This window comes from Bubalus kerabau, chromosome 1 (genome assembly GCF_029407905.1).
Source record: "Bubalus kerabau isolate K-KA32 ecotype Philippines breed swamp buffalo chromosome 1, PCC_UOA_SB_1v2, whole genome shotgun sequence".
Lineage (NCBI taxonomy): Eukaryota > Metazoa > Chordata > Mammalia > Artiodactyla > Bovidae > Bubalus > Bubalus kerabau.
The window spans coordinates 25,163,575-25,235,663 of NC_073624.1; the positions used below are offsets into that span (position 1 = coordinate 25,163,575).

General features: G+C 43.8%; 1 protein-coding gene, 1 long non-coding RNA gene and 1 other non-coding gene across 4 annotated transcripts in view; 2 read left to right on the forward strand and 1 right to left on the reverse strand.

Annotated features, from left to right (window-relative positions):
- Positions 1-20,368: 20,368 nt before the first annotated feature.
- Positions 20,369-34,115, forward strand: LOC129641419 (uncharacterized). 2 transcript variants are annotated; one of them, XR_008709319.1, is made up of 3 exons: positions 20,369-20,478; positions 24,587-24,679; positions 33,434-34,115. It is a non-coding gene; the product is annotated as an uncharacterized LOC129641419 (long non-coding RNA). The 2 variants fall into 2 exon arrangements; XR_008709320.1 differs by lacking the exon at positions 33,434-34,115 and adding an exon at positions 25,360-25,824.
- TRNAC-ACA (transfer RNA cysteine (anticodon ACA)) lies at positions 21,535-21,606 on the reverse strand. The gene has a single exon. It is a non-coding gene; the product is annotated as a tRNA-Cys (tRNA).
- Positions 34,116-65,288: 31,173 nt separating the features above from the next.
- EMP1 (epithelial membrane protein 1) overlaps positions 65,289-72,089 on the forward strand; it is a 21,742-nt gene continuing 14,941 nt past the window's right edge. The window contains exon 1 of the mRNA XM_055570744.1: positions 65,289-65,467. The gene's annotated coding sequence lies outside the window, so the exon portion shown is untranslated. The remainder of the gene's footprint in view (positions 65,468-72,089) is intronic.

The window sequence follows — 72,089 nt, forward strand, 5'->3', positions numbered from 1 at the left end:
GTCCCTTAGTATGGTCTGGAGATCATTAAATCCTTAAATCAGCTATAACTAGTAATCAAAATAACTCTTCTTTCCTTCCTCCCTTTTCCCCTTCATCCCCCTTCCTCCCTCCTTCCCTCCTTTCCTTCCTTGCTTCCTTCCTTCCTACAAATATAACTTGAGTCATTTGCACCTGGGAGGCACCAGGCCTGCCATCAGCTCCTGATTAGTTTCAGCCCTGGGGTGGACGCTTTCTCTCTGTCTTGCAGACTAGCTTTTCCAGAAAGCTAGAAAGACAACGATGCTTCCTTGTTGCCAAGGTTGGAAAGAAGCAAGGGATGAAAGTTTTTCAAAAGAAATAAGCCATGTGGAATATGCATTTAACCTCAAGGGGAGTGAGGGAAAGATTAGGATGGTAGAAATTCTGGACTAGAAGGTGAAGGTTGTCCAGGGAAGGGAATGTCTTAGAAAATCAGTCCAGTGTCAGAGGGATCTTAAATGTTAACTCATGTTACATCCCTTTCTCCTCTTCCACCAAAATTCAGCACAAATATGGAAGACAAGCTGCCTCAGCAGGTGAAGAGAGAGCTCTCTGTCAGCTCACTTGATCCAGAACCAACCCTGGTTTTAGATCTAAACCAGGAATCCAGTAGTGTACAAGTCCCATTCAAATCATCCTAGATCCATTAAGCAATGCAGACAGACTCCTGGATACTTGGTGTGAATTTCTGGCAATTCCCCTTGCCAACATGCCTCCCTCATCCTGTCTGCTGGAGCCTGCCTATTTATCTTTCCCTTGTTCTGCCAATAGTCAGTAATCTGATTTCATCATTTCTCTGGAGAACTCCTTTTCACTCTGTCTCTCCTCTGTCCTTGGAGCCACCGCTCTTTAATAGCCCAGTGTGTCCGGCCAGCCTATACTGAAGTATCTCTGAGGCATCCCCCTGGATTCCAACTTTTATTGAGTAGCTCCCTCTTTGCTAGACAATGTATTTTGTTGCTTTTACAATTTCTCCTCCCTTCTCTCATGAGTCTTCAAATGTCAACAGGGTCGCCATCTTGGTTTCCACTTTGAACAGGGCAGTCATCAAGATTACTGACATCAGCCTAGCTGGTGTTGAAGTCTGCTCCTGCTCTTAGCAGCACTGCCATCATGGATAAACCAGTTAACTACTTGGAGCCTTAGTTTCCTCATCTGTAAAATGGGAATGCTAATAGTTCTAGTTTTATAGGACTGTTGTGGGGATTAAAGGAGTCAATAAGTATAAGATGTTGGGACCCATGTTTGACCCATGATGAATTCTCAATAACAGCATGCTTTTATTATTACCATTATTGGGGGTATTATTATGGCCCGGGGCACCATATAGTTCTCCTTAAAGTACAGTGTGCTGATTCCATCTGTAAACTGAATTTTGTGCTCCATTACAGGGGTTTTCTAAGCCAAGAGATGACTTAACAGTTCTCAGGCTTATCTCCATGTAAAACTCCATCTTCTCAAGAGGGGGTGACTAGGGTAGGATTTAAACTGTGGTCATTAAAGGCAGAGAGAGCTTTCTTGCAGTCAAGGAGTCAACTCTGGAGTTGGACCTGAAGACTGTTAGAGAACTTTTAGCACACACTGGGCATTTATCAGCTAAAAAAAATGGTGCTTTAGACATTATGATCACTTGCTGAAGGTCAACTGGCACCCAGGGGCAGCCTGGACTAGAAGTCTGGTCTCTTAACTCTCACTGCAGTGTTCTTTCTACACCACCAGGGATTTTTATGTTTTATGGATTTCATATCTGTCTATCATCTATCTATCACCTATCCATTTCATTTATCTGAATCCTTTCCCCTCAAATTAAATCTTTTCCTGAGCCCACATTTATGAAGAGGGCAAGCTGCGTGTTCTGGCTGAAGGGAGATGAAGGGCCTGCACCCTGGCCTTTTCTTTGCCTTCTGCAGTACCCCTTGAGTCTGCCCATATCACTATCTTATCAGTACTTTTGCATCTGCTTCTTTGATATGGTGTCAAATTCAGTTTTTTGAACCATTTTTCCTGGTATATGGAGTTTCAGAACCTAGTCTGTCTTAAAGGGGGTTGTCAGTTAATATTCTCTGTTGTAAGTGGAGAAGTTTGGGGACATATTACTTTGAACTTTGGTCATTGCAAGGAAGCCTGGAAGTCAGCCTGATTCCATGAACATTGGCCAGAGTGCTAGAGGATGGGAAGGACCCTAAAGCAAACAAGCCTACACCCCACTTTCATCAACCTGAATATTTCTGTCCTCAGCTTGCAGCACACCCAGTCTCAAGTTCCAAAAATTCCATTTAATTTTCTTGGCTCCTGTATTCACTCAGTTACAAGTGTACCAGAAGGAGTCTTGGCACTAACAGCCTGCAAGGAAAAGGCTGTTTCTTTCAACTTTGTTGCCCAATTCTGCAGAACATTTTAGGTTCAGATAAGGTTTTGGGTGGCCAGTCAGTTCTTTCTATGTGTTGCTCTGAAATGGACCCAAACTCTTCCACCTTCTGAAATTCCCTGTTTGAATCATAGCAATAAGAAGCTGACATTCCTGATTTGGAGGCCAAGTTGCCCTAAAGGTTGTTTATGGTCCACGGTCCTTCTGTCAGCCTTCTCTTCATCTTCAGGTCACGGGGGAGTATAGTCTGAGCCTCTCTTTCTGGCCCCGAGAATGGCTGCTTGGAGACATCTGGGCGTATGCTTGGCTGTTCAATTGAGAAATAAGAGGAAGCTCTTTTGGAAGCATTATCTCAGCTTTCTGGGCTATTGCTTATTTTTAAATCACCCGTGTCTGCCCTAGTCAGTCGAGCCTTCCACTATAGGCATTATAAGGAGAGGTAAGTGTGTAGTTTCTCTTCTATTCAGATGGCTGTGTGTGTGTGAGACACCAACTACTGAGACAACTGAATATTCACAAAAGTTATGAAATTGGACTCATCTCACACCACATACAAAAATTAACTAAAAATAGATCAAAGACTTAACTGTAAGAGTTAAAACTATGAACCTCTTAGAGGAAAACACAAGGGTAAATCTTCATGATCTTGAATTTGGCAATGGATTCCTAGATATGACATTGAAAGCACAACCCATAAAAGAAAAGAATGAATAAGTTGGATTTCATAAGAATTAAAATTTTTGTGCTTCAACAAACACTGTCAAGAAAGTAAAAGGACAAACCGCAGAATGGAGGAAAATATTTGCAAATTACATATTTGTTAAGAGACTTGTGTCTAAAATATGTAAAGACCTCTTACAGCTCACTATTAAAAGACAAATAACTCAGCTAATAAAAGGGCAAAGTAACTGAACAGATGGACATATCACTAAAGGAGATGTATAAATGACCACTTAGCACATGGAAAGATGTTCAACATAATTAGTCATTGCTGCTGCTGCTGCTGCTAAGTTGCTTCAGTCGTGTCCGACTCTGTTAGTCATTACGGAATTGCAGATCAAAACTACAGTGGAATGTCACTTCACACTCAGTAGGGTAACTAGAACCAAAAAGTGATGAGTGTGTAGAGAAATCAGAATATTCATATACTGCTATTAGGGACATAAAATAATTTGACTGCTTTGCAAAACAGTCTGCCAGTTTCCCAAATGGTTAAACACAAAGTTACCATATGACCCAAGAATTCCACTCCTATATATATGATGGATTTCTTCCAAAAAGAAATGAAAACATATGTCCACATGAAAAGTTATATATGAGTATTTATAGTAACATTATTCATAGTAGGCAAAATTTAAAAATAATCCAAATGTCCATGAACTGATGAATGGATAAACAAATGTGGTATATCCATATAATGGAATATTATTCATCCATAAAAATGATTGAGGTGATGATACATGCTACAACATGGATGAACCTTGAAAGCATTATGCTAAGTGAAGAAAACCAGTCACAAAAGACCACATTCTATATAATTACATTTAAATAAAATGTTCCCAAATAGAATACAGGTTACTTAGGGCTGGGGAGTATGGGGTCATAGGAGATAACACCTAAAGTTTCTTTTGAGGTGATGATAACGTCCCAAAACTGGCAGTGGGTGATGGTTACACATATATGTGAATATACTTAAGAGACACTGTACACTTTAAATTAATTGTACACTTTAAATGGGTGAGTTGTATGAGATGTAAATTATATTTCGATATAGCTGTTATTTAAGAAAAAATGTAGGGAGAGGCTGTAATTACCTGAATTCTTGATGGGGACTGGAAAATCCAGTTTCAAGTTGCTCCTGGCTGTTGTCAGAAGGCCCTTGTTCCTCGTTAAGTAGACTTCTTCATTGCTGCTGAATTACCCAGCATTCTCCAGAGAACCAGAACCAATAGTTACACAGACATAAAAAGATATTTATTTTATTATAGGAATTGACTCATGCATTTATGAAGGCTGAGAAATCCCATTATCTGCTGTCTGTAAGCTGGAGAACCAGGAAAGCCCGTGATGTTATTCAGAGCCCAAAGGCTTGAAAATTCAGGAGGCCAATGGTATAAATCCCAGTTTAAGCCTAAGAGCCCCAAAATGGGGAGTGCCATTGTCCACAGGCAGGAGAAATGGATGTCTCAGCTCAAGCAGAAAAACCAAATTTGCCCTTCCTCTATCTTTTTGTTTTATTCGAGTCCTCAGTGGATTGGGTGATGCCCACCTGCATTGGTGAGGGCAATTTTCTTTCCTTGGTCTTTTAATTCAAATGCTAAGCTCCTCCAGAATCACTTTTACAGACATATCCCACAATCATGTTTTACCAGTTATCTGGGCATTCCTTTAGCCCCATCAAATTAACAACATAAAATTAGGCATCAGAGCTGTTGAATGTTCTCACAAGACGGCAGCTGGCTTCTCCCAGAGAGAGTGATCCAGGAGTAGGGTAAGGTGAAAGTTACAATGTCTTGATGAAGTGTGACTCTCCATCATTTCTGCAACATTCTTATGGTGGTCAGCTCTATTCAACGTGGGAGTGGCTAAAGAAGTGCAAGAATGCCAGGAGTCTAGAATCCCTCTGAGCCATCAGGGGGTACCTACCATAAACACATGCCTAGTGACTTCCCTTTCACTTTTCACTTTCATGCCTTGGAGAAGGAAATGGTAACCCACTCCAGTGTTCTTGCCTGGAGAATCCCAGGGACGGGGGAGCCTGGTGGGCTGCCGTCTATGGGGTCCCACAGAGTCGGACACGACTGAAGCGACTTAGCATAGCATAGCATCACCTATATAGCTTTCATCAAATGAGGCAATGGGTATAAAACATTTTATAAACTTCAACCTGCTATTTAAACATTAAATATTATCACCTTATTATAGACCCAGATTTTAAAAAATATGTATTTTTTTATTAGGTTGCACCAGGTCTTTGTGGCATGTGAGATCTTTAGTTATGGGATGTGGAATCTAGTTCTCTGACCAGGGGTTGAACCTGTGCCCCCCTGCACTGGGGGCACGAGAGTCTTAGCCACCAAATCACCAGTGAAGTCCCTGTTGACCTGGATTAATTGTCCAAAGCCAAATGCAGTTTGTTTTTTAATGATTGCTGCTTTATGTTGCTCAAAATTCTTACAGTGTCTTGGAATTCTGCAACTGTCTGCAAAATAGAAGTAAGTTTTAGAGGCTGTGTATCTTTGTTGGCATTTAGTTGACAGGAGGAAACAGATGTAAGGGAAAAGCTGGTCATTCTAGGATTTACCAGGAGTGGGATCCAAAGGACCATTTTAGCTCAATTCTGCAGCCCTGTTTGTCAGCTCAGGACTGGTTTCCTCACAGCTTTATTGTGTGGGTTGAAAATATGCAACAGAGTAAATGGCAAAATTAAACAATTGGACAAGGAGGAAAGAAACCCAGGACTGGGACCCAAGAAGAAATACAGAGTCTCCCTGGACTGTCCAGGGAAAGGTGCTTTGCATCCCAGCTTACGTGGAATCTGGTCCAGCTTCAGGCCAGCCCCAGGAGGGCAGTTTCAGACAGGATGGGGATGAGGGCGTGGTGGGACTGTAGCCAGGTGGCTGTCAGCAGGCAGCTCCCTCCCGCCCATGTTTACTACTTCTGGAACACAACACTCCCCAGACTGTAAAGCCCTTGACAGCGGTGGATTTTAGGCTCCCTTCTGATGTCCTTTGCTCATAATTCTATCACAGACAGCATGTAGAGTTTAGGCCCAATAGGATTATACAGATATAATACCAGATTCCCAAATTAAAGAGCAGCATCTAATTATTTGGGTAGCTTCTATCTGGGATGCATTAAGCCAGGTGCTTGCTTCCAACTTTCTGAGTCTAGTCCTTTTTTTTTTTTTGGTCTCCAGAGGCTCTCTTAAAACTCTGGTCTCTCCAGCTCACTCCCTTTGCTGTTAAGAAATCGATCCTTTCACCCACCCAGATATCTCTTTCATAATTTCACAAATATTAATTAACATCTATGTTAGACATTTCTGGAATATTCAGGTCTCTTCACTCATTTAATCATCAGTAATATAGGTAATATTATCATTTGGAGTTTGAGAAAACATACATGAAAAGTTGAGTAGTTTATTTAATGGTGCACAGCTGGTGACTGGCTCCCAAATCCAGGGTTCTTGGCTTTCCCCAGACCCTACTTCTCCTTTCTTTTAAAAAAATTTTTTTTTAAATTAAAATTTTAAAAAATTTATTTTTTCACTGTCTCAGGTCTTGGTTGTGGCACATGGGCTCTCTAGTTGGGCCTGTAGTTTAGTTGCCCCATGGCATGTGGGATGTTAGTTCCCTGTTCAGGGATAGAACCCACAACGCCAGCATTGGAGAGTGGATTCTTAATCACTGGACCACCAGGAAGTCCCTCTTCTTCCTTTTTTCAGCCCTGGCACTACACAGTTTCCCTTAACTTATAGCACCTTTGTTCCTCCTTGGGGAAGAGAGTAACCTGCCACAAGTAGATGGCACCTACTAGTCATATATAATGCATTATACATTTCCCTAAATATTCTGTTCTGGCCTGAGTCATTCCCCAGAGCTCCTCTCTAGCCAGCTTAGAGGTTAATGAGAAGACAGAGAGAATCCTGGGAATGGTCAGAGATGGCTGTTAGATGAGCTGACAATAATTCTGGATTAAAGTTGACTCTGAAAGACTCAGATGGATTCTGGAATCATGCCTTCCTTCTGAGACTCCCCCAGATGGGTCTTGCCCAGAAGGACCTGGCATTGGTTTGGGCTCCATCCTGATGTGGATTCCTGCCTTGTGGTGGGGTAAAAACTAAACCATCCTCTGTGAGCGTGTGATGGAGGGAAGGAAGACATGTTTATGCATTATGTGGAGATCTTCTCATACCGGTTATCTCGTGACACTCCTCGGCACCCAGCGCAAGTTAGGCCAGAGCAAAGTGAAAGTTGCTCAGTTGTGTCTGACTCTTTGTGACAATAGAGTCCATGGAATTCTCCAGGGCAGAATATTGGAGTGGGCAGCCATTCCCTTCTTCAGGGGATCTTCCCAATCCAGGGATAGAACCCAGGTCTCCCACATTGCAGTGCATTCTTTACCATCTGAGCTATCAGGGAAGCCCTAGGACAGAGCAGGTACTCAATAAATGTTTTTTTTTTAACTTAATCAAATGGTAACCAATATTTTGTCTTGTTTTATCCCTCCCTTCAGGAAACCAATTCTACAAATGAAATATACTTAACTGAAATTTCTTCCTTTCTCTCTTCCTTCCCCTTCTTTCTTTCTTACCTCTTCCTAGGTATATTTTTTAAAGTTTGTACTTTACCCCCCTCTTTTTTTTGAATGTGGGTCATTTTTAATGTCTTTTATTGAATTTGTTACAATATTATTTCTGTTTTATATGTTTTGATTTTTTGACCGTGAGGCATGCAGGATCTTAGCTCCCCAACCTGGGATTGAACCCACACTCCCTGCGTTGGAAGGCGAAGGCTTAACCACTGAACCACCAGGGAAGTTCCACCTGCTCCTAACTAGTGATGCATACAAAATGTTACCATCTTTAGCATGACTACCTGTCTCCTTTTAAGCCTTAAATAGAGAGGGGCAGAAAATAAACAGATAATGTGGTTCTCTCAAATGACCTCATTTGATCTGTTTCACCACTTTTACCCACAATGCATATCACATGGAGCTTCCCAGATGGTGCTAGTGGTAAAGAATCTGCCAGCCAATGCAGGAAATGCAGGAGACATGCACTCAATCCTTGGGTTGGGAAGATACCCTGGAGGAAGAAATGGCAACCCACTTCAGTGTCTTTGCCAGGAGAATCCCATGGACAGACGAACCTGGCAGGCTACAGTCCATGGGGTCACAAAGAGTCAGATGATACTGAGCACCTGAGCACCATCACATATCAAATATAAATTATTATGAATTCATTCCACCCCAAATTCAAGTGTTTGTTCTATTTTATTTTTCCATTTCCTTCAGTAAGAAGCTATTATTCACAGTCTTCCTCTCCCAGCCCTGAGGGGAGAAAAAAGATCTTCTTGTTTTCTGTGGGTGGCCTCTGAGGGTTTCCAAGCAGATGTTTTGAGAATTAGATTTTGTCTCTAAAGTTGTGTCTGAATCACTTTGGTAAGTTGTTAGTATTCAGGAATATATTAGTATTCAGTAAGCTGCTACCTGAGTACCTCTCCCTAGCACCTCTGTTATTTTCCCCCTTTCTGTTCTTTTCTATTATTTAAACTGAGCACACACAAGTACCTTCTATATTCTGAGTGTGTAGCGTCTTGCAGTAATAGTATGTAAGGAATGTGCTCAGTTGTGTCTGACTTTTTGCATCCCCATCCATGGCCTGTAGCCCACCAGATTCCTCCGTCCATGGGATTTTTTAGGCAAGAATACTGGAGTGGGTTGCCATTTCCTCCTCCAGGGGATCTTCTCCACCCAGGGATTGAACCTGGGCCTCCTGAATCTCTTGCATTGCAGGCGGATTCTTTACCTCTGAGCCACAGGGAAAGCTCTAATGATATGTAAGGAATATATCATTCATGATGTACAATCAATAATATATTACATAAAAATATATGTCCTAATATATTAGGAAGATTTCAACATTATTTTGCTTATGTTGGGTTGATCAGAAAGTTTGTTTGGATTTTTCTGTAAGGTGCTACAGAAAAGCATGAAGAAACTTTCTGGCCAACCCAATATGTATATTGACAGTGCTTTTCTCATCTAACTCAGAGATTTTAGGGACATCAGAAAAGTGAAATTTACCCTCAAGAAAATGATACACCATCTCTTGATCAAACCCCATTTTTCTTTGAACGACTTACCCCAAAATGTTCAATACAGAATGCAATACTGTAGCACGGCAGTTTCTGTGTCTCTCTCTGTGAAAGCGGATAGTGTGGAAGTGATACAAAATAAGTTCTCAGGCTCATTTAATGAAAAATAGCCATTTATGGCAAGATGTGGAGAAGTTAAAGCTCTGGATTGGAAACAGGACTTTTGATGTGATACTCGTGTTCAGGGATAAAGTATTTAAGATTTTAATTTAGCAACCTAGCTGATGCATTCTAAAATGTATGATTCTGAAGGACAGGAGGAAACCTGAAGGAGAGAAAGAATGAAAATCAACAAAGTGAATTCCAGTAGCTTAAAGAGTCTCCTGGGAAGGGTTTTTTAAAAAGACATAGACATGTAAGAGAACTGCTGGCTTCATAAGAAAACAATATGGTTTCAATAACATATGAAAAAATGATCTCGACCCATGAGAAAGCAGGGAAGGGTAGAAGGAAATTAACTTGGTGTGGCCAAGGGTTGCTGTAAAATGATCTCAGAAGTGGAAGTTTGCCAGGCTACCAGAGAAAAGGATGGAAAAAAATGGAAATAATTTGCTGAGAAAACCAGAAAAGCCAAAGTAGGAAATGAAATGTAACTAGTGAAGAACGTTAGGAAAAAATAGCAGAAAAAAAATGTATTGTTTAAATATCAAAGCCATAAATGAGAGATGTAGAAAAAATACTACCTTTGTAAGAGAAAAAAGAAGGCTAAAAGTCTGATATACTTGAAGCCAAAGTCTAAAAAATGTTAATCATGAAAATATTTTCTCGCATCTAATCCCTCAATTATACATAACCACTTTGTATGCATTTTTTTCTAGACCTGAGCTATATAATACTTGAAATAAGGTTAGTCCAAATTGAGGTGTGCTTTAAGTGTCAAATACATGCTGTATTTTGGAGAGTTAGTAAAATTTATTTATTATTAGATTTACTAATAATTTTATATTGATTATGTATACAAATGTATAGACAGCATATTAAAAAGCAGAGATATTACTTTGCCAACAAAGGTCTGTCTAATCAAAGCTATGGTTTTTCCAGTAGTCATGTATGGATGTGAGAGTTGGATTATAATGAAAGCTGAGCACCGAAGAACTGATGCTTTTGAACTGTGGGGTTGGAGAAGACTCTGGAGAGTCCCTTGGACTGCAAGGAGATCCAACCAGTCCATCCTAAAGGAGATCAGCCCTGAATGTTCATTGGAAGGACTGATGCTGAAGCTGAAACTCCAATACTTTGGCCACCTCATGTGAAGAACCGACTCATTGGAAAAGACCCTGCTGCTGGCAAAGACTGAAGGCAGGAGCAGAAGGGGACGACAGAGGATGAGATGGTTGGATGGCATCACTGACTTGATGGACATGAATTTCAACAAGCTCTGGGAGTTGGTGATGGACAGGGAAATCTGGCAAGCTGCAGTCCATGGGGATGCAAAAAGTCGGACATGAATTGAGCAACTGAACTGAACTGATGTATAGAAATTATAATATTTTAGAAAATTGTGTTAACCATAATATATTTTAAATTATTTTGTCTAAATGACATGAGTGGGTCACATTATATTTCTATCTGATGGTGCTATCTACTTTTTATTTCCTATACATAACAACCAGGAAGACTTTGTTAAACCTAGAATCATCTGAAGTTACTCAATTAAAATGGGAATAGAAGTTTCATAAATACATTAAATTGGTTAAATAAAGAGGTTGTGAGACTGAGGCGGCTCTAATGTCGAGGTGGCTTATGTAAAGAGATCAGAATCTCAACCTGTAAATGCCCCAAGATGACCAAACTGAAACGTTTAGTTCAGTTCAGTTCAGTTGCTCAGTTGTGTCCGACTTTGCGACCCCATGAACCACAACACGCCAGGCCTCCCTGTCCATCACCAGCTCCTGGAGCCCACCCAAACCCATGTCCATCGAGTCAGTGATGCCATCCAACCATCTCATCCTCCGTTGTCCCCTTCTCCTCCTGCCCTTAGTCTTTGCCAGCATCAGGGTCTTTTCCAATGAGTCAGCTCTTCACATGAGGTGGCCAAAGTATTGGAGTTTCAGCTTCAACATCAGTCCTTCCAATGAACACCCAGGACTGATCTCCTTTAGGATGGACTGGTTGGATCTCCTTGCAGTCCAAGGGACTCTCCAGAGTCTTCTCCAACACCACAGTTCAAAAGCATCAATTCTTCAGCACTCAGCCTTCTTCACAGTCCAACTCTCACATCCATACATGACCACAGGAAAAACCATAGCCTTGACTAGATGGACCTTTGTTGGCAAAGTAATGTCTCTGCTTTTGAATATGCTATCTATGTTGGTCATAACTTTCCTTCCGAGGAGTAAGCGTCTTTTAATTTTATGGCTGCAATCACCATCTGCAGTGATTTTGGAGCCCCCAAAAATAAAGTCTGACACTGTTTCCACTGTTTCCCCATTTATTCACCATGAAGTGATGGGACCGGATGCCATGATCTTAGTTTTCTGAATGTTGAGCTTTAAGCCAACTTTTTCACTCTCCTCTTTCACTTTCATCAAGAGGCTTTTTAGTTCCTCTTCACTTTCTGTCATAAGGGTGGTGTCATCTGCATATCTGAGGTTATTGATATTTCTCCTGGCAACCTTGATTCCAGCTTGTGCTTCTTCCAGCCCAGTGTTTCTCATGATGTACTCTGCATACAAGTTAAATAAGCAGGATGACAATATACAGCCTTGATGTACTCCTTTTCCTATTTGGAACCAGTCTGTTGTTCCATGTCCAGTTCTAACTGTTGCTTCCTGACCTGCATACAGATTTCTCAGGAGGCAGGTCAGGTGGTCTGGTATTCCCGTCTCTTTAAGAAAACCAATCAAGTCACCCAGGCTTCTGTTATAACCAGTTTCCTTTCTTTGCCTCCAGGCTCTCTATGTCACTCTTTCCCCTGGCTTTTGACTTTGGAATGCTCCTAATCATTTCCGGTTTGGTGCAGCCTGATCCCAACAAATATTTGCTCCAATAAACTCTTAAAATTTTTAATATGGCTCATTTGTCTTTTAACAGTTCCTTTTTGTTTTTTTACACTTTCAATTTTAAAATTTTATTTATTTATGTTGTGTTAGTTTCTGCTGTACGACATGAATCAGCTATATGTATACATATGTTCCCTCACTCTTGAGTCTCCCTCCTACCCTCTATGCCAACACATGGATAGATAGGGAAGATGTGCTACATATATACAATGGAATATTACTCAGCCATTAAAAGGAATGAAATTGAGTCAGTTATACTGATGTGGATGAACCTAGAGTCTGTCATAAGAGTGAAGTAGGTCAGGAAAAGAAAAACAAATATTGCATATTAACACACATATATGGAATCTTATAACAGTTCTTCAAAAGGATCCTTATGATTTTTCATCTTGAAAGTGTAATGAAAGATGTAAAAGTAATTTTATCATAAGCCTTCTTAAAATGAAATGTAGGTTATACTTTCAACTATACACCAGTTCTTAGAAGAAAATATCAATAAATAAAGTGACAGGGGAGGGGATTGGGAGATAATTTTTACAAAGAAAATGAAAGATAGTTTAATACTACACATTTCGATTCATATTGGATTATTTTGAAACATAGGCATAAAAAGGACCAATTTTGAAGAAGTGTTTGAAGAGTTCATCAATTTCCTTATTGGCCTCTCAGAATATTTTACTAGTCAGATTATTCTCTTTTGTATGGCACATTTTATCATCACCCTTGTTAACTTTATCTTCAATTTTTTATTGATCTAACTCTCTGAATTCTTATCTTTTAGCAGCTTTGCAAGTGATTTTGTGCTTTCCAGACTCTCTCTCATTTCATTAAGTCTTGCAACTCTGATGACTTAGATTATGACTACGTAGATAATGAGGACCCTGGTGTATGTTTATATAGTGGGGATAACACTTTAATACAGGTCTATACTCTATATTGCTACTTAATCCTGAGGACAGTTATTTCTCAATGTCTTTAAGAAATCTTTATAAACATCATTTAAGTAAATGACTACTAATAGTCTATCTTACAGATAAATTATAATCTGTAATTTATTTAAACATTACCTTATTTTGGATATTTTCTGTTTGCTCCTTTTTGGCTCTTATAAATAACATCTCTGAGCACAAATCTTGTTTTTGCTCCTAATAAGTAACTAGGAGTATAATTACAAAGTAAAAAACTATGGACACTTTTATCCAAATTGCCAAGTAGTTTTTCTGAATATTAGTTATAATTCATACCTTTATCAGAAGTATATCAGCATTCATGGAATAATACCTTTGTCAATATTATTACCAAGAAAAATATTTCTTATAATCTAATATGATAAAATGATATCTACTTAGTTTTATTTGAATTTCTTGGATAATGAGTTTTAAGATATTATGAACAAGATGTTTTTAAAGATGTTTTCATGTTTTAAAAATGTATATAAACGGTATCATACTGCATGTGTCATTCAGGAGGTGATTTCTCTTTAATTTTTTGTTCCAAATTAATCTTTTTTTTAAGGATTTATCCATGTCAAAACACTTTAACTGCTAGAGATATTCAGGAGGCAATTTCTCTTTAATTTTTTGTTCCAAATTAATTTTTTTTTAAGGATTTATCCATGTCAAAACACTTTAACTGCTAGAGATATTTAATCATAATTATTCATTCTTCTATTTAGCATTTTTTTTTTTTTTTTGCTATTGCCAGCAAATTTGGAAAACTCAGCAGTGGCCACAGGACTGGAAAAGGTCAGTTTTCATTACAATCCCAAAGAAAGGCAATGCCAAAGAATGCTCAAACTATCGCACAATTGCACTCATCTCACACGCTAGTAAAGTAATGCTCAAAATTCTCCAAGCCAGGCTTCAGCAATACGTGAAATGTGAACTTCCATATGTTCAAGCTGGTTTTAGAAAAGGCAGAGGAGCCAGAGATCAAATTGCCAACATCTGCTGGATCACAGAAAAAGCAAGAGTGTTCCAGAAAAACATCTATTTCTGCTTTATTGACTATGCCAAAGCCTTTGACTGTGTGCATCACAATAAACTGTGGAAAATTCTTCAAGAGATGGGAATACCAGACCACCTGACCCGCCTCTTGAGAAACCTGTATGCAGGTCAGGAAGCAACAGTTAGAACTGGACATGGAACAACAGATTGGTTCCAAATTGGGAAAGGAGTACGTCAAGGCTGTATATTGTCACCCTGCTTATTTAACTTATATGCAGAGTACATCATGAGAAATGCTGGGCTGGAAGAAGCACAAGCTGGAATCAAGATTGCCGGGAGAAATATCAATAACCTCAGATATGCAGATGACACCACCGTTATGGCAGAAAGTGAAGAGGAACTAAAAAGCCTCTTGATGAAAGTGAAAGTGGAAAGTGAAAAAGTGGGCTTAAAGCTCAACATTTAGAAAACTAAGATCATGGCATCTGGTCCCATCACTTCATGGGAAATAAATGGGAAAATAGTGGAAACAGTGTCAGACTTTATTTTTTTGGGCTTCAGAATCACTGCAGATGGTGACTGCAGCCATGAAATTAAAAGATGCTTACTCTTGGAAGAAAAGTTATGACCAACCTAGATAGCATATTCAAAAGCAGAGACATTACTTTGCCAACAAAGGTCCATCTAGTCAAGGCTATGGTTTTTCCTGTGGCCATGTATGAATGTGAGAGTTGGACTGTGAAGAAAGCTGAGTGCTGAAGAATTGATGCTTTTGAACTGTGGTGTTGGAGAAGACTCTGGAGAGTCCCTTGGACTGCAAGGAGATCCAACCAGTCCATTCTGAAGGAGATCAGCCCTGGGATTTCTTTGGAAGGAATGATGCTAAAGCTGAAACTCCAGTACTTTGGCCACCTCATGCGAAGAGTTGACTCATTGGAAAAGACTCTGATGCTGGGAAGGATTGGGGACAGGAGGAGAAGGGGATGACAGAGGATGAGATGGCTGGATGGCATCACCGACTCAATGGATGTGAGTCTGGGTGAACTCCGGGAGTTTGTGATGGACAGGGAGTCCTGGCATGCTGCAATTCATGGGGTCGCAAAGAGTCGGACACGACTGAGCGACTGAATTGAACTGATTGCAGATAATACAAAAAATTTAAAATAAGCCTCCTGATGCACTAAGGCATATATACCTGGAAGGAGAATTGTTGGGTCCTGGAGAATGGCACCCCACTCCAGAACTCTTGCCTGGAAAATCCCATGGACGGAGGAGCCTGGTGGTCCGCGGTCCATGGGGTCGCAAAGAGTTGGACAAGACTCAGCGACTTCACTTTCACTTTTCACTTTCATGCATTGGAGAAGGAAATGGCAACCCACTCCAGTGTTCTTGCCTGGAGAATCCCAAGGACGGGGGAGCCTCGTGGGCTGCCGTCTATGGGGTCAAACAGAGTCGGACACGACTGAAGCGACTTAGCAGCAGCAGAGAATCTACGTCCTCAGTTTTACTACTTACAGCCATATTTTAATCCATAGTGGATTGTCCCAATTTACATTTTCCCCAGCGATTAATGAGAATTCCCAATTCTCTGCACCTTTGAGAAGGTTTGGTCTTTAATTATTTTTTTAAATTTCCATTTTCCTGGTTCTAGTGAAATTGAACATCATTTCATAGATACATTGGCCACTTGGATTTTTCCTTCAGTATATATCCTATTTGTATCTTTTAACCAGCTTTATGTTGGTTACTTCTTCTTTCATATTGAATTATATAAGCATTTCATATTTTCTAGACATTAATCCTTTGTTGATAACATGCATTGAAAAATATAGTCTTTCAGGCTGTGATTTGCCTTTTCACTTTGCTTTCATATTTGTAACAGTGCAGACTTTTGGAGAAGGCAATGACACCCCACTCCAGTACTCTTGCCTGGAAAATCCCATGGATGGAGGAGCCTGGTAGGCTGCAGTCCATGGGGTCTCGAAGAGTCGGACACGACTGAGTGACTTCCCTTTCACTTTTCACTTTCATGCATTGGAGAAGGAAATGGGAACCTACTCCAGTGTTCTTGCCTGGAGAATCCCAGGGACGGGGCAGCCTGATGGGCTTCCGTCTGTGGGGTCGCACAGAGTTGGACACAACTGAAGCAACTTAGCAGCAGCAGCAACAGCAGCAGCAGACTTTTGGAACACCAGTTTAATTAAATTCCCTGATAGCTCAGTCTGTAGAGAATCTGCCTGCAATGCAGGAGACTCAGGTTCAATTCCTGGGCGGGAAAGATCCCCCGGAGAAGGAAATGGCAACCCACTCCAGTATTCTTGCCTGGAGAATCCCATGGACAGAGGAGCCTGGAGGGCTACAGTTCGTGGGGTCACAAGAGTTGGACACGACTTAGGGACTAAACCATCCCCACAATCCATTTTTTATAAAATAAAAATTCATGCTTTTTGTCTTGTTTAAGAAAATCTCTACTGAGATCAAGAAGACGTTCTCCCAATTTTCTCCTAAAACTTGTGAGGGTTTTTTTTTCAAGTTTATGCCTTAATTCACTTGGAATTTATTTCTGTGGTTGGTGGAAGAGAGAGAGATAATTTTGTGGGCAATTAATCATATCAGGATCATTGATTAAATATCCCATCTTTTCTTTAAATATCTCCATTGATTTCTTTTAAGGTCATTTATTTCATATATCAAATTTTAATTTACATGTGTGCTTACTTCTGAGTTCTCTACTCTCTTCTATTGGCTTATTTGTCCATTTCTTACTAATATACTCTCAATAATTTGACTTTATAGTTAAGTCTTGATCTCTAGTAGGGCAAGCCTGTCTTTCACTTTATATCTAGTTTAGGAGTGTTTTAACCCCTTTCCCTTACATGTGAATTGTAGAATTAAATAAATACTTGAATAGAGCCTCATTTCTTTTATAGATTTATTCAGGGAGAATTAATCTCTTTTCAATATTGAATCTTCCATTCACAGACATATTTTATTTCTCCATTCATTCAGGTCTTTTCATATGAACTACACTATTGTAATTTTTAAAATAAAGATTTTACAAAATATTTATTCATTTATAGATTTTGTTGACTTTATGGATGATATTTTTTTCCATTAAGCTTTCTAATTGTCTATTACTTACAGACCTCTTTTGACTTTCTAGCAGCTTTTTTGAGATGTTATTTATGTATCATACAACTCATTCATTTAAAGCATTTATACACAATTTAATGTTTTAAACTATTCAAAGATATGTGCAATCATCACAACAGTCAATTTTAGAAGGTTTTCATGACCTCAGGAGAAACCCAGCATCTTTTAGTTCACCTCCTACGTTTCCATCTCGCCCCCACCTCCCACAAGGGTTTTGGACATGTCTTCAGAATGAAACAAACATCCATCCAAGAGAGCAAATGAAATTAATAAGGGAAAGAGAATAAACAGAGCAGCAGAGGCCCTGAGAACAAACGTCTATTTTCAGGAGGCAGTAAAAGGAAGAGGAATTATCCCAGGGGAACATGGGATCCACGAGAAATAGAGATGAGGGTCATCTGTAGGAGCCACAGGGAGAGTGAATCCCATTGAATGAAACATCAGTATTGCAGAAGAAGAATGAGGCCGGAAAATCAGTCACTGACCTTTAGACAGCTCCTTGGCGATCTTTGGGAGAAAAGATTTTATAGAGCATGAAGTGGGGTAAAATTTCAAGAAAAGAAAAGAGTGCTTATATAGCTCACTGATATAAGAAGTGTAGCAATGGAAAGAAAATAAAAATAGGACTGTAAATCATGGAGAAAACATAGAGGAACGTTCCTCAAGTTATCAGAAGTCTAAACGTGCTTATATGCAAAAGAGAAAAAAATCTGTGGAGAGAAGAAATTGAAGGTGGAGTGTGCCATGCTTATTGAGGGAGGAGGATTCAGGAAGTGATGAAAAAGGTATGTGGCTGAGTTGAGTAAAAGAAGATGTGCTTTTAAATTTTTTTAGATTTAATTTTAATTTTTTATATTGGAGAATAGTTGATTTACAATGTTCTATTAGCTTCAGGTGTACAGCAAAGTGAATCAGTTATATATATATATATATCCATTTATTTTCAGGTTCTTTTCCCATATAGGTTATTACAGAATATTAAGTAGAGTTTCCTGTACTTTACAGTAGGTTCTTCAGTTCGGTTCAGTTCAGTCGCTCAGTCGTGTCTGACTTTTTGCAACCCCATGGACCGCAGCATGCCAGGCCTCCCTGTCCATCACCAACTCCTGGAGTTTACTCAAACTCATGTCCATTGAGTCAGTGATGCCATCCAACCATCTCATCCTCCGTTGTCCCCTTCTCCTCCTGCCTTCAATCCAGCATCAGGGTCTTTTCCAATAAGTCATTTCTTCACATCAGGTGGCCAAAGTATTGGAGTTTCAGCTTCAGTATCATTCCTTCCAATGAACATTCAGCACTAATTTCCTTTAGGATGGACAGGTTGGATCTCCTTGCAGTCCAAGGGACACTCAAGAATCTTCTTCAACCCCATAGTTCAAAAGCATCAGTTCTTCAGTGCTTAGCTTTCATTATAATCCAACTCTCACATCCATACATGACTACTGGAAAAACCATAGCCTTGACTAGACAGAGCTTTGTTGCCAAAGTAATGTCTCTGCTTTTTAATAGGCTCTCTAGGTTGGTCATAACTTTTCTTCCAAGGAGTAAGCGTCTTTTAATTTAATGACTGGAGTCACCATCTGCAGTGATTTTGGAGCCCAGAAAAATAAAGTCTGTCACTGTTTCCACTGTTTCGCCATGAAGTGACAGGACCAGATGCCATGATCTTAGTTGAGTTTTAAGCCAACTTTTTCACTTTCCTCTTTCACTTTCATCAAGAGGCTCTTTAGTTCTTCTTTGCTTTCTGCATTAAGGGTGGTGTCATCTGCATATCTGAAGTTTATTGATATTTCTCCCAGCAATCTTGATTCCAGCTTGTGCTTCATCCAGTCCAGCGTTTCTCATGATGCACTCTGCATATAAGTTAAATAAACAGGGTGACAATATACAGCCTTGACATAATCCTTTTCCTATTTGGAACCAGTCTGTTGTTCCAAGTACAGTTCTAACTGTTGCTTCCTGACTGGCATACAGATTTCTCAAGAGGCAGGTTGGTGGTCTGGTATTCCCATCTCTTTAAGAATTTTCCAGAGTTTGTAGGTTTCTATTAGTTATCTATTTTATATATGTTAATCCCAAATTTCTAATTTACCCTTCCCCCAACTTTTCCTCAGTTCAGCTGGTAAAGCATCCGCCTGCAATGCAGGAGACCCCAGTTTGATTCCTGAATTGGAAAGTTCCCCTGGAGAAGGGATAGGCTACCCACTCCAGTATTCTTGGGTTTCCCTGGTGGCTCAGACAGTAAACAATCTGCCTGCAGTTGTGGGAGATCTGGGTTCAATCCCTGGGTTTGGAAGATCCCCTGCAGGAGGGCATGGCAACCCACTCCAGTATTCTTGCCTGGAGAATCCCATGGACAGAGGAGCCTGGCAGGCTGTAGTCCATAGGGTTGGAAAGAGTCGGACATAACTAAGCACAGCACAGCACCACTTTTCCTCTTTAGTAAAAAGAGACTGTTCTTAACCCCCATCATTGTCATGGCTAAATCTATATCATTGCTTCCAATTAAAAAACAAAAAAGGAGGATGCTCTTTCTGGAAGGAACTAAGTCTTTGAAGCTGGAGAAGGAAGGTTAGACGTTCGTCTTAGGAGATGATCATTTCTCGTCAAGACTGCTGAAGATAGTAGAGTGGGAGGAAGAAGTGAGCACTTGGAGCACCTGGAGTAAGAAGGAAGAGGCGTCCACATGCCAGATACTCTCCACTTGCACAAGCCCAGGAGGGGAAAAAAATGAGTTGCTGCCCTGGAGCAAGCTCCCTGTTTTCCAGGCCAGCAGGGACGCAGCCTCTTTAAACTGCTCCAGAAGCCATGAGAACCAAGCACGCGCGCGCGCACACACACACACACACACACACACACACACACACAGTAGCTTCAGGGGCTGACTGGAGCAGCCCCAGTGCATTCTGGCTGCAGCCCCTTCGAGCCCTTGCCACGCCCCCGGCCACACCCCCTCCGAGAACTGTGGGACGCATCTCTTTCTTGTGTACACAGGTGGAGTAAATCGCATTCCCATCTCTAGCCCTGCTTCTGGCCCAGCCCATCTGCTGACACCCTTCCTTTGGGCTGTGAACTCTACTCCCATGATCAGGCCTGTGGCAGCTTGAAGGTAGTGAGGAAAATCCCTTATACTTCCTCTCATAACGATTTCAAACCGGCTTTCCCAAAATATGATGTCATTTCATTCTCATGGCACCATAGCATTACTGTCCCCAATTTAAAGATGCCAATCACTAGGTATCTGGAGTGAGACCATGCAGCTGATATTACTATCAGGCTTTTTGATTTGAAAACCCAAGCTCTTTCAAGCACCCCCAAGATCTATACTTGACAGATCCACTTGAGTGTTGGGGAGGTGGGTTCTGGGAATTGAAAGGCAAGAATGAGGGGGAAAAGGTGAATGAGAAAAGCAATGACACAAAACTGCCACCCAGTCTTAGCTTGCTGAGGATGGTTCCTTCCTCTGTGTTCAGGAAGCCATCTCCATGTCTACTGAAGGGACACCATGGTACCTATATATTTAAAATCTTCTGGAAATCAAAGGCTTAATGAGTTCTTAGAAGCAGTAAGGCAGGCAACATAGGTGGGCATTTGGTGATGACGGGTGGTAGTTGGGACATGGACAGGTGAAGGGCACTGTGTTACCTGAAACACAAGCAGGAAATGGGCTGTTTCCTCCTCCTTCACCTTGGGTGTGGGCTGGTCTGCTCCCCAGTGAAGGGCACTGGCCAGATACGTGACCTGGGTGAGTCCCTTCATCTTTATAGGGTTGGGCTTCCTTTCCTGGATGACGAGATGATACTAGATGATTCCTACGGTCTGAAACCCAAATTGTCTCTGAGTCCTTCATTGGTAGGAAAACGGAAATCACAGAGCAGGAGAAAAATTTCTTCAGGCGGGCTTCCTGTTCACGGCCTCTTCTGATTTCCCACGGGGGCAGTGAAATCATGAATGAGTCTGTGAAACATCCTTTTCTCAGAGGTGGTTTGTGCCCTTGTGCTACTTACAAAATGAACAAACCTATCAACCAATGAACCAACTAAGTGAAGTGAAGTGAAGTCGCTCAATCGTGTCCGACTCTTTGCGACCCTATGGACTCCTCCGTCCATGGGATTATCCAGGCAAGAGTACTGGAGTGGGTTGCCATTTCCTTCTCCAGAGGATCTTCCCAACCCAGGGATTGAACCTGGGTCTCCCGCATTGTAGGCAGATGCTTTACCATCTGAGCCACCAGGGAAGTCCATGAACCAACTAACTACTCAACAAATCAACTGACTGGCCAACACATACCTGAATGGGTAGGAATGGAGCCCGGGCAAACATCCTCTTCTGTGAAAAACAGTGAATAATGCTGAAACAGAGAGCATACTGAGACACCCCCAGCAATCCCAGACCTGCAGCCGTTCAGTGGACCCCACGTATGAGTGACAGTAATGTATGTGGCCAGCCAGACTGGTCTTGCAGCGAGGCCAGTGTGCCTCGGAATGAAGTATTTCCAGGGATGGATTTTCTCTAAAGCTCCAATGGCTGGACGGCTGCCCTGGGGTGTTTCTGAACATGAACCTGTAAGTGTCTGGTGCTCCCAGGCTCGCAGAGCACAGGCGATTTTGGTTTCATGTGGCCCTGCCAACAGTGGAGAGGCCCCGAATGCACTTTCAGTCATGTGACCCGGTGACTCAGGCCCATTCTGGTTCATGCTTGTTGGAGTGTGAGAACCAAGGAGGAAAGGTGAAAAGCTATACACCAGCTCTCTGGGAGGGTCTGGGCTTGAGTAATAGTTTGTTGTTATATGACTCACCCTGAAGCCTTTTTATGCGAGCGTAATTAAGTTATAGCTGTAGAATCGCGATCTCCAAGTGAGGTTTCTAGAGCTCATATATTTTAGCTCCTGTCTCCAACAGGAATAAGCCAAAATAATCCACGGGGGAAAAAAAAATCTGCATTTCACCACTTCCTTTAATGAAATGGTTTGGTATTTAACCACCTCATCACCAGAAATATTTCTGTAGTCTTAACCTGAATTCACCCTGCCACGTTTCAGCATGATTTTTCTTACTCTGGGAGACAGACTGGAAAATTCGTTTCATGGCAGCAGGAATGTCTAAGTAATCTTAAGGGAAGGTGCTTATTCTAACTTTCTTTTCTCTTCCTTGCCAATCTATAGCCCCCTTTCCAACTAGATTTCAAGCGTTGAACTGCCTTTCTGAATCTTTCACTGTTGAACCCCTCTTGTCCAGCAAGACCAGAGCACACAGGCTTGGAGCTGATTTTTTCATGCATTTGTTCTTGCTGATATGCTCTTTTGCACATATTCTATTTCAGGTCACAATGCTCTGTATTTGTAAGCAGGATGGATTCTCTTTAATGCAACTCTGGTGCTCTGGAAAATGTCTGGGCTTGGAATCAGAAGTATTGGATTTGTCACTCTCCAGCTGTTACTTGAGACACATTCTTCAGCCTTGAAGAGATTCAGTTTACTCATCTGGAAAACAGAGAAAATGGGACTTTAATTGCTGGGGTCATCGTGAAAAAACATCAAGGAAAATGTATGAAAGTGCTTAGGATAATGGCTAACACTTCACGGGTGACCCGCAGACACTAGCTCACGTTCTTTAAGGGCGGTGTCTTTAACTTCTGTTTCTATAGTAGTAGTAGTGCTCAGGTGCTCAGTTGTGTCTGACTTTTTGCACTGTCATGGACTGTTGGCCCCCAGGATTCTCTGTCCATGAAATTTCTCAGGCAGGAATACTGGAGTGGGTTGCCATTTCCTTCTCCAGGGGATCTTCCCGACCCAGGAATTGAACCCATGTCTCCTGCATTGGCAGGCAGATCCTTTACCACTGAGGCACCTGGGAAGCTCCTTCTGTTTCTATGGTTTTCCTTGTTAAGGGCTCAGGGTGCTGTTTTGCTCATCAGAGAAGCTTCATCAGGACTGCTGACTGGCTATCTTATTTGGTTGCTGAGGACACGCAAGTGGGAAAGGATTTAGGACCATATGGCTTAGATGGTAAAGAATCTACCTGCGGTGCAGGAGACTGGGGTTCAATCCCTGGGTCAGGAAGATGCCCTGCAGAAGGGAATGGCAACCCACTCCAGTATTCTTGCCTGGAGAATTTCATGGACAGAGGAACCTGGTGAGCTACTGTCCATGGGGTCACGAAGAGTCGGACACGACTGAGCGACTAACACTTTCTAAAATTTGTGATCTGAAGTCTGGCAAAGTCCCAGATTGAGGGTTCCCATGCCAGGTGGGCTGCAGGAATTGGAAAGATGGGTCAGTACGTGTGTCTGCCAGGGAACCAGGTGAGGCCAGATCCATGAGCCAGACATCTAGGGGAAAAAGGACTGAGGATTTAGTCTGGAAGAGTAGCTAGTGCAGGCATATAGACAAGAAATGTTCCCATAAAACACTCTGTCTCTTGTAACTCCTCCAGCTCTTAGAGTTCACCTTTGTGCTGCCTTTTCTGTCTTACCACTCACTTCAACAAGTCCATTCTGATCCTTATCTGTGTGGGGGCGGGGCTTCTCTATCTAGGTGCCTGGTTTGATTACCTAGGAAGGTACACAAATTGATGAGAAAGTAATTTATTTTTCCCCAGAAAACATGGGATCTTCCCTCCATCTGGTTCCTTAGTGCTTCTTTTGCACGAGGGTTGGAGATCCCATGAGATGACTGCAGTGAGGCTCAGGGGAGTTTAGGGTGCAGAGGTGGGCACTAGTCTGATGTGACTCCGGGTAAAGTGGGCAGGGTTTAAACCTGAGTGGAGGTTGAGCAACCTGCTCCACAAGTGTTCTGGGAGGAAATGAGATTTGGGTGGGAAACCCTAAGCCTGGAGATTACTGAGGACTAGGGCGGGGTTTGTTTGTAGAGGGTGAGCCCAGCTGAATGGAGGAGGGGGAGGGGAGGGAGCCTGTCGGAAGGTCAAGGGAAGTGTCACCTCCACTGCACAGCTCACTTTTTTGGTCAAAGCAAGTGGAGCAGTCAGGTGGCTGCTACTCATTTATTTTTCTACTACACATGCCTTGACCCATGATAGGATCCTCAGATACAGAGTTGAACACATTCCTCCGTTCATTCACAGGCTGTGCAAGATCAGAGTCTGGTTTTATCTTGGTTGTTTCCCCCTGTATCCCTGATGATCATTCCCATTTCTCTAACACTCCCTTTCTCATTTCCCACTTCCTCCAAATGCCAATCACTGACTCATATCTGATAGTCTTCAATGATACGACCTTGAACCTGTGTTCCTATGACTTCAGCAAGAGCATCCCTGGGCACATGCCCAGCACGGAGCATTGCTGGGCATAAGGTATATGAGTACTTCATTTTCACTAAATACTCCTTGGTTGTTTTCTAGAATGTTTGTGCTAGTTTGATGATGCTCCAGAAATGCATGGGCAAGTCTCTTTCCCTGAATCTTCTCCATCACTTGGTATTACCCAGCCTTCTAATCTTTGTGCATTGTGTATGTGAATAAAGTAGTATGTCACTGTTTAAAAGTTTGTATTTCTCTAATTTCTATGCTCTCATAGAAATACATATCTCATCCTTGTTATCCATTCTCTAAATTGTGTATTACATGTTTTGTTCATTTTTCTCTTGAATTTCCAATCTTTTTCATGTTGATTTGCAAGAGTTTCTCCTATGAGTTAGATATATAATTATCTATAGTGTAGATAATATAATTTGTGCTGTTCCCATTCAGTTATGGAATCAAGGTTCTACTTATTAGCCTCATAAAGTGATTGACATTTTCACTTCTATAATGGTTATTTATCTATGCAAGTATTAAATTTATTCTTTGCTAATTTGACACTTTTATTTTTTAAGGACTTTATTTTAAAATTTTAATTATTATTTTTCAGTTAAGTTACATAAAATGTCATTTTATTAAATTGTATATTTTCACATTCTTTAAAAAATTCTGTTAAAGTATAGTTGATTTACAATGTATGTATCTATTCTTATTTAGATTATTTTACATTATAGGTTCTAGAGAAGGGAATGGCTACCCACTCCAGTATTCTTGCCTGGAAAATCCCATGGACAGAGGAGTCTGGTGGGTTATAGTCCATAGGGTCACAAAGAGTCAGACACGACTGAGCGACTAAGCATGCACTTTATAGATTATTACAAGACAGCAAGTATAGTTCCTTGTGCTATACAGTAGGTCCTTATTGTTTGTCAGTTTTATATATGGTAGTGTATATTTTAATCCCAGACTGAATTGATCCCACTTCCCTTCTTCCTTTGGTAACCATAAGTTTGTTTTCTGTCTGTGAGTCTATTTTTGTTTTGTGAATAGATTCATTTGTATCATTTTTTTAGATTCCACATATAATTTTGCACTTTTAAAATTCACGATAATGTCACTAGGTTATGGATTCCTCTGCTTATCTATGTTGTATAATAATAACACTCTGTAAGTCTTTTCAATTCTTCTCTAGTCTATACCTTAACTTTCACTTTTTTGTTTCTTTATAGAAAAAATAAAAATATATATGGTGTTTACTTATTTATTCTTAATTGACATAAGTCTCATAGTGAGTTCTTCTTAGTGGAGTACTTCTTCCAAGAGAATATTAAGAGAAGTCTTATGTATGCCTGCTATATACCATTAATTTTGTCCCCAGTTTTAAATAGTTTGATTGGTGTTAAAATTCTAGGTTGAAGGTTCTTGAATTTCAACACTGAAAAAGTTATTCTCTTGGCCGGCATTTATTGTAGATATTAAGAATTCCTGTTTCTTTTTAGGTGATCTATATCTTCTCCCTGGCAACTTTTAAAATGATCATTTTTGGTTTCCTAAAATACATTTACTTTCTTTACCTTCTGAGCCCCATGACATGACAGCAAAGGAATAAAAATGTAGTATAAACTTCCAATAGCATAGACAACATGGAAAGTCTTCAGAAGATAGGCAATTATGTGACATGTGGTTTATAGGGAGTAGGACTGTTACCAAAAGGAATTTGAGTCTACTCATCTGATGTGTGGCAAAGCTAGTCTACTGACAGCACCGTGGTGTCAGTGAGTGTTTATTAAAGGGCACCAAGCAAGGGGAATAGGCAGCTTATTCTCAAAAGGCCTGAACTTCCTGATGACTTTCAGGGAGGCACTTTTTAAGGCAACATTTGGGGGTGAGAGCTGTGGGGTGCATGGCTCTCTTCTGATTGGTTGTTGGTGAGGGAACAGGGTGATGTTTGGGGAATCTTAATCATGAACCTTCTGGTTATCTGAGGTCTATGCACTTGTGATCAGCATGTGGTCTCCATCCTTCACCTGGCCAGGGTCTTAGTTTCTGCAGAACAGCTCAAAGATAATGTGTCAGATTGGTATTTTATCCCTTGAGGAGGAACTATGACTCTGTTGCTGCACTATTGTTTAAGCAATCATTACTTTTCTTGTTTGACTGCTCTTTGTTTCTGCATTCCCTCACTTCTCTGATAAGTAGAAACTCAGGGAGGGCCTAGGAGACTAAAGAATTTTCTGCAAATAATAAACAAGGGACTCAGGGGGACTTATATACCCAGGAGGGTCCTGTGGGGTCCTGTTCAATTTTAATCCTCCCTTTCTTTGATATCCCTCAATCCTGAGGGGAACAAGGGCAGGACAAGAAAGGGAATTAAATTTCGGATAGAGAAGTTATTGTAAACTCCACCGGGGAACTTGGTCTTAGGGGAGCTTGGTTTCGGGAGGAGGCTTGGGGGCTGATGAGCTGAGGCAGACAGAAGTAGGTGCTGTGAAGAACATAAGCAGTGTGGGTGACTGTTAGTGGAGGCTTTTCTTGAATAATCCTAAAAGGGTTCAGGACTCGAAAGCTCTAGATTTGATGGTGGGCAAAAGGGAGATATGGGCTCCCTGGTGGCTCATGGGTAAAGAATCTGCCTGTAATGCAGGAGCCACGGGTTCAATCCCTGGGTCTGGAAGATCCCCTGGAGGAGGGCATGGCAACCCACTCCGGTATTCTTGCCTGGAGAATCCCATGGACAGAGGAGCCTGGAGGGCTACAGTCCATAGGTTTGCAAAGAGTCAGGCACAACTGATGTGACTTAGCACAAAAGGGAGAGACAGGCTGAGAAACCCACAACTTCTCCACCCTGAGGTCGTGGGAAAGGATTGAAACTGAGTAGCATCCTGAAAAACCCTTCCAAGTACAACCCCCACCCCCAACCCCCCACCATAACTGTGGTATAATTTACATACAATAAAATGCACTCGTTTTAAGAATACAATTCATTGAAAATTTATACCTTTGTGTAACCACCACTGTCATCAAGACCTAGAACAGTTCTGTCACCCCCAAAATTTCCTCATGCCCCTTTGTAACCAATCTCTTGTCCCTATATCCAGCCCCAGGCAACCACTCAACTATTTCCTGTCCCTATATTTTAGATTTCCCTTTTTCAGAATCTCGTTTGTATGGGTTATATTCTTGTTTGTAGGAAAAAGATTCCTGTCTCCTAGACCTTCCCTGAGTTCCAAAGGGCAGATTCCAGCAGTTACTAATTAGAGAAGGGAGGGAGTGCAGAAACAAAGGAGAAGCAGCCAAGGAACAATAGTGTAGCTATAAAGCAGAGTGCTAGCTCCTCCTCAAGGGATATATTGACACATAACAATCTGATACAAATCCTATAGAGTTCTTCTATTGGAACTAAGGTTCTTACCCAGGTGGAGGATGGTAATTTCAGGCTGAACACAAGATTCCCGGGACACCATCCAATTACTTCATGCTCAGTCGTTCAGTCATTCAGTCTTTGTGGCAACCCTGGTCTGTAGCCCACCAGGCTCCTCTTTCGATGGAATTTTCCAGGCAAGAATGCTGGAATGGGTTGCCATTTCTGACTCCAGGGGCTCTTCCTGACCCAGGGATTGAATCTATATCTCCTGTGTCTCCTGCAGTTGGCAGGAGGATTCTTTATCACTGAGCCACCTGGGAAGCACCAATCAGAAGAAGTTATACATTTTATAACCCTACCCCAAATTTTGCCTTTAAAAACTCTGCCCTGAAAATTATCAGGTATTTGGATCTCTTGATCATGCCCTGCCCATCCTCCCTGCTTGACTCTTTCTCTGCCCCAAACTTTTAGTTCAGTTTAGTTCAGGCACTCAGTCATGTCTGACTCTTTGTGAACCCATGGACTGCAGCACCAAGTCCTGGCGTTTACTCAAACTCATGTCCATTGAGTCGGTGATCCCATCAAACCATCTCATCCTCTGTCGTCCCCTTCTCCTGCCTTCAATTTTTCCCAGTATCAGGGTCTTTAAAAATGAGTCACTTCATCGCATCAGGTGGCCAAAGTCTTGGAGTTTCAGCTTCAACATCAGTCCTTCCGATGAATATTCAGGACTGATTTCCGTTAGGATGGACTGGTTTGATCTCCTTGCAGTCCAAGGGACTCTCAACAGTCTTCTCCAACACCACAGTTCAAAAGCATCAATTCTTCTGTGCTCAGCTTTCTTTATAGTCCAATTCTCACATCCATACATGACTACTGGAAAGACCATAGCTTTGCCTAGACTGACGTTTGTCAGCAAAGTAACGTCTCTGCTTTTTAATATGCTGTCTAGGTTGGTCATAACTTTTCTTCCAAGGAGTAAGCTTCTTTTAATTTCATGGCTGCAGTGATTTTGGAACCCCCCAAAATAAAGTCTGTCACTATTTCCGCTGTTTCCCCATCTATTTGCCATGAAGTGATGGGACCAGATGCCATGATCTTAGTTTTCTGAATGCTGAGTTTTAAGCCAACTTTTTCACTCTCCGCTTTCACTTTCTTCAAGAGGCTCTTTAGTTCTTCTTCACTTTCTGCCATAAGGATGGTGTCATTTGCATATTTGAGGTTATTGATATTTCTCCCGGCAATCTTGACTCCAGCTTGTGCTTCATCCAGCCCAGTGCTTCTCATGATGTACTCTGCATAGAAGTTAAATAAGCAGGGTGACAATATACAGCCTTGACATATTCCTTTTCCTATTTGGAACCAGTGTGTTGTTCCAAGTCCAGCTCTAACTGTTGCTCCCTGACTAGCATACAGATTTCTCAAGAGGCAGGTCAGGTGGTCTGGTATTCCCATCTCTTGAAGAATTTTCCAGAGCTTGCTGTGATCTACACAGTCAAAGGCTTTGGCATAGTCAATAAAGCAGAAATAGATGTTTTTCTGGAACTCTTTTGCTTTTTTTATGATGCAGCAGATGTTGATAATTTGATTTCTGCTTCCTCTACCTTTTCTAAATCCAGCTTGAACATCTGGAAGTTCATGGTTCATGTATTGCTGAGCCTGGCTTGAAGAATTTTGAGCATTACTTTACTAGCGTGTGAGATGAATGTAATTGCGCAGTAGTTTGAGCATTCTTTGGCACTGCAATGAAAACCGACCTTTTCCAGTCCTGTGGCCACTGCTGAGTTTTCCAAATTTGCTGACATATTGAGTGCAGCACTTTCAGAGCGTCATCATTTAGGATTTGAAATAGCTCAACTGGAATTCCATCACCTCCACTAGCTTTGTTCATAGTGATGCTTCCTAAGGTCCACTTGACTTCGCATTTCAGGATGTCTGGTTCTAGGGGAGTGATCATACCATTGTGATTATCTGGGTCGTGAAGATCTTTTTTGTACAGTTCTTCTGTGTATTCTTGCCACTTCTTCTTAATATCTTCTGCTTTTGTTAGGTCCATATCATTTCTTTCCTTTGTTGTGCCCATCTTTGCATGAAATGTTCCCTTGGTATCTCTAATTTTCTTGAAGAGATCTCTAGTCTTTCCCATTCTATTATTTTCCTCTATTTCTTTGCACTGATCACTGAGGAAGGCTTTCTTATCTCTCCTTGCTATTCTTTGGAACTCTGCATTCAAATGGGCGTATCTTTCTTTTTCGCCTTTGCTTTTCGCTTCCCTTCTTTTCACAGCTATTTGTAAGGCCTCCTCAGACAGCCATTTTGCTTTTTTGCATTTCTTTTTCTTGAGGGTGATCTTGATCCCTGTCTCCTGTACAATGTTACGAGCCTCGTCCGTAGTTCTTCAGGCACTCTGTCTATCAGATCTAATCCCTTGAATCTATTTGTCACTTCCACTGTATAATCGAAGGGATTTAATTTTGGTTATACCTGAATGGTCTAGTGATTTTCCCCACTTTCTTCAATTTCAGTCTGAATTTGGTGATAAGGAGTTCATGATCTGAGCCACAGTCAACTCCCGGTCTTGTTTTTGCTGACTGTATAGAGCTTCTCCTTCTTTGGCTGCAAACAATATAATCAATCTGATTTTGGTATTGACCCTCTGGTGATGTCCATGTGCAGAGTCTTCTCTTGTATTGTTAGAAGAGGGTGTTTGCTATGACCAGTGTGTTCTCTTGGCAAAACTCTATTAGCCTTTGCCCTGCTTCATTCTGTACTCCAAGACCAAATTTGCCTGTTACTCCAGGTGTTCCTTGACTTCCTACTTTCGCATTACAGTCCCCTATAATGAAAAGGACATCTTTTTTTGGGGTGTTAGTTCTAGAAGGTCTTGTAGATCTTCCTAGAACTATTCAATTTAAGCTTCTTCAGCATTACTAGTTGGGGTGTAGACTTGGATTACCGTGATATTGAATGGTTTGCCTTGGAAACAAATAGAGATCATTCTTTCGTTTTTGAGATTGCATCCAAATACTGCATTTTGGACTCTTTTGTTGACTATGATGGCTACTCCATTTCTTCTAAGGGATTCCTGCCTACAGTAGTAGATATAATGGTCATCTGAGTTAAATTCACGCATTCCAATCCATTTTAGTTTACTGATTCCTAAAATGTCGATGTTCACTCTTGCCATCTCCTGTTTGACCACTTCCAATTTGCCTTGATTCATGGACCTAACATTCCAGGTTCCTGTGCAATATTGCTCGTTACAGCATTGGACTTTGCTTCTCTCATCAGTCACATCCACAACTGGGTGCTGTTTTTGCTCTGACTCTGTCTCTTCATTCTTTCTGGAGTTATTTCTCCACTATCTCCAGTAGCATATTGGGCCCCAAACTTTGAGGTTCCCATTTGTTTGGCCTCACTGTGCATAAGGCACATGAACTTGGGTTTGAAACCACAGGTTCATCCCTGTCTAAAGCAAATGAACAATCTGTTCTTTGTGTGAGAACTAACGCCACATCTGGGCTCCGTTTCCATTCACCCTGACCTGGAGCCCAATAGCCAACAGTGTCACATCGAGTTCACAGTTGGCTTTAATAATCCCACCAGTGATTAGGTACTTGAGGGAACTGTGATACATGAAAAGGAAACATTGTGGAATAGAGAAATCATCTCATAGGAACACAAGAGACAGTTCAGCCTAAATAAGGAGCTTGAGAGAAATGAATTTGTATCTTCAGAGACATTTATGAAGACACCACATCATTTAAACAAGAACATGCTATGAAAATGCTAATTAAAATGTTGGAAGATAACATAGAGAAAACCAAAAGAAAAAGAGTATAAAATGATCATCAACAACAAAAACATTTAAAAATAACCCGGGGGCTCAATATCCAGCTGATGGATGATCCAAACGAAAAATATGTGGGAAGGAATTACAAAGAAATATTACAAAAGAATTTCACAGAGTGGAAGGATATAAAAGTTAAAACAGAAGGGTCTACCTACCCACCATAATGAATAAAAGATAGCACAAGCATCATTTGAAAATTCAGAATGTTGATATTAAAAGAGAGATCTTAAGTGCTTCCAGAGAGGGACAGAGACAGAGACAGGGAGAGAAATGAAGAAAAAATCAACAACCCACAAATAAATGGGCACAGAAGGCTTGAGAGCAACTCTAGATGATAGACTGTAATGAGATGCTTCGTATTATGAAGGAAAGCTCCTGTTCACTAGAATTCTATTCAGGAAAAATAATTGTGAATTTTGAAGGCAGAAGAAAAGACATTTTCAGACAAATGCAGTGTTGAAAAGGCTTGATTCCACACATCTTTGAAGGAAGTCATTTGAGGACACAGCTCTGCAAAAGGAGAGAGTAAAGCAAGCCAGAAGGAGACGTAGGATTCTGGAAGCAGTACCTGCAGCTTGGACAGGAGGGAAGAGAAATGTAGATGACATTTTTGCTGTAGGTCTAACGAGAGATCAGTACAGATTTTACAGCTGAAGGAAACTCGGATTTGTATTTTCCGCCATTTATAAAGACATAAACACAGAATTGTTAAGTCAGTTGAAGCTGGCAATCTGGACCTAATTAGTCTAACTTCAGAGAGTGAATGCTTACTTTCTTTTAATCTTATGTTGCTTCTTCTTGTAACTTAAAGTGATTTATGGTTTCCACCAAGAAAATAAAAATTTTAGTATGCATCGTGTATGCTAAGCACTCTTATTAGAGTCAGAATGCAAAAAAAATAAAGTTATGCAAAATTGCTAAATTAAGAAATGACTTTCTAGAAATCCAGAAATAGTTCCTAGAGAAATGAATGTAACCACAAGGAGAGAAAATTTTAAAGAGTGAAAGGTGGTTTAGTTGAGGGAGTTCAGGGGCAGAGGGAAGAGGAGGGCAAGAGATTAAATTAATCATGTGCACTTATTCCTTTAACATTTTAATTTTTTTTTTGCTGTGTATTTAAAAAAAATATTTAAGTAATTTATTTGGCTGTACCAGGTCTTAGTTGCAGCAGGCAGGATTCTTAGTCGAGACATGTGGGATCTTGTTCCCTGACCATGGATGAAACCTGGACCCTTTGCATTGGGAGCATGGAGTCTTCCCTACTAGACTACCAGGGAAGTCCCTGTTTCTTTGTATTTTAAAAAGAATGAATAGGGCTTGTTTTGATGATAAACCAAATGAGGAATTACAGCAAGGCACAAAGGTCTGAAGAGTAAAACGTTCGTGGCTTGGGGGAGGTCGGTCTGGCTTAAGGGACTGAACTGGAGGATGGCTGGGGGCAAATAGGAGAAGCTGGAGATGACTCTGGAAAAGTAGACCAGGGCAGGGCTGTGAAAAGCATCAAATGCCACGCTAAATAGATTGGAATTTCCTTTGTTGGCAACAGAACGATGAAAAGTTTTTGAGCCGCGTGATTCCATCTGTGTTCTAGGAGGCGCATCCTTATTGCGATGTGAAACGGGCGCTGAGTGTGGGAAGGCAGGAAGCTGGAGGATGGAGGACGAGAGCAGCGCCGGGTACAACCTTCTACGGGTCTGAACGAAGGCTTTCATCCTGGGAGGAAACTGAAGTTCCTGACCAGTGACTGGGACCAAAAGTCCTCCTGCCACGTTAGCTGCCGCCCGGGCCTGCTGCTGTCTGCGGTTCAGCGCCCTCTCTCTGGTTGGATGGTCCCCGCCCCGGGATGCACTGATGGACCTCGTGTCGGGGGCAGTGGGGTGGCCTCGTGGAATTGCAGTCCCTCCTCCCCTGGGAACCGCTAGAAGCCCACGCCTGGGCGACGTCTCAGTTCAGCTTTTTAGACCTTCCTATAAAGTATTTTTTGGCTACTTTTAAAGCCATGTTTTAGTTTTTCATATGGGATTTTTACCAACTTCTCTGCACCCTCTCCACACCCTTGAATGATTCCCCTGGTTTTTATAAGCAGTTTTTCAGTTTTTTCCTCCTGTCTTGCCAACACATCTAAGAAGTAGGATTTTTTCTTCCTCCTTCTTTTATTATTAATAGCTTTAAAATAAATTTAATGGAAAGAATGAATGTTTGTAAACTTCTGGTCTCCTGCTTTCTAGGTTCACACCCAGGGGTGCCCTCTCTCTGAGGCTAATTAACATTTCACGTGCTGGGTGTGGGTGTCTGTGTGGCTAGTGGCTCTCAGATGGTTTCAGCCCTGTCTCCCCAGTTACCACGATTTCCTCCCTGACTTCTTATCTACCTCCTTGTCTTTCTCCTGCCTCTGGTTGCTAGGCAACATAGCTCAGGGGCAAAAGAGTTTGGTTGGAAGTGCCCAGGTAAGGAACTCTGGGAGTTGGGCAACATGCTGAAGGTCAAAGGCAGCCATCCATGGCTGCGGCATTCTCTCCTCTAGGCATGAACTTGACTCAGGAGGGGAAATATTCGAAGGCAGGGAGTGGTGTGAAGTAGGTAGCTTTCCCTTCACACCAAGAGGCCATATGGTTCCTAGCCTTCTGGCAGAGAGGATCAAAATGGAGCTGAACAGGTCTTTGTGCATTTCAGGAATGTGTTCATTTCCCTCCAGGCTTCTCCTGACCTTGACTCTGCAAAAATGACAAACTCACTTGTTAGTAGAGGTGGCATTTGAGGGTTGGGGATCCACCTCCCTTATTACCATGTCATTCAAAATTTGACCTGGGGACTGGCAGCAGAGGAATCACCTAAGAGCTTGTTAGAAATGCAAACCTCAGCCCCACCCCAGACCTGTGAGCCAGAATCTGCGTTTTGTCAGAATGGCTGGGTCGTTTGTGTGCGCATTAAGTTTGAGACTTGGATCAGATACTCCACTGTCAGTTTGGTTAGAATGAAGGCACCTGGCTGACAATGGGAATGGTGTCCCACAGAATCCTGCCTTTCTCTGGTCAGTGGAGCATCACAGAGCCATAGAATTGGGGTCTTCTATGGATTTATGGAAAAGTCCGTGTGCAAAAGCACAGTCTCTCCTTTCTTCATCCACACTGATCTTTCCCAGGTTCCCCTGACCATGCACGCTCAGATTCGTTCTCCCACCTCATCCTTGCAGAATCTAGTGGGTAGCAAATTGGGGTTATTAATCTCATTTTAAATAGTAAGCCTCCGTTTTATGGATGAGGGATTGACTATCGCATTCAAGGTCACAGAGCTGCTAAACTCTACTTATCCTTCTGATCGCCCAGCATCTCACTCCCAGACTAGACTTTCAGTCCTTTTCAGCATGAAGCTAAGAAAAACTAATTACTATGGAGAAAAAAAAAAAAAAAGCCATCAGAAGCATCATGTTGGATTTGGTTTGAATCATAAATTCCACCACGTAGGGCTGCATCTAAAGCCTTCTTCCCGAGCCTGTGCAAACGATTCCAGTGGTTCAGAGGCCTTTTGAGCAAGAGGTTACACAGATTGAGTTTCAAAGAAAAGAATGTCGAAAGAGATCTCCCAGATGAGGATGGGGTCCAGATGTGGACACGGCTCTTCCAGATGTGTGGGAGAGTTGGGTTGGGGAGCAAGTGGCCTCACATGTCTGCAGGATGAAATGGAAAAACCACTAGCAGCCACGGGAGAAAGTAGGACAGGGGGAAGAGGAAAAAGATGAGGGGGAACGGAATCCAAGCTCAACTCTGCAACACAGGACCAGACGAATTTGAGGTGCCTGTTCCCACGTGAGCTGACATTTCCAATCTGCGGTCCGTGTGGAGGCCACACCTCACACTGTGCTTCTGGAGAGAAAACTGAGACGGTGTTGTGCCTTCAGGTCGCTGAATGAATCTGATCTGCCCCACAGAGGACTTTTCCACGTGAGGCTGCAGGGCAGGCCAGGCACCTAGAGTCTTGCACAGGGCAGAAGGGAACCCAAGGCTGGAATGCGGAAGAAGGAGCCAGAAACTGCCTGGTCCTCCCTTCCCCCACAGTCTGAATCAGCAGCTTGTTTTCTCTGGCCTCACCTTGTTTTTTTCACCAGGGCTGGGACATCCCCTGTTTCTCAGATGAGTAAATCTGCACAGAAAACAGAGATCTTGTGCACCGAGTCATCATGGTTTGTCACATCTCTGAAAGCCAGTTGTTGTTTTTCAGTTGCTAAGTTGTGTCCAACTCTTTGTGACCCCATGGACTGCAGCATGCCAGGCTCCCCTGTCCTTCACCATCTCCTGGAGTTTGCTCAAATTCATGTCCATTGAATCGGTGAGAGCCAGAGCCATTGTCCAACTCCTGGCTGCAGGGAATAAGCCCCCTTTATTTCCCTTGTCAGCATCTTTCCCTTCTCCTGGAAGATGTGCCGGATCACTGCTCCTGCTGTGCTGTGTTTCTCTGCACACCACTCCTGCCCCCCTGCCCCGCCACTCTCCCAAGCCTTCCTCTCCTTCCATGTAAGGACCATCCTCAAGTTCCTGAGTCCGTGTCACTCTTGGCCATGCATTCCCTCTTACCCTTCCCAATATGTTTCAGCAACAAAAATAACTCACTCTGCGCTGGTCCCACTAGTGGGGTCCGTGTTTCTATTTCCCTCTAAGGGGTCCCAGAATCCAAGGAATACATTCCAACAAAATGAGTACATTTAAGTTGTTAATTATGTATATTATTAAAACATGTGCACATGTAACAATGCCTACATACTGATAACACACACACACACACACGGTCACAATCTCTGGCCAATATTCTAATAACACAATGAATGCTCAGTTGAAAAAGATAATTGCCATAAACACACTGGTGCTGCTGCTGCTAAGTCGCTTCAGTCGTGTCTGACTCTGTGCGACCCCAGAGATGGCAGCCCACCAGGCTCCCCCATCCCTAGGATTCTCTAGGCAAGAACACTGGAGTGGGTTGCCATTTCCTTCTCCAATGCATGAAAGTGAAAAGTGAAAGTGAAGTCACTCAGTTATGTCTGACTCTTAGTGACCCCATGGACTGCAGCCCACCAGGCTCCTCCGTCCATGGGATTTTCCAGGCAAGAGTACTGGAGTGGGTTGCCATTGCCTTCTCCCATAAACACACTACTATATGTAAAATAGATAATCAATAAGGGTCTACTGTATAGCACAGGGAACTCTACTTAATACTTTGCAATAACCTATATAGGAAAAGAATCTGAAAAAAGAATGGATATATGTATATGTATAGCTGATTCACTTTGCTTTACACCTGAAATTAACACAATATTGTAAATCAACTATATTCCAATATAAGAAAAATTAAATCAAAAAATAAAATATTCAAAGATATTTTTAAAAAGAGTTAATTAGTTTATTAATCTGTTTTCCTTGTAGTATCTAATCTTCCCTGGATCTGCAGCCCAACACATTTTTCAAAGCCCACATCAGTCAGAGGTTAGATTATCCAGTTACAAGGTACTGAGGTCATTGTGGAGTAAAGTTAGGAGTGGTGCACCCTGGGTACAGAGTTAAATGTCATTACTTTGGGAATCAAGTACCAGGAAGTATAGGATTGTAACCGATCAGGGCCCTATGAGGCCTTTCCAGAATAGACCCCTACCAATGTCCTCTGCCTGCCTTTTGTCTTTAGAGAAACTTTACAAAAAAGAATAAATTTAATCAGAGAACTGAGGAAACGCAGGAAGAAAGGAATACAGTCGAGCAAGACAAAATAATAATAGTTAAGCCATTCAACAAAGTTAAGGACCATTAGTTCTCCTTCAAGGACTATTGGTGACATTCTGAGTCATGTTCTTGGAGCTGTTGCAGAAACTGAAACTCCCACCAAATGGAAGAAGTTAACTATATGCTGCCCACAAGCACGCAGACCCCAGATACGTTGGAACCCGAAGGCTGAAGATGTGGACTCCCAATTACCTCACCACCAACCAATCAGAAGAATGTCCACAAACTGATCACATACCTCACAACCTCCCTCCCTCATCCTGTCTTTATAAACCTTTCCCTGAAACCCTTTGGCAAGTCCGCATCTTTTAAGCACTAGCTGTCCTGGACTCCTTACTTGGACCTGCATTAACCACACACTTTCCTTCACCGCAACCCATTGTCAGTAGGTTGACTTCACGGTGCACGGGAAGTGGACCCAAGTTTGGTTCTGTAACAGTATCATTATCATTATCATCATCACCATCATCATCATTGTTGGCTAATGGCAAATGCTTTATTTCCTTCATTTTATTTACATATTTTTTGGCTGTGCTGGGCCTTCCTTGCTGCCCTGGCTTTTCTCTAGTTGCGAAGAGCAGGGGCTACTCTCTAGTTGTGGTACTCAGTTTTCCACTGTGGTGGCTTCTCTTATTGCAGAGCATGGGTTCTGGGGCTTGTGCGCTTCAGTAGTTGCAGAGCATGGGCTCCATAGTTGTGGTTCCAGGGCTCTAGAGCGTAAGCTCAATCGTTGTGACATGTAGGTTTAGCTGCTCCGTGGCATGTGAGATCTTCCCAGACCAGGAATTGAACATGCTGCTGCTGCTGCTGCTAAGTCGTTTCATTCGTGTCCAACTCTGTGCGATCCCATAGATGGCAGCCCGTCAGGCTCCCTCATCCCTGGGATTCTCCAGGCAAGAACACTGGAGTGGGTTGCCATTTCCTTCTCCAATGCATGAAAGTGAAAAGTGAAAGTGAAGTCACTCAGTCATGTCCGACCCTTCGCGACCCCATGGCCTGCAGCCTACCAGGCTCCTCCGTCCATGGGATTTTCCAGGCAAGAGTACTGGAGTGGGGTGCCATTGCCTTCTCCGGAATTGAACCTGTGTCTCCTGCATTGGCAGGTGGAGTCTTTAACACTGAGTCACCAGGGAAGCCATATTTTCTTTGTTTTAGTCTAAGTTGAGTTAAATTCTCAAGCTACTATTTGTTTTATATTTGATTCTAAGGGTAATGCGATGTTCCAATTAGTACCTTGTCCAGTTTTATAAAATTGATTCTATCCTGGTTCACTAGAATGTACATCTTTAAGTTTTTATATGTAAACCCACTTAGAATTGGCTTCAGGCCTAGGCAAATAAAAAGCTAGGCTAAGTTCAGTGTGTGGTTCAGAAAATGTTTACACTTCATCCTGGCTTTTAATCACCAACTTATGTATTTCATGCTTCTGAATTGGATAGATTTCTGTTTGGCATTTTGGGTGGCCCTGTTGGTCAAAAGTTCTTGTAAGCTGGTTGTATTCATTGTTATTTTAGAAAGATTCTAGAAAGCCTGGTGTTACAAGTAGCCTACCTTGCCCCCAAATACTGCCCTGTGGGTCCTTAATCACTGCATTTTGCTCAAGCTTTGGATTATCAAGCTTTTCCACCTTCTATTTCTGGGCTTTGCACAGAGTCACACATCTGCTCCAGGAGTGATGGCATTTGGGTTTGCTTACTACCCTGGTTCGAGCAGGCCTGTTCAGGGAGATAGGATAAGGCTTTTCTCCTATCAGAACTTCCACCCTTGCTGGAGAGAGAATCCCAGCCCATTACTCCTCAGTGGTGACTAAGGCTCAAAAGCCTGGCCCTTGTCCTTGGCTTCCACCTGTGTAATTTCATTTGGAATATACCTTTCTGTTTACTTGTTCTCCTCCTTTCTTTTCACCTATCTGTTATGCTTAACTCTAGCCTCGCATACGTGTCAATTCTAATCCTTTGGTGACCTAAGCTAGAGAAGTGCAGCAGGAATAAGCTGTTCGCCATCCACGAGTTTTCTCCCCTGCCTGCTATGGCATCTATTCCTCTGACTTTAATGCACTGGTATTACTGAACACACGTTCAGGTGCCTGGCGCACAGTGAGGCCAAACAAACCAAAATATCGGAGTCTGGAGAAGAGAGGTGTTTGTTGCAGGACCATACAAGGAGACTGGTGGCTCATGTTCTAAAACGCCCAAAACCCCCAAAGCATTCCAGCAAAACATTATTAAAGACCAGGTGAAGAAGGGATGTGTTGTTGGTTTTTGCAAACTTCTTGGCGTCGGAATTCTTTGTTCTTACAGCTATCTATGTGGGTCATGTCACAATGTTCCTATAAACCTCCAACAGGACAAATGTTATTCTCTGTTCTGCAACTTTTAATCTCTATATGAATGGAAAAGTGTTTTACCCTGAAAGGTGAGAGCCTTCGGAATGGGCTTTCCTGTACATTTCAGGCTAAGGCAACATTCTAAGTCATGGAACACAAAGCCTAAAGTAAAAGAAACAGAACCAATCTGAAGTCAGATTTGCTCTTCCCTATTACATTGAGTTAAATCTATCATTTACTATATAACTATGTGTCAAGAAATTGACTCATGTTTATCATATTTATTGCTACTAACAACCCAACCAGCTAGATGGTGTTCTCCCTATTTTACAGATCGAGGAAACTAAGGCTCAGAGTGGCTGAATGCCTTGCTGAAGTCCCCGCAGCTGGAAATCAGATGAAACCTGGTTCATGTGACTGCAGAGCCTCTTCTCCAAGGACTTTTAGTTCTAGTTCTGGGTACCCCAAGAGGTCTTCTGTTATTTCAAGAAATTCTCAAAGGGCCAAACCCATCTGTTTCAATTCAGTGTATTAATAAAAACAATAATGCTTATAGGTCTCATAGTAATAAAGTGAAAGGAAGGAGAAGAGTGTTATAGCCTGAAAGGTTGGAAACCACCCTCTCTACACTGGAAGGAAGACTTGAGGTTACACATTAGATGTTTCCACTAGAATGACTTTGGCCATAGGTGTGTGAACCTGTCACCACCCTTTAGTTTGGTGGATGGATTTAAGTCTGCAGCTGAACCTGATGGAGGAGATTCCTTCTAGGTTCATGACCCTGCTCTTGGAGATGCAGAGTCTTGAGCTGGAAGGTCCTGAACGGCAGAACAAAGACCGAGTGAGATACAAAGGAACAAGGGCTGGAAGTTCATTTCATCAAACAATTGAAAATGCAGATATTCTTTCTAGAACTTGTACCAAAATGGTGCTTTCTATTGCAAGAAAATACAAACCGCTTCCCCATCAAGTTTATTTCCTTGTGCATACCCTCTGACACCCTTGACACTGATCCCTCTCGGCCTCTGGAGAACAAGTCTGTGTAAGTCTAGAGAAGCATGGTCTAGTGTAGGTTTACAGCTTTATCCTGCCTCCTTCCACAGAGTACACGAGGCTGCACAAATAATACTGTGAGGCTCTGGCGATGTCATTTTTCCCAGTGATAAGTTTGCAGACTTTGCCGTGGATGACTTGGCTGACAGTCCTGAGAGGGTCACACAGTCCTCTGACAGAAGCCCCAAAGCTGAAAGTCACAGTCTAACTCTGAAGTCTTATTGTGAGAATTGGTATTTCTGGAGGATGCACAGGAAACCTTTCTCATGGCATCAAGGAGATCGAATCCAAAAAGACTTGAAGAAAGGGTTGAATTTTTTCAGCCTTCAAAACAAACTTTTAGGAAAGTGCCTTATCATCCTTTGTGCGTGCGTGCTAAGTCACTAGTAGTGTCTGACTCTTTGCAACCCTAAGAACTATTGTCCACCAGGCTCCTATGTCCATGGGATTCTCCAGGCAAGACTACTGGAATGGGTTGCCATGCCCTGTTCCAGGGGATCTTCCTGCCCCAGGGATCAAACCCATGACTCCTGTGATTTTTCATCATTTATTAACTGCAAACCAAGGAGAGAAGGCCATACCCTTCCAGGATCTTCCTTCTGGGCAATTTTTTTTTTTTTTTTTTTTGCCAATGACGGGGGTGATATTAAGAGAGAGAGAGACTGAAATCTCTTGTTCTTCAGGTTAAATGTGAAGTTTGCTCAGGAAACATGAGCAAACATCTTGGAATCCTTATCACTCCATATAAACTGCTTTACTGGTTGACTCTACAGAGAGTATCATATTTACAGAAATGAAATGATACCTTTGTGGAGAGTCTTTCATCATAGGATTTCTTGGCCCAGTCATCTGACCCCTAATTTGCAGAGATAAGAATAAAAACTGAGAGCGGTCACAGTTGAGGAATAAGTCATCAGCAGAACATGATGAGAGCTTAGCCTTCACTAACCTGGCATCCAGTTCCAAGCCCTGGGCTCAGGACACGAGACTTGTTTGCACTCCCAACCCTGGATAAGCAACCTCATTGCAATGGAGCACGTGTAGTTAGCAGAATGGAGTGAGTCTAATTGCTGTTGAATTAGTTGAGAGTTCAAGATCAGCTGGGTTCTTTCACCACTAACCATCATCCAACAATACTATCGAGCATCTATATGCCATGGATGGCACTGGATACCAAGCAGAGAAAGGCAAGGCTGTGACATTTCAACATTTAACTTGTGCAGAAGAAATGGCAGGCAGGGTCTCATACTTTTCTTTAGAGAGAAGGTCAGTAAATAGACATGAAGCCAGTAGAGAATGACATGGAGTATGCCATCAAAATGGCAAAGAAAAGAGTATGAAGAAAAACTGAAGGGGATGAATGAGTGTTGGTCTCCAGGCCAAGGTTTGAAGGAAGCATGGACAAAGAATGGTTCAGAGAGAAGGGGAAGCTACATGGAAATGTTATTGTTCAGGCCAAGGGGTGGGAATCTCCGAGGTGCATGAAGGGCTGGATAAGAAAATAGCAGACTAGACCTGTAGGGCTGTTTGTGCTGAAGCAGGTGATGATTGGGTTAAGGAGTTCAGTTCAGTCGCTCAGTTGTGTCTGACTGTGACCCCATGGACTGCAGCATATCAGGTCTCCCTGTCCATCACCAACTGAGCTTGCTCAAACTCATGTCCATCGAGTTGGTGATGCCATCCCACCATTTCATCCTCTTTTGTCCCCTTCTCCTCCTGCCTTCAATCTTTCCCAGCATCAGGGTCTTTTCGAATGAGTCAGTTCTTTGCATAAGGTGGCCAAAGTATTGGAATTTCAACTTCAGCATCAGTCCTTCCAGTGAATATTGAGGACTGATTTCCTTTACGATTGACTGGTTTGATCTCTTTGCAGTCCAAGAGATTCTCAAAAGTCTTCTCCAGCACCACAGGGTTAAAGGAGGAAGAAGCCATACACAGTTCCTGAATCAGGTACAAAATGGTTTTTGAAGCTAGTTATTCTCACCAGCTACACGTGGTATCATTTAATTAAAAAAATAAAAAACAAAATACTACACATGTTATCATGTCTAGCAATAGACATGAGTTTGAGCAAGCTCCAGGAGATGGTGATGGACAGGGAAGCCTGGCATGCTGCAGTCCATGGGGTCACAAAAGAGCGACTGAACTGAACTGAAGAAGTTTAAAGGATGAAGCAGTGATGATACCCTTGAAATGGAGGAAAAGACCTCAAAACAGGAAGTGAGAAAGAGAAAGAATTAGCAGGACTCAGCAAAAAGGGGGGAAAACAAAGCTATGGAGGAGTGATATAGAGTGTATTTTGGCCGAATCTCTTCTGAATTTTTGAGTTGGAAAACACTTTAGTCCAGTATCCTTTTTTTTTATAAACGAGGAAACCCAGGCCAGGTCAGATCTGTAAAGAAGCTGTACATACAGAATTCAAGCGGGCTAGTGAAGTTCAGCCAGGCCCTTATCTTATTTAGAGAATAATGTAAGTTTTACGGTTCAGTCACAGAAACTTATGTAAAATTATGGGAAGATCAGAGGAAGCAGAATGTAAGGTTTGAACTCATGACTTCTGCATTCTCAGTCTAGAAAGATCTGACTCTTGGAGACCTTTGGTGGACAGAGAGTTATTTTGCAGTGAGGCTAGTCTGGATGAAGGGATTCAGGTCGAGGATGGGGTAGGGGTGGGGAGGTTCCTGAAGTCATACCCTCCTCCTGGGGGCTCCAAGATCCGGGGATGATCAGGCCTGTGTGAATGGTTGGATCTTTTCTGGGGAGCCCCACTCTGGTTGGGGACACCCAGCTTCCCATCCAGACTCGTGCCAGCTTCACACCATGTGATTCTTTGTGACCCTTCAGCCACACCATATTATAACCAAAAAAAAAAAAAAAAAAAAAATTAAGAACTTTCCCATGGATTAGGAATGCATTTCATCTAGCTTCATTTAAAATACATTGTTAGACTTGTGTTCACAAATTTGCCCAATACTATAAATATGTATGACATTGCAGAGGCTCCCACACCCATAGAAAGGCCAGTTTTTGCACAGCTAACAGACAGGGAGAATTTTAAGTACATCCTGTTTCACTAAAGCTTAATATTTTCCCATTTTGTTTCTTCCTCCTTCTTCTTCTTACTCTGGCTCATCAACCTCCTCACCCTTGGCAATAGAAGTTTTGCTATGAGGGCTGAGCTTGGGCAGAGCTGAAGTTTTCCTCTTAAAGTGCTGCAAAAAATTTAAACTGTGATAGACTTAACAGCCCTCCCCACACACCCAACACAGCTTTGCTCTGTCAAACAGGAAACTAATACCTGAGCTTGGTGTTTGCAGCTCTGGTTACCTTCCCCCAGGGTCTTCCTGGCCATTCAACACGGTTAAAAATAGTAACCACCAGAGCCAGAAAAAAGATGATTTCATTGTCTGCCCACTGCCACTTGTGGCCTGCTTTGGGTGGTGGCTGATGGAGCTAGTCCTCTGACTCGGCACCTTGTGAATTCTCGTATAAGGTCAAGACTGGTCCCTCCCATAGGATTGCAACACCGTGGTGCTCCCCCAGGGGCCAGCCCATCTTGGTGGTGGTGGTGGAGGGGGGAGGGCAGTGAATCAGGCAGAGCCAGCTTGCCCTGCACGTGCACACACAGACACACAGCAGGTGACACAGTCATGGAAAACTGCCATCCCCTGTGGCACAGCCAGTCCACGTGCAGACCTCCTGGCTCCCCGGCTTGAGAAGGCGAGGCTGGGGCAAAACCCCTCTGCCCTCTGAGTTGGCCCCTCCTGCTATGGTTTGAGGAAAATGCATCCCACCTGGACCAGCCAGGTACCAAAATTTGTACAATTTTCTGAAGCCTACTTGGCCTTAGGGAGCTGTCCGAGTGTCAGGTGTCGTGGGCACCCAGTGGTATTCCAAGGCTGGGAGGAGAGCAAACTACTTTGAGGAGGAACAAAGGATTTGCTGGCAGTTAATCTTGGGGAATAAAGGAGAAATCAGTTTTTACACCCCACCTCCAACTGGTATGTGGCTGGTATGTGAGTTAAACCCTCTGAGCGTGCTCAGTCGCTCAGTCTTGTCTGACTCTTTGTGACCCCATGGACTGTACCCCACCAGGCTCCTCTGTTCATAGGATTCTCCAGGCAAGAATACTGGAGTGGGTTGCCTTTTCCTCTGCCAGGGGATCTTCCTGACCCAGGGATCGAACCCTCATCTCCTGTGTTAGTAGGTGGATTCTTTACCACTGAGCCACCTGAGAAGCCCTTAAAATTCTCTTAAGAGAGGTAAATTCACAATGCTGAAAAAAATCTATGTCCCTCCATAGAGGGCTTATGGTCCTTACTTGTGTTAATCTGTTACTCAGTCAATCAGGCAAGTGGGTTTTAAAATAACATGTGTGGGCATTCAGAAGATTTACAAAACCTGTTTTGCTATCTTTGGGGACTTTAATAGAGAAAGAACTAACTCAACTGCAGTCAACTGGAAACAAAACATGCCAAGCACTCAAACTTGGCATTCCCTGGAGAATGCTGTGGAAAAAAAAAAAAAAAAATCATAAACCCCTGCCCTCAGGGAGCTGATGGGCTAAAAAGGCAATAACGAGGAGAGATAAGTAAGGATATATAACATGCTGGAGAGGGTAATTGCTTAGGAGAAAAAGTAGCAAGGGAAAATATGAAGTGTCGGGACCTCACTGGTGGTTCCATTCCCAATGCAGGGGACCCAGGTTCGATCTCTGGTCAGGGAGCTAGACGCCGCAACTAAGTTCACAAGCCCCAGCTAAAAGATCCTGAATGATGCAACTAAAAAATAAATCAATAAAAAACCCACAGGCACAACAAACATCAAAGATACCGCATGCCACAGCTATCGGTAAGACTGGCGCAGCAAAATAAGTAAGTCGAATAAATATTTTCGAAAAGAAAGATTGGAGCTGCTGAAGAGAACACCTATGCTGATTTACATTGTTGTAATGCAGAACCCAACATGACATTGTAAAGCAATACTTTAAAGAAAAACGATTGTATTGCATAATTACACCCTTTGGATAGATACATCAGGATCTAGAAATTTACCAGGGATGTCCTGGGGTGCCCATCCTGACATCTGAGGCTGGAAGGCAGTACGGGTGTGGGAGCGTCCCTTGCTCTAGGGATGCTCACTGGGGTGGTGGTGTGGGCAGAAGAGCACAGGCTTTGTTCTCAGCCTTGGGGACATGGGTTCAAGTCTTGCTCAACCAGTTCCTAATCCAGACATGATACTTCCTTCTCTGAGTCTCAGTTTCCTCCCCTTGAAATTGGGAATACCAGCTTTTTTTTTTTTTAACATAGCTGTTATAAGAGATATACATAAACTTCCATTATTATTAGTGTCATGAAATCGCAGGACTATGTGAAATAAAGAGATGGGCTCTGTACGGTTGTTGTGGAATCTTGTCATAAGTCTGAAGGATGTTAACAGTAGTCAGTGGAGAGCACTCAGCCTGGCGTGAGTGACTAAGTGGGGACAATGAGAGGTTACATGATGCACTGTTGACAGTAGACACTGGGGGTGAGGGTGGGGGAGTGTGTGGTTGGGTTGCACAGTCTGATCTGGGTCCTCAGGGAGGAAAGCATTTTGAGGGCCTTGATTCCACTGCTAACGAGAAAAGGCAGGGAGCAGGTAGACGGGACATCAGCCATGGGGCGGCGAGCTCCTGGAAGGCTTAACAGGTGCTGCTTCACCGGCGTCGCAGACTCAGTGATCGCCTATCAGTCCTTCCCCAGGAGGGTCCCTCAGGATGAGGCCTGGCGGGAGCTGGCCTTGGCAGTTTGGTCTCGCCAAGCAGTATCTCTTCCTCTCTCTTCCTGATCTTGACAGTTCACCCATGTGAACGTTTGAGAGCCACATGATAAAAACCGATAAACCCAGCTAGGACACCCTGAGAAGTTTCAGGCACTTAAAACTGGCCTGGAGAAGGCCTGAGGGAAGCCTTGGTGAGGGAGTCAAGAAGGGCAGAGGGACTTCCCTGGTGCTGCAGTGATTAAGACTCCTCACTTCCACTGTAGGGGGTACGGGTTTGATCCCTGGTCGAGGAACTAAGATCCCTCGTGTCTCATGGTTTGGCCAATAAATAACTAAAGAAAGAAAAAAAAAAAAAAAAGAAGGGCAGACAGCACTGGGAGGGTTCATAAATAAAGCTCGGGGAGAAGAGAGCGGAGTGTTTCAGAGCAAAGGAAAAGTCCGAGGGGTCTGGTGGAGATGGTGACTTTCTGGGTGGTAGGAAAACCTCCCAACTGGGGTTCCCTGAATGTTTAAGCCACTTTGCCAATATGCATGCTCACCACTGAGGCCTGGTTTCCAGGGGACAGGCGTGTCTGAGGCTTTGCCCATGTCCCTCCCATGCATCATCCAGATATCCTGTATTATCATGGTGCCAGGGCCCCTCTTGGCTTCACACAGGTCTGTCTGACAGGTATTTAACTACTTGCTGATTCATTGATCGACAAGGCCGTTACTAGGACTGCTTAACCCATCATTTCTTTTTAACACTTATTGAGCATTTATTATGTGTTAGGCATTGTGCTTTGCCTGCACTATCTTGTTTTATTCTCATAAAAACTTTATTAAGCGTGTGCTCTTATTATATTTGTTTTGCAGAGAAGGAAACTGAGCTTTTAAGAGGTTACACAATATAGGCAGGCCTGAGGGTAAGTAGCCTCAGACGCCAACGTCTGTGTGCTCAAGCAGAATGCTATACAGCCTTACCATCTACCATCGCTTCAGTTTTGACTTCTTTATGTCTGTAAAAGTGAATTTTTGTATAGGAGATGAGTGATTTCTTTTTTTTTTTTTTAAAAGAGGGCAGGGAGATGAACGTATTCATAGTACAGTTTCAATCTTATATTCACTTATAAGCAAGTTTTGTTCCATAAAAATAATACAGCACTGGGTGAGAGGAGAGATAAATTAGGAGTTTGGGATTAGCATATACACACTACTGTGATTAAGTAGGTGAACAACAAGGACCTACTGTATAGCACAAGGAACTAAACTTACTATTGTATAATAATCTATAATGGAAAAATTATCTGAAAAAGAATAGATCCATATGTGTAAAACTGAATCACTTTGCTGTATACTTGAAACTAACATGGAACTGTAAATTATGCTTCAATTAAAATGCAAAAATAATAATAATAGAACACCAACTATGCTTAGGCATGGTTGATAATTAGTGAGGACTCATATTTTTTCTTCTGGCATGTGCAATCTCAGTTCCCCAACCAGGGATCAAACCCATACCCCTTGTCATGAAAGGTCCGAGTCCAAGGCACTGGACTAGCAGGAAATTCCCAGGTAATGAGTGAAGATTCCAACACAAAAGACCATTCTTGTCATCCAGGATCTTGCAAAGGAGGAGACTGACCAATAAATGGGTATTGTATCTCCTTGTGATGAGTGTTAAGACAGGTGTGCTTGGAAGCTGCGGGAGCTCTCAGGAGGGGTACCAAATCCTCAATGGGGCAGAGGGTATCTTCCTGGGGAAGTTGATGACTGAGCTGTCTTGAAGACCAGGTCTGAGGGAAGAAGCATTTCATCCAGATGGGACATCAAAGGGACCACGTGGCTGGGATGTGAGGCTTGAAGACCAAGATATGATCAGATATGAAAGGCCTTGTGTGCTGCCTGAGTAGTGGGTTTGTGTCGTACCCTAGCAACAACAGTGGGGTGCCATGAAATGCCTTTTCATAGAGGAGAGACATGGTGGCCCTGGACAGTCACTCAGAAGAGCAGAGAAGAATCAGAGCAGTGCACCTTTAGTGGGGAGGGATGACAAGATGGGAAGAGGACACAAGATAGGGAGTGACTGCCAAGATCCGGGTGAATGACCAGGACCAGGGCTGTGCTTTGGGCAGGTTTGATTTGGGTAGGTGACTGCAGCCATGAAATTAAAAGATGCTTACTCCTTGGAAGGAAAGTTATGACTAACCTAGATAGCATATTCAAAAGCAGAGACATTACTTTGCCAACAAAGGTTCGTCTAGTCAAGGCTATGGTTTTTCCTGTGGTCATGTATGGATGTGAGAGTTGGACTGTGAAGAAGGCTGAGTGCCGAAGAATTGATGCTTTTGAACTGTGGTGTTGGAGAAGACTCTTGAGAGTCCCTTGGACTACAAGGAGATCCAACCAGTCCATTCTGAAGGAGATCAGCCCTGGGATTTCTTTGGAAGGAATGATGCTAAAGCTGAAACTCCAGTACTTTGGCCACCTCATGTGAAGAGTTGACTCACTGGAAAAGACTCTGATGCTGGGAGGGATTGGGGGCAGGAGGAGAAGGGGATGACAGAGGATGAGATGGCTGGATGGCATCACCGACTCAATGGACATGAGTCTGAGTGAACTCCGGGAGTTGGTGATGGACAGGGAGCCCTGGTGTGCTGCGATTCATGGGGTCGCAAAGAGTCGGACATGACTGAGCGACTGATCTAATCTGATCTGATCTGATTTGGGTAGAGAGCCTTAAACACTCAAGTTCCCTCTGTCCCAAATCAGAAAACACATACTAAGCCTTCATTTTAGTGTTATTAGCATTATCCTTAAATTCAAATTGGTATTTCTAGTGTTCTTATACCAAATACACTTTGATCATCACCAACAGAGTCTAAGTCTACAGACATAATTGAGACAGTGGCAGTTCTGTTCAAAGTTTCCACGTAGGTCATGTCATTTCTCTTCCTCTCAACCTTCTGGGATGGCTTTGGTTCTCTTCACTTTAGAAGTGAAGAAGCTGAGGCTCCGAAAGATGAAGAACTGCTCAGAGGCCTTCAGAGTGACAAAGCTGGGCTTCAAACCAAGCCCAGTGCTCTCAGTGAAGTCCTATCGTAGATTTTTGGTATTTGTTGGAAGAGCTAATTCTTCCCTTTCCTACCCACACCCACACTTTATAACTAACTGTTGGTTAATAATCCAGGTTCTTTAAGAAGTTCATTCTTGTACCCTCCAGTTCTTGTCATTGAATAAGGGTTCAGATTGTGTTGGGCATTGGATGGAAGGATTTATACTCTGTAAAATGTTGTCACCTGTGTTACCCATATTGTGTGTGTGCTAAGTCGTTTCAGTCATGTCCGACTCTTTGCGACTCTAGGGACTATAGCTCTCCAGGCTCCTCTGTCCATGGGGTTCTCCAGGCAAGAATACTGGAGTGGGTTGCCATGCCCTTCTGCAGGTGATCCTCCCAACCCAGGGATCGAACCCACATCTCTTATGTCTCCTGCATTGGCAGGGGGGTTCTTTATCACTAGTGCCACCTGGGAAGCCCATTACCCCGATTAGACCCTCATCTATTCCTCTGAGGTGGGAAAGGCATTATCTCCATCTCACAGATGAGAAAACCAAGGCTCAGAGAAGCAAAAGTCATACAACTAAGTGATGCAGCTTACTGTTAATACTCTGAATTTATCTTTTTTCCTTTTTATTGTCTTTTATGGACTGAATTTAGGTGCAGTGGCATCACCTGGTGATCTTTTGGAAAAAAAAAAAATTGTTTGGCTCTCTGGCTGCTTTTTGTTCATATCCAACTCAACTCATTCAGGAAACATGAATACCTACAGGGTCTAGGCACTGGGTGTTTGAGGATGCCCATCCTGGCCCTTAGGGAGAGAGTGGTACCCAGAGGGGGTGGATACTGTGCAGTCAAAGGTGAGATGGCATGGCACATGCTGTCCTAGAGGTACGCGCAGAGCCTCCTGGCTCATGGGCAGGGATTACTCACACTGCTAGGGTGGGATGGAGGGATGAGGAAGGCTTCACCGAGAAATTGACATTTGAACTGGCTACAGAGGTTAAACAGCATTTCTTCAGGGCAAGAAGGGCTGGACAGCAACAATAACACCATGGGTATCACTTGCTAAACCCTGGCTAGTCACCAGGCCCTGTGTGAAGAGATTTACAGATATTATTTATTTGCTCCTCCCAATAAAACCATGAAGTGTCAACTGGTATCATCCTCATTTAAGGAAGTGAAGGCTTAGGGAGGGTTTGCCCTTAAGCAGTCTGATTCCAGCATGTTCTTTTGATCACTGCAGCACAGGGCCAGGTACTCAAACTAAAGAACAGAGCTTGAACACAGTCTCAGAAAACAGGACCAGCACCCTTGAAGAGGGGAGTAGGTTTGAGGAGGGCCCAAGCTTGAAAGGTGGGCTGGGCCAGTGTGTGATGGGTCTTGCATGCATGATTTTATCTTGCAGATAAAGTTAAATTGCAGCCATGTGATCTGATTTGTTTTCCACACAGATAACTGATGGCAGGACACAGCAGGGGCTGAAAATATCCATGCCTACAGGAGACCAACCCCCTAAAACCAAAGGATCAGGCCTAAAGGGGGAAGGGATGTCCCCTCCCCACCGAGGGTGGCAGGCTTCACACCTCCAGCTCTTTCCAGCTCATCTAGGCCCTTTGCTGCCTTTCCCTGTGAATTTTAAAGAGACCTTGGAAAACCAACGTTTTATTAGACATTTTCTGATTTTAAAGATGAGGATTGTTTTTAGAACAATTTCTGGGCCAAATAAACTGTGTACATGGGCTGTTAGTTTGTGACCTCTGGTGTGGAGGCTGGCTTGTAATACAGATCTTGTAGAGACAAGGAAACCAGTATCGGGAGGCCACTGTGCTAGTCGAGACAGAGTAAGAGGCCTGAGCAAAGACCATAGCGGGGGATGTAAAGAGGAGGCAGACCTGAAATATTTACTTTAAAATTCACTTAAATAGAACCTGGTGAGTTTGGGGACTTCCTTGGTGGTCCAGTGGCTAAGACTCTGGCTTCCCAGTGCAGGGGGCCTGGATTTGGTCCCTGGCCAGTAAACTAGATCCTATATGCCTCCACTAAGAGTTCACACGCTGCAGCCGAAAAAAAAAAGATCCTGCCTGCCTCAATGAAGGCCAAAGATCCTCAGTGCTGCAACTGAGACTTGGGGCAGCCAAATAAATACAGTACACAAATATTTTTTAAAAATGAAGAACCTGCTGAGTTTGGATGTAGAGGCTGAAAGGAGGACTCCAGGTTGACTGGGCAAATGATGGACCCGTTAATTCATTTAACCTGGTGACAATTAGATATTGATTGTCTACTAGACTGAAGGAAATGGCAACCCACTCCAGTACTTGCCTGGAAAATCCCATGGATGGAGAAGCCTGCTGGGCTACAGTTCATGGGGTCGCAAAGAGTTGGACACGACTGAGCGACTTCACTTCACTTCACTAGACTGAAGCTGAAGCTGAAGCTCTAATACTTTGACCACCTGATATGAAGAGCCAACTCATTGGAAAAGACCTTGATGCTGGGAAACATTGGGGGCAGGAGAAGAAGGGAACAACAGAGGATGAGACGATCAGATGGCATCACTGACTGAATGGACATGAGTTTGAGCAAACCCTGGGAGATAGTGAAGGACAGGGAAGCCTGGTGTGCTACAGTCCTTGGGGTCGCAAAGAGACAGACATGAATGACTAAACAACAACAGCAAATCTAATAGATGCAAGATGTTGTGTTGGGAGTTGAGATACAGCAAGGACTAAGACATTCAGGACCTTGCTGAGAGGAGCTGGAATTTAGAGAGGAGGCCTGTTGGAGGGAAGGGCGCACAGGGACTTGTGGACTCGGAGGGACACCTCTCCCGGTCTTAGAAAGCGAGATGTCGGGCTGGCTCTACTGATAAAGGAAACCAGAGACGTGCACGTACAAGAGAGATAGCGAGTCTGATTTGGAATGTGTCTGAACTGAAGCTTATCTACAGCCCGTCTCCTCTGTGATCTGATCCTCTCTCTGTTGTTTTTTGCTTAGTGACAGTGAAAAGTCCAGACATAGGACACATACCTTTCTTGCATCATGTTTTCCCTTGCCCTTTGTTAAAATGGTCAGCACAAGTGGGTACATGGCCGAGAGTACCAAAGATGCTGACGTGACCGGTGTCATCCACGGGTTCCCCTCCTCCCTTCCCTCTAGCTATTCACCTTAGGTGTTGCAATATTTGTAAAAGGAACCTGGGCTTGCAGTTTTTTCAGTTTGCTCATTGCTGTTCTGGTGAATGATCTGGTTTCTTTTAGGTATTATTATTATTATTGTGCTTCCCTGGTGGCTCAGCGGTAAAGAATCAGCTTGCCAATGCGGGAGATTCAGGTTTGATCCTTGGGTTGAGAAGATGCCCTGGAGAAGGAAATGGCAACCCACTCCAGTATTCTTGACTGGACTGGGAAATCTCATGGACAGAGGAGCCTAGCAGGCTACTGTCCATGGGGTTGCAGAGTCGGACACAACTAAGCAACTAAACAAACAACAATTATTATTGTAGGTTTTTAAATTCAAATGTTTAAGGGGAAAATTCTCTGTGCTGTTATTCACTCTACATCCTTCCTCTGCTCACCCCACATTCTTTTCCAAAATGCAGGCAAGGTCTCGCTTCATTTATTCAGCAAATAATTATCAGGCACCTTCTGTGTTAATTCAGCAAATAATTATTGGGTGGCAGAGGATGAGATGGTTAGATAGCATCACTGACTCCATGGACATCAGTTTGAGGAAACTCTGGGAGATAGTGAAGGGCAGGGAAGCCTGGCATGCTACAGTCCATGGTGTTGCAAAGAGTCAGACATGATTTATCAACTGAAAAACAATAACTCTTCCAGGAACTGTCCTAGGTGCTTGGAATGCATCCATGAAAGGAGAAGGACTTCTATGCTCATGCAGCGTGACTCCCCTGAAGCCTAAATGGTTTCGCTCTCGCTGATATCTCTGTTGCTCTCTGGGGGTGTGCATAGATGGATGGGCACCTCCCAGCCAGGAGAATGTTCCCTCCAGCTCTTTCTCAAGAGGGAGGCTGTGTTCTCCCTCATCTGAGACTCTCCAATCCTTGACCATGGATTGTCAGCAGTGTGCCAGGCTTCTTACCCAAGCAGCTGGAGTGCCACTGTTCCCAAAAGAACCTTAAGTACTTTGCCCAAGCTCTAAATATCAAGGTTACAGCCTTTTCCTGGACCATAACTAGAAGGCCGCTCCTCAAAATACCCTGAAAACGATTATGCTCTTTTGAGAAGACAATTTAACGGTGTGTTTATTAAAAAAAAAAAAAAATTACTGTATTTATTTATTTTTGGCTATGCTAGGTCTTTGTTGCTGCACAGACTTTCTCTAGTTGTGGTGAGCCAGGGCTACTCTCCAGTTGCAATGCTTGGACTTCTCTTGCAGTGGCTTCTCTGTTGTGGAGCACAGGCTCTAGGGCGTTCGGGCTTCCCTAGTTGTGGCTCTCAATCTCTAGAGCACAGGCTCAGTAGTTGAGGTGTGAGGGCTTAGTTGCTCTGCGGCATGTGGGATCTTCCCAGATCAGGGATCGAACTCGCATCTCCTGAATTGGCAAGCAGATTCTTTACCACTGAGCCACCAGAGAAGTCCTTAACTGTGTCTTTAAACCCTCCCATGGACCAATCCACCAGATGTACCTTCTGTGATAAAGACCTTAGTCTTTCATTCTTTGCCCTCAATGAAGAGTCTTTTCTAGAGGGGTGAAGGGTAGGTTTCCAGGTAGTCCAAAGCATGCCTGGAACCCAAGCTTGAGCTGATTCATTGATGTGCATTTGGTAAAGCAGGATACTCAGGCAAAGGTCCCTGGGGAGGCTGACCCCCACCAGATCACAGGGCAGGCAAGGCAGGCCCAGGATCGCCAAGATAAGCCTGCAAGAGTCATTTGTGCTGAGGGAGTTCCTCACCCAGAGAACTTGAATTTAGAGACCTCTTGGAGTCACAGCTGCTCTGTGAGTGTCTAGAAAGCTCTAATTTGGACAGTGTCCAATTGGAGTAGCTCAAAACCATCTCACATGTCTGGAAATTCTACAGCCTTTTGGACCATCCTAGATCTGTAGCAGACCCTTTATAGCTTCCAAGAGCCACAAAAAACTCAGCAACATAGGGGAAAGAAAAACAGTAATAGTTAACAAAGAGTTTGGAAAAAAAAAAAAAAAAAAAAGACCTGGACTTCCTGGTGGTAGAGTGGATGAAAATCCACCTGCCAATGCAGGAGACATGGGTTCAATCCCTGATCCAGGAAGATCTCACATGCTGCAGAGCAACTTAGCCCCTGCTCCACAACAAGAGAGGCCACCTCAATGAGAAGCCCATGCACTGCAACTGGAGAGTACCCCACCCTCCACAACTAGAGAAAGCTCGTGCAGCAACAAAGACCCAACACAGCCCAAAATAAATAAACACCTAAGAGACCCCAGTGCTATTCCTTAATAGTTCTGTGGTCTTCATCAAGCTATTAGGCCTCTGAGCCTCAATTTCACCCTTTAAATAACATGAGAAAAGGAAGATGTTAAATGCAAGGAAAGTGTATTTAGAAGACGCTATGCAAATGTAAGTTTTTGACTGTTGTTATCTTCAGCAGGCCTCTTTTCTGGAGTCCACAACTGTCTTGGACCTGAATCCTCAAAGTTGCCCCAGGGCTCCCCCTCCACCGGCCGAGGACAGTCCAACAGCCAGTGTCCGGTGAACCACGCCCTGCCTTGCTCACCAGTCAGCCAGCCCTGGGCTGAGGAAGCCATGCAGCGGTCACCTTGCCACCAGATCAGGGATCTTGCATTTTATTACTTCTGGGCTAAGGCTGGAAATCCCTTGGCAAGGGCTCCCGCAGCACAGACTTGTCTGTATCCCTGCCCCCAGTTTGCTGAGGGCACCCCATGGTACCAAGAGACAACGAGCTAGAAGTTGGTCAGAGACAGATCACTGGCTCACCTCCTGTGGCCCCTCTAGAATTGTGTGCGCTGTAGCCTGTGTGTCTAACAAGGGTCACACCCTGAAACCGGGGATGAAGGCATAAAATGGGTGAGGTGATGCCATGAGCCTGGAATTTCGGGAAATGGGTGTCCTCCAGCTGAGAACACGAATGAGAGGTAGCCAGAGACACAGAATATTTTAAATCTCAAATTCCTGGCAGCCACCCAGCTTTAGATCATTAGGGTTGGGCGGCCTGATTTGGCTCCGTTTTCTTAGATGAAAGATCAGAAGAACAACAATATGAATGGTCCATCATTGTTTATGGGATAAAAAGAGAAGGCAGAGGCCAGAGAGAGCTGGTTGGCATCCATTCATACATGCCTTGCACGAGCTTTTAGAGTTGGGAAAGGGGCCATAAGATATTGAGCCTCACAGGTGTCCTCTGAATCATGAGGAACAGGATCCAGAGAGCTTGAAGACATTTTCTATGTCTGCATGCACTCCTCTGAGGGATGAAATCAATCCTACATGCCTGTCCAGTGAATGAGGGACAGAATAGTTAATAAGATGGCAAATATGACATTCCATGTAGAGATATGCTATGTTCAAAGAGTAGTGACAGAAGAATCAAAGCAACATAAATATCCATTTATCCATTAATAGGGAATTGTTTAAATACTTCATAATAGAAGGCACGTGATGGAATATTTTGTAGGCGTTACAAATAAGGTAAGTCCCCTACCTACAAACAAATTCCATTCTGAGAGATTTCAATTTGTTCATTAAGTCCAGCAAGGTTAGCTTAGGTACTCAACTAACACAATCGGCTACATAGTACTGTACAGTGATAGGTTTATACTACTTTTCACACAATACATACGGAACAAGCACAAAAAATAAAGAAAACACTTTTAATCTTACAGTATAGTACCTGGAAAAGTACAGTAGTACCAGCTACATCAGCACTGCTTTTATGCTTGCTTCTGGACATCCTGGGCTTAAGATACTCTACTCCTGACTCTACACTGTGTGTGTGTGTGTGTGTGTGCACGTGCGCTCCCGTGCTCCGTTGCTCAATCATGTCTGACTCTTCGTGACCTAATGGGCTATCGCCCACCAGGCTCCTCCGTCCATGGGATTCTCCAGGCAAGAACACTGGAGTGGATTGCTATGCCCTCCTCCAAGAGATCTTCCCGACCCAGGGATCGAGCCCTAGGTCTCCTGCCCTGCAGCAGGACTTTTTACCACCTGAGCCGCCTGGGAAGCCCTACTCTACACTGTACAGCACACAAAAGCACCACCACTTGTGAGGTGCATGCACATGGCAGCGTACGCCAGACGCATGAACTAACTTACGTGACTGGACACGCGAACACACACTTGCATCTTTGAAAGTTCACAACTTGAGGGCTCCTGTGTAGGGGACTTATCGCGATGACTGTACTGCACTAAAACAATAAACAATTATGTGTATCTACATTTATTGACATGGGAAGCTGTGGGGCTTAGCTAGAAGGTCGCCTCTGTTGACTTTCTATTGTGTGACAATAGCAGGCGTCAACGCAACATATACATCACCCTGGGTAAAATTTTATATACCTACGTGTATGTGTGTGTGTGCGTGTGCTCATTCGCTCAGCCGTGTCTGACTCTTTGTGACCCTATGGGCTATAGCCCACCAGGCTCCTCTGTCCATGGGATTCTCCAGGCAAGAATACTGGAGTGGTTTGCCATGCCGTCTTCCAGAAAATGTCCCCAGTCCAGGGGTAGAACCCACGTCTCCTGCATTACAGGCAGATTCTTTACTGCTGAGCCACTGGGGAAGCCCACACATGTGTATGAATGGATAAAAAGGAGTCTCTGTAATAATTATCTCAGAGTGAGGTTTTGGATGACTTCTAACTTTCTTATTTACATTTTCATGCACTGTTGGAATTTTGTTCAGAAATCATGTTTTTTATAATCAGAGAAGCTGATTAAATCGGACATCCTCCTTGCTGTCATGGATCCTGTGAGGACTGCAGGAGGCAGACAGTGAATGTCCCCACATCTGGCTGGTTTGGAGTTGCTCTCCCCTCAAAACTCAGTGAGTGCTTCCCAGCACACCATCCAGAAAAAATAACTTTAGGGAGGGCATGATGGATTTTCAAATGGAAATTGTTATGACCAGAGGTAGATTAAGAGGTCCCCATAACATCGAGATAAACCTCCATTTAAGAGTAAAAAATTAGGAAGACTGGGGGTATTTGGTTTGAGTCTGTGGATGTGACCACTCTACAAAGAGTCACCAATGGGTGGCAGAAGAGATGTAGGTATCCCCCAACTGTAATTAAGAGGCTGGGTCACAGACCAGAATGGTTAAAGTGAATTTATAAGTAGAAAGATGAAATGGAATAAACTGCACAGGATAGCCCCGGAATTTGGATGATCAGCAAAGGGTCTGGAAAAGGAGCTCTATGTGTTTGTCAGCATTTACCTAGCTCTGCTAAGGAAGAATGGCTGTGAATTCTGTGGCCACAAGCTCTGCCAGGCTCCAGATCCTTGAGACACTTCTTACATACCACCCACAAAGAGTCAGGTGGCCCTGGTGCCCGTACGTTTGGAGGAGCAGATCACCTTGTGTGTATGTGTGTGTGTGCATGTGTGCAAGTCATAAGGGTTTGAAAGAAATCTCTTTAGTCCTGCAAGACTTAACATTTAAAAATATTATCCTAAGCAATTCTCCTGAAATTTAACCAGAAAGAATTTCCAGTGAGGCTGAATTATTGAGTCACTTCTGTTGTTGTTCAGTCAATCAGTTGTGTCCGATTCTTTGTGACCCCATGGACTGCACCATGCCAGGCTTCCCTGTCCATCTCCAACTTTTGGAGCTTGCTCAAACTCATGCCCACTGAGTCAGTGATGCCATCCAACCATCTCATCCTCTGTTGTCCCCTTCTCCTCCTGTCTTCAATCTTTCCCAGCATCAGGGTCTTTTCCAATGAGTTGCCTCTTGGCATTAGGTAAGTATTGGAGCTTCAGCTTCAGCATCAGTCCTTCCAATGAATATTTGGGGTTGATTTCCTTTAAGATTGACTGGTTTGATCTCCTTGCAGCCCAAGAGACTCTCAAGAATCTTCTCAAACACCATAGTTCAAAAGCATCAATTCTTCAGTGCTCAGCTTTCTTTATGATCCAACTCTCACATTCGTATATGACTACTGGAAAAGCCATAGTTTTGCCTAGATGGACCTTTGTTGGATTGAGTCTCTTCACTTAGTTTTTTTTCCACCAAGAAGTGATCTGGGTCTCTGAAAGTGTTATAGCTTGGTCTCAAAGATCATTTCAAGAGAATCCTGAAGTCTTGTGTGCTCTGCTGACCACACAATCCCAGTGGGAAATACATTCTAAGACTTTCAGTCCAGACTGTCCAGCTTTATACCCCCTCCTCTGACAGTTTTCTTCAGGAAAATTCAAAGATATGTTCTAACTGCTTTTCTCACAGTGATGGGGGTTTAGCAAGCAGGTTTGCTCTCACCAGTATTGGAGTTCAAGGGGTAAATCTTGAAGGAGGATGTGAGATTCCTTTATTTGGGGATTGGACACTTGGTTGACTTTAATGGAACACAGGCTATGTGGTCAGCCTTCACCCTCTGGGCTTGCTGCCTTCAAGGCAAAGGGAGAGATAGTCAAATCTCTAATTCCTTATAAATATTCAATCCTTTACCTGAAATGGTCCATTAAGCAGTAGGGATAATGTATTCATGAGAGGCCAAGTGGTGAAGGTGACATACCTTTACTATTTACTCCCAGAATGGACTACCATTGGCCTTAGTTGGAAAAAGGCAGAATCTTTTCACTTTTTTATTTTGATCACAACTGCTTATTTGTATGCTTGTTATTCTCTGGTTATGAATCTGTAACCAAGCAGCCACAAATCAGGAGATCTGTTCTTTTAGCCATTCTGACCATCCGTGCACATCCTGAAGAATAGATCACGGTGATTTATAACAGTCTGGTAATTGTAATTATTCAGTTTCCCAGGTGGCTCAGCGGTGAAGAATCTTCCTGCCATGCAGGGGATGTGACAGGAGCCAAGGGTTCAATCCCTGGGTCAGGAAGATCCCTTGGAGAAGGGAATGGTAATCCACTTCAGTATTCTTGCCTGGGAAATCCAATGGACAGAGGAGCCTGGCGGACTACAATCCATGGGGTTGCAAAGAGTCAGACATGATTTAACAACTAAGCAACAATAACAGCTGTCCAAGGTGGCAGGGTCGGCTCACTTCCCCGGCCAAGTTCAGATGTCATTGTCAACACAGCCCTCCCTATTCTATAACTATTAATACCTGCATCATACCACTTTGCTAGCAAGACTTTCCACGCAGCTGAGAAATACTCAGCCAAGAGCCTGTACTCTTGGAAGTTCTGGGAGTTTCATCAGTTTAATCTTTCAAAAGTAGTTTCAGGATAAGCTTGCTCAGAGACAAAAAATGGGAAGATGCAGGGGGTACCTAGAGACCTCTCATTTCATGAAATCATATTCAAATATTTCACTGAGAGGAATATAGGAATGGAAACAATAAGAACAGGAAGGAAAAAGTGGGTGGAAGGAATGAAGGCAGAGAAGCATAGCAGAAAGAAAGGAAGAGGGAGGAATATGACATTTTTGGTAAATCCTAAAGTTTTAAACCAGAGTGGCAAGGAGCAACATGCATTTGACTTTGGAAGATACTATACAACTTTTTTTGGGGAAGGATTGAAGGCAAAAGGAGAAGATAAGCTTCACCAACTCAGTGGACATGAATCCGAGCAAACCCCAACAGATAGTGGAGGACAGGGGAGCTTGGCACGCTTCTGTCCATGGGATTGCAAAGAGCCGGACATGACTGAGCGACTGAACAACAGCAACAATATAATTTTCATTTACTTCTATTTACCTTTCAAACACTGTTTGCTAACATGAACATCAGACACTCCCTGCACATATAATAGCTTTGTTTGTGTTCAGTCGCTTCCGACTCTTTGCGGTCCCATGGACTGTAGCATGCCAGGCTCCTCTGTCCATGGGATTTCCAGGCAAGAATACTGGAGTTGGTTGCCACTCCTTCTCCAGGGGATCCTCCCAACTTAGGGATCGAACCCTTGCCTCCTACGTCTCCTGCATTGGCAGGTAGATTCTTTACCACTATAATAGCTTTGGGGAACATATCTGAGATTCTTTTTGGCTAACTGAGCAAGTTCAAGCTCTTATGAGTTTTCTTTTCTGAGAGCAACAAGGGGGCAGACCTAACTTATATGATCTATCCTTGTATCTTGTCCTGAAAAGCCCTGAATTTACACATCCATTTAAAGTATTTATGCCAGTTCATACTTGAAAATCTGCCCCAGATGGCATCGAGCCAGAAGCGGATGCCTGTTGCTTCATAGGAGGAGGGGATGTATTCCTGTGTGTGAGCACAATGGTATGGCAAATGGGCAAGAGGGGACATTCCTTCCCAGGGCTTTACTGAGGTCAAATGAAACATTGCCCGGTTCTTTACCCATGTGGAAAACCAGTGTGTCTAAGCCAAGTGGGGGACATGGGAACTGAGAGCAGACAGGCAGATCACCCTGAATGATTTGAAACTGTGTGGCAGACAGAGTGGCATCCTTCAGCCCCACATGGTTCTATACCCCTTTACCATCTGCAGTCTCAAAGCTGTCCAGCTCATGGCCAGGAAGAGAATCAAGCTGACTATTTTCATCACATCCAGAGGCAGATTAAGCTGGAGCCTCCACTGGGACAGATCCAGTTTCCTGCCCGGACTTGATAAATTTATAAAGAGAGCTCACTGACACGGCAAGGGTTAATTCCAAGCCTTTAGAAATCGCTAGACAGGGAAGCCCGGCATGCTGCAGTCCACAGGGTCTCGAAGACTGAGCAACTGAACAACAGAAATCTTCGATTGGCATTCGTCTTTTAGAAATACAGTAGGTCATCTGCATCTGAGGGTTCCACCTCCATGGATTCAACCAACCGCAGATCGAAAATACTCAGAAAAATGAAAAATTCCAGAAAGTTCCATGAAGGAACTTGAACTTGCTGTTTGCTGGCAACTATTTAGGTAGCATTTACTTGTATTTACAATGACTGACTTAGCATTTACATTGCAGTAGATATTGAACCTGCCTGCCAATGCAGGGGATGTAAGAGATGCAGGTTTGATCCCTGGCTCAGGAAGATTCCCTGGAGGAGGGCATGGAAACCCACTCCAGTATTCTGGCCTGGAGAATCCCATGGACAGAGGAGCCTGGAATACTACAGTCTACAGGATTGCAAAGAGTTGGACACGACTGAAGCGACATAGCATAGCATACAACACAGGTATTATAAGCAAACTAAAGATGATTTGAAGTATATGTGAAGATGTTCACAGAATATATGCAAAAACTCAACATTCAGAAAACAAAGATCATGGCATCTGGTCCCATCATTTCATGGCAAGTCTATGGGGAAACAATGGAAACAGTGACAGACTTTTTTTCTGGTCTCCAAAATCACTGCAGATGGTGACCGCAGCCATGAAATTAAAAGATGCTTGTTCCTTGTAAGAAAAGCTGTGACAAACCTAGACAACATATTAAAAAGCAGAGACATTACTTTGTTGACAAAGATCCATCTAGTCAAAGCTATGGTTTTTCCAGTAGTCATGTATGGATATGAGAGTTGGACCATAAAGAAAGCTGGGTGCCAAAGAACTGATGCTTCTGAACTGTGGTGTTGGAGGACTCTTGAGAGTCCCTTGGACTGCAAGGAAATCAAGCCAGTCAATCTTAAAGGAAATCAACCTTTCTTAAAGGAAGTACTGATACTGAAGCTGAAACTCCAATACTTTGGCCACCTGATGCGAAGAACTAACTCATTGGAAAAGACCCTGATGCTGGGAAAGATTGAAGGCAGGATAAGAAGGGGATGACAGAGGATGAGATGGTTGGATGGCATCAAAAGCTTGATGGACATGAGTTTGAACAAGCTCCAGGAGTTGGTGATGGACAGGGAAACCTGGCATGCTGCAGTCCATGGGTTTGCAAAGAATTGGACATGACTGAGCAACTGAACTGAACTGAATGCCATTTTCTATCATAGACTTGAGCATCACAGATTTTGGTATCTTTAGGATCCTGGAAGCACTCTTCTCACTGGATCCCAAAGACACCGGTATTTACACCACCACTGTGTGTGTGTATGTATTGAGATCAAAGCATTTAACATTTTCTCTCCAAGCTCTGAACGTCTCCCAAAGTACAAAGGAATGTGAGATTCACCAGGCCTACTTGGAAGCTATGACATGGGTTCATTTTAAGGTTGAATTGCAGGACAGCTGTCATTTCCTGATCCACCCCTCTGCCTCCCACCGCCAGGTGGTGGGAGAGGAAAACTAGAACTGTTTTCTGAGTTCTGTCCTCAGAAGTCCTTTCTTTTTCTTTCTGGCTGCACCCTGCGGTATGTGGGATCTGATCGAACCCATGCCTCGTGCAGTGAAAGGAGGAATCTTAACCACTGGACCACGGAGAAAGTCCCTAGAGCCGCTTTCTCAATCCACTGCCTCTCCTTTGCAGATCAAGTATGGGAATCCAAGAGTCCAGGAGGACCAAATTACTCCTCTGCTCAAGCACCGTAAGACAAGTTTCTAATTTTTTTTCCCTTTGTTTACTGTTAGAGGGAGGCAGGAGGGAGATGGTTCCCTCCCCAGCCCACTGTTCCCCAGCCCCAGATTTCTCTCTAAAAAAATGCAACCAGACCACATACCCCTTCCTCAGCATCCCTGGACTCAGCTCCTGGACCCAGCCCCCTTTCGCGTGCCGCTGGGGCATGGGAGAGTTTGAAACTGGCAGAAAGCCTTGGAGGTAAAAGGCAAGCCCCAGAACTGTGGGGGAAGGCCTGCAGGTGGGGCGGCCTGACAAACTGCAGCTCGGGGATGCTGTGCCTTCATTCTGCCCTTACAGCCCGTGAGAATCTCCAGATCTCTTCATCAAACACCCCTGCTCCCTAGAGTTAGGCTGCTCTTGAACCACTGAGTTTCTTACAGAGGCATTTTTACTATCAGATGAGTGATGGAGTAAGTGTGTATGCATTTGTGTTTTTTCTTCATCAGTCATGTCAGATAATTTTCCCTTCTAAATATTAAAAAAAATATATCTTTTCTTAAAAACCAAAGTAATGTAGGTTCATGGCAGAAGATTTGGAAAATACAGAAATGTATCCCAGAAGAAACTAAAATCCACCTACGATTTTACCACCTCGTTTCATTGGCATTTAGTTGAACCACCACCAGTCCCTACTCTATTCTTTTATGGAATATAAATTCCAAGATGACAGAGATCTTGCTCATATCTGTGACCCTGTGCTCTGAACAGTGTGCTAGTACATGGCTATGTGCAAATATATAGGCTGGATCAGTAAACTCTAGAAGAGTAGTTTGAATTGAAATAAGCTGTCATGATACAGTGGAGAACAGCAGAACTGGAGTTGCTTTGGGTGTGGCTGACCTATGTATGACTCAGCTGCTCCTGCTAATTTGCTGTTCTCCTTGGATCAGTTACTTCACCTCTCTGGGCCTGGGTTCCATCTTCAGTAAAATACTCATTCTAGTTAATATTTATCAAGGGCTTATTAGGTACCTAGCATGTGATAAGCTCTCTACACGTATTTCTCACCATAACTCCATGAGAGGTACTGTCTACCACACTTATGCCCCAGGAAATAGAGGCATACAGTCACATAGCTAAGTGGACAGCAGCCAGACTCTGGGCTCCAGTGGATGCCTGGCCTTGGGGTGACATGACTTCTAAAGGCCCCTCCCGGCTCTGGTGCTGAGCGAGAGAGGAGTGGGACAGGGAGATGGCTGGGACAATTATGTACGAGGCGCTCAATTGTGGAGCAAGGTCCAGGTGATTATTACTTAGAGATCAGAGAGCAAAGTCCTGAACTAGACGACTTCCTCCAGACTACTGTGAATGTGAGAAGCCCAGCTGGGCATTCCTGGAGCCTAATTACAGGGCTGTTCAGCCAGCCCCTCATCATTCAGAGGCAGGTTTCCGAGGCCTCCTGGTGTGTTCCCTTTTTCACCCCTGCCCATCCCCAGGAGAGTGCCCAGGGTCAGGCAGGAAAGTAATCAGAAGTCAACCTGATCATTCCTGACCGTGAGCAGCTGTGGATGTGTTTGGTGGGAGAGGAATAATGGCACACTTGTGGGATGATTAGCTGGGATGTCAGTGGGCAGGGCACTACAGTCCCCCTGTTCCTGCCCCCACCAGATAAAAGTGTGGGCTGATTACCTGTGTTTTACTTGTATCCACGGCAACCCACCCTTCTTTATGGTGAGGAGGAATGGGCTTCAGTAAACAGATCTATTTGTGTGACTCCTGTTGCTCATTTGAAGCCATGTCACTCCTTTTTCCACTGTGGTCTGTGTGTCTGAGTCACAGGGAGCCTAAACTGGCTTCTCTGAATTGATGGCTCCCTTCCAGCCTGTCTTGACTGACTGCCAACTGAGCAGGGCGTAGCTTACCAACACTTTTTTTTTTTTTTTTTAAGCCGGACTGATTCATAGAAACTCCTTTAAAACAGTAAAAAGAAACCGCCCATCACACACCCCAGCACACCAGCTCAGGAAACTTATAACCTCGGGAGGCCAGCCCTCTGCTCACTGCGGTCACAAACCTCCAGGAGAGCGGACGCCTGCCACCAGCTCCTGCCACTCAGGGCGCCTCGGCTGGTCACCGGACCCTCAGGTAGGACAGTTCCCGACGCTGCCGGGAAGCCCAGAGAACTTTCCTTGCTTCCCACTGCTCTCCTCCTTCTGACCTCACTGAAGCTTTTTCTTATTTCCTGTGCTATTTTTCTAGGACTCCTTGAATTGAGTCCTTCAAGCTTTTTAGCTAAAAGTGGGCATTGATACAACTCTTTCCCTTAAGGTTCAGTAAAATCTAGTTTGACGGGGGCCCCGGGGTTGGGGCAATCAGTCCTTCTGGGCCGTGATTATGTCTTGCAGGAACGGGGTTCTTGTTCTGAAAGTGTGCTGGGAGCAGGGACTTTTGGAACACGAGAGGATAACATTTTCTTTCTGGAGGAAACCGACGTACCTTTGAAACCGGACAGCACTTGGGCTGCTTGCCAGACTTTGTCAATTGCTCTGTTGTGATTTAAATTGCTCAGGACTTGAATTGTTTCTCTGTTTGCCTGTCTTTTGGGGGTGAGGGTGGGTAGCATCTGCTTTTCAGTTTATTTTCCTGGTGGCTTTTATGGGGCTGTCCTTTAGCTTGTTCATTCACTTTTGTTTAAGTGTAAATTTTTTGGTTTTTTTTTTTTTTCTTTCCACGGGATAGGAGGAGAGCAGGGTGGGCTTGTTTAAAGAAAACCGTTAGAGGGAGAGAGGGAGGGAGAAAGAGGAAACTTTCTCTCTTTAAGTGGTGTTTGAAATGTAACGCAGGAGGGGCTTCTGGTGCCTGATGTGGATTTCAGAGCTCTCTCCCAGGGTCAGATGTGGAGGGTGGGGTCTCAGGGAAAAGTTGGGTTTGGAGGGCAGGGTGGGGCTGGGGGAACTTCATCTGTTCTTATTAAAAATAAAACAAAATACTGCATCGCTTTGTGCTTTTATCCCAGAAGCAGCCAAGTTTGGTGCAGAGCAAAAAGACAGCCTATCAGAAATGTTAAAATGATTTTTATTTCTTAGGTAGATGTGAGGTGTTTTTTTTCTCCTGCATTGTTTTGGAACATTCAACTTCTCACTCTTTCCAAAACATGCCGTACAAACGCAAACACTCGTACTAATCATGAAAGGATCTGGAAAAGGAAGAAGGGTGATTTCTATTTGCTTTTTCTTTTCAAGGTTAGCATGTTGGTTGGTTGAGGTGTGGCCCATTTCAACATAGATACTGGGGTATCTCCCTGCCCTACCACCCTACTCTGCACACAAGACGAGGAGAAGGACAGGATGCAGCTTGCCTGATGAAATTAAGTTTTTTCTTTATAAATGTGGTTCGTTGGAAGAGAAGATTCAAACATAATCAGCCTGGATACAGGCAAGGTGCCTGCTAAAATTGCCTTCCAGGGGATGATTCAGTTAGTACAAGGGCAACTTTTTAAGGGGCAGGGGACTCCCACCTTCGCTTGAAGTGTTGATTATTTTTAGATTACATCCACGTGGATTGGGGAGGCCATTGTCATTAATGGTATCCTGAGAAGCTAGAAACAAATCTTTGAGTCTGTGCAGGCTAAAGCTAGTAAGAAAGATTTAACCAGTCAGGAAACAGAAAACAGTGACAAGTGTGGGCACATAAGCTGTCCTGAGTCTCACTATTTGTACGGTGTCACTTTATGCTGGAGTTTTATGCAGAGAAAAGCATGCTGTGCGTTACTGCCTGGAGTTTGAGGGCAATTTTAAAAATGCTGTTCTTATTCCCGCTTTCCCATCTTCCTCCAACAAGTAGTGAGAGTTCCTTGGCTATGGGGGTTTTTCTGGATTTCAGCTATGTATGCTTGACAAGACTGGACCGGGAGTTTTTTCCTTTTTTTCCTGCTACTGTCTCCCACCCTCGGGGGGTGGATTGAATTCCACCCCAGACTCTGAGGACTGGGGCAGGGGTTTGAGGCAGACGGGCAGGATGTCTGGTCTGGCGTCCTGGTCTGAGGACGCCCCGGATTTTACATTGTTTGAGGGTATGAAATTGTCCTGGGAGTTGGCAGGAGGCCTTCAAGCACCAACCCAGGGCAGATCACATCCCAGGGCAGACAGTAGCTCCCTCCCAGGAGGGGAAGAGACATCCTCAGGCCTCAGAGGGGAAGAGACAGCCCTTCCACAGACCTCAGAAAAGACTGGGGCTGCCTCCTCTCTTCCTGCTCCCCTCCTAGGCCAGACTTGGCCCGTCCAGTTCCCATAGACATCCAGACTCCGGGGGATCGAGGGAAGGAGCCCTATAGAGCCCACCCTGGGGATGCAGACTGTCTTTGCTTGGTCTGCGTGGCTCTGGGGGTTTCAGCTGGTACCCAGACCCACTGGGACCAGTGGAGAGAAAGCAGCCAGTGCCTCAGAAGACTGAGAGATGAACCAAAATGGCTTTTCTGTAGGCGCCTTGGCATCAGATAGGGAATATATCTGAAAAACGGCCTCAGAAAAAGGCACAGGGCAAATATAGTTATGTGTCATCCTTGATTTGTGCATTGAGTTTGGTACAGATCTTGGAGGTCAACCCATTCATTCTCCTGCCATATGCAGAAATCTTATTTTCATACCACCTTGGATGGATGAGTGTTTTATGCTTCCCTAAAATTTCCAGAGAAGGGACTTGGCACCTTAGAGAGTACTTCTATGCCCACCCCGCTTCACTGGACAACTCTCATTGCTAGAGTTTCTTAGATCCGGCAAAATTGGCTTCTCTATAACGTCTATACTTTCTTCCAAGTTCTCTAGTCCTGAAAATATCTATTCCATTTTTGCTGTTGCTGTTGATCCATCCAGTGCTCCTTATCTTCTAAGCACTCGATTCTTATTTAGTATTTGATTGATAAAACTTGATAGATCTGTGCTGCTGTTATTATTATTATGACTACCTAAGATTTGGAAGGAGCAGGGAAACTTGTTGAAGTTTTGAGGCTGTTTACATACTCCTCCCTACCCAGGTGATCTGATTCTGAGGTCTCTTTTTCTAAACAAGGTGTGTGGTTTATTCTTGAACTGACTGCATACATAGCTGCCTAGCACAAAAGCTCAGAGCCACCTGGGACTCTCAGATATATGTACTCAGAGGGACACCCGGCGACAACCACGAGGTCATGGTTAAATCAATGCAATGCCAGAAACACAGGCTTCTCACTTGGCCTTGTGGGGCTGGTCCCTTAACTTAGTCCATAGATCGTGGAGCCCGCGCCTTGCCACTGTTACTTCCTGTAATGATAAGTACAGCAACAGGCTGCCAGTCAACATAACCTCGGTCTAATTGCCGGCAGGCAATCTGGATGTCCAGCTCCTTGGAAAGGGCTCATAATCCTTAAGTAGTGTAGAACTGGAATTTTCTGACCATAAACTTCCCTTTTCCCATACTCCTTTCAGTTCTGCCCAGATGACCCTGGATTCCTATTTAGTAACCAAGGGAGCCGAAATACGCTTCTAATTAGGAGTTTGTTTGGATTCCCAATATCCTATACCCCATACACACATGTTTCAAAACCACGCTAAGTTACACTTCTGTTACAACTCATTTCTCTCAATTTAACTGGGAAATCCGCTGAAACTGAACCACAAAGATGAAAACAGAAGCCCATGTGGGCATTGCTGCTTCTCTTTCTTCATTTTAATCACAACATTTGGATCCACCTTTCCTTCTCTGTGGGCTTCCCTGGTGGCTCAGAGGTTAAAGCCTGCAATGTGGGAGACCCGGGTTTGATCCCTGGATCGGGAAGATCCCCTGGAGAAGGAAATGGTAATCCATTCCACTATTCTTGCCTGGAGAATCCCATGGATGGAGGAGCCTGGTGGACTACAGTCCATGGGGTCGCAGAGAGTTGGACATGACTGAGTGACTTCACTTTCTTTCTTTCCTTCTTTGCTGTAGAAATGGCATTTCTCTGGAACTAAATTGGACCCCTCTACTGGTGCCCCTGGCCTTACTGAGGATGTGGCAGTTTTCATATTTCACAGGCCTGTTTCATGAATTCTCTCTTCCAATGGGGTAATTAAAATTGAGAACCCACTAGGCTTGGGTTGAAATTGGTGGCTGGAACCCTCTGGTAGGTGCAAGATGGCTAAAATAGGAGGCTTGAGGCACTTGGTCTTGTCCTGAATCTGCCATGTGATGTGGGCACAACATTTGCCTTCTCAACGGAGGGAACAGAGCTTGGTGGTTTCCATGGACCCTTGTGGCCCTGAGACCCTATCGTTCTAAGATCCAATAGCTCCTGTTTGGAGAAGTCCTGTGGGTTATGCCAACAGCAAGTTTAATCCATAAACACTGGTAGGAAAGTGAAATGATGTAACATGTCTGCATGGAAACAGGAGGATGGAGGACCCAGGTGGACTCCTCTGCTTCATCCGCTTAGAGATTCTCCAAGTACAGGCGTCTGCAGGCTTTACCGCTGGGTAGCAGTGAGCATTCACCCAGCTCTCGGAAGGAAAGAAAGAGGTTTGATTTATGAAACCTGAGCAGTGCCTGGTTAGCGAAGCTTTGTGGGACATTGACAACATGAACCCAGACCAGACTCCAGAGACAGAGACACAAAGGTGGGTTCTTTTCAAGGAGGGTGTGGCCAAATGGTGTGGATGGGAGTGGATGGGAAGCTGGGCTTCGGGGAGGAAAGGGGAGGTGCCAGGAGGAAAGGGGTGGGGAGCAAAGGGACTTCCCAAGGTTTCTTAGGCCTATATGCTGGCTGAGAGAAGGGGGCAGATGGAAAGGCCTAGAAGAGGGAGAAGAATTGATGCTTTCAAACTGTGGTGCTGGAAGACTCGTGAGAGCCCCTTGGACTGCAAGGAGATCAAACCAGTCAATCTTAAAGGAAATCAGTCCTGAATATTCATTGGAAGGACTGATGCTGAAGCTGAAGCTCTCATTCTTTGGTCACCTGATTCGAAGAACTGACTCATTGGAAAAGATTCTGATGCTGGGAAAGATTGAGGGCAGGAGGAAAAGGGGGCAACAGAGGATGAGATGGTTGAGTGGCATCACCGACACAATGGACTTGAATTTGAGCAAACTCTGGGAGATGGTGAAGGACAGGGAAGCCCGGCGTGCTGCTGTTCATGGAGTCTCAAAGAGTAGGACAGAACTTAGCAACTGAACAAGAAGAAGAGAGAGAAACTGGAAAGAGGAAGCCAGGGAGAGGGTGAAAGAAGAGGGCAGAAGTGTGAAGATGCTGTACCCCTGACTCCCTCCTCTGATTTGGGGACCACCCACTCTCAATGTCAGGATAGTCCTTGGGGCCAAGAATTTTGTTCTTTGTCTCACCTCTTCTTTCCCATCTGTGAAGAACCTTCTGTTGTTAAGGAGGCAATGTTAGAATTTCTATGGATTACTTGTGCAGTGGTCATCTTTCCCTGGGGACATTTTTTTTTCCCTTTCCAGAAGGGTCAGGTCAGGACTGACAGCAGAATGAGGTCCCTGATACTTTGATGTCTTCTTTCAAATAATCAAAGAACCCTGCCTGGGAGGCTGGATACCGGGAGCTGGGGAGAGGTTGTAGAGGTCAGGCCAGCCAGGTGTGTCCATACTCGAACAACGCTGAGACCTCAAGCTTGCCTTGGCTGGCTGTGCTTCGCTGCTGGGGAGGGGGCCTTGTGCTGTGGGTGGGGACTGAGGTGGAATGTTTGAAGCTCCTCTGGGGCCAGCAGCGCTAGCAGGGTGGGCTGTTTTGGCCTGGGCTGGTTCTGTTGGTGGACCTTCTCAGCAAGTCAATAGGAAGAAGCAGTGACCCTCCAAAGGCCCTTTGTTTATTTCCAGTGGCATCACTTTGGAGAGCCTGTGCTGACCCTCTGATTAACTAGGAGGGGTTGGAGAGGCAGAATGAAGCAATAGATCTGGTAGAAGTTCTAGAATTCTGCCGCAAGTAGGAAAGAGAAGCTGTGCTGCAGTGGGGAAAGCCTGGCCCGGAAGATGCGAGGGAGTAGGCTTCATCCCGATTCTGTTTTCACTCTGGGGACTTGCTTTCCCACTTTTGTCAAGGAACTGGACCGAGTAACTTCAACCCTGCTAAGCCTCTAAACAACCAACTGCCTGCAGAAAGAGCCACAAGCCCACAGCCCATGCCAGGCACCAGGGTGCCGCTGGCTACACCCGCGTCTGTCCCTGGGGGCCCCACTACCTCCCAGACTACAGCCTGCTGGTTGAAGCCTGTTGCCGCCACCTACTGTCAGACCCGCCCAAGTGCGCCCCCCAGCCCCGACCTCCACCCAGGCCAGGCCACACCTTGAGTTTCTTCCAGAACCCTAGTTATTATCTCGGCAGTCTCTCCCTCAGAGACGGTCTGGCCGCCAAAACACTCCTCTTTTGTCAGCAGCAGAAGACAGCGAAGGTTCCATCCTTGCCCTGGGGACATCGCCTGATGGCCTGACCAGCTGCGGTCTGGGGGTGGGGGCTGGCTTCTGTCACCCCACCCAGGTCTGGCCTTGGCCTTGGCAGATGTCACCCAGCCCCAGCCCCTCCCCGGACACAAAAGAGGACAAGGGGAAACCAGAGAGAGAGAGAGAGAGGTTATTCTCTGTGGGAACATTTGCCAAAACAAGATGCAAGCTGCTTGTTTGCTTTTAGCAGATTTGCTGGCCCTCGGACTCTGCCTGAGAAGTTTCAAGCACATTTCACTGGGCTGAGTTTCTCCTTATCCATAAACGAACAAAAAGAATAACCAGCAGCTGAGCAGCCTTTGCTG